At 44.8% G+C, this 72089-nt stretch overlaps 3 protein-coding genes across 3 annotated transcripts; all 3 read left to right on the forward strand.

Moving 5' to 3' along the window:
* Nucleotides 1-10929: 10929 nt before the first annotated feature.
* LOC121558018 lies at nt 10930-25649 on the forward strand. Its single transcript, XM_041871504.2, has 3 exons — nt 10930-11060; nt 22273-22527; nt 23545-25649. The coding sequence occupies exon 3, from the start codon at nt 23557-23559 to the stop codon at nt 24211-24213; it is 657 nt and encodes a 218-aa protein (XP_041727438.1). The 5' UTR covers nt 10930-11060; nt 22273-22527; nt 23545-23556; the 3' UTR covers nt 24214-25649.
* Nucleotides 25650-28884: 3235 nt separating this feature from the next.
* LOC121557999 (proteoglycan 4) lies at nt 28885-35681 on the forward strand. The gene is made up of 2 exons (XM_041871487.2): nt 28885-29036; nt 32797-35681. Exon 2 carries the CDS (start codon nt 32845-32847, stop codon nt 34597-34599), a length of 1755 nt encoding a protein of 584 aa, XP_041727421.2. The 5' UTR covers nt 28885-29036; nt 32797-32844; the 3' UTR covers nt 34600-35681.
* Nucleotides 35682-39652: 3971 nt separating this feature from the next.
* LOC121558009 (oligodendrocyte-myelin glycoprotein-like) lies at nt 39653-44805 on the forward strand. The gene is made up of 3 exons (XM_041871498.2): nt 39653-39960; nt 42933-43142; nt 43506-44805. The coding sequence occupies exons 1-3, from the start codon at nt 39947-39949 to the stop codon at nt 44491-44493; spliced, it is 1212 nt and encodes a 403-aa protein (XP_041727432.2). The 5' UTR covers nt 39653-39946; the 3' UTR covers nt 44494-44805.
* Nucleotides 44806-72089: the final 27284 nt, after the last annotated feature.

The raw sequence follows: 72089 nt of genomic DNA on the forward strand, positions 1-72089 counted from the left end.
AGGCAGAGAGAGAGAAGGAACTGAAAGCTGCTCAACAGAAGCTAAACTCTGCTAAAACCAAGGCTGATGCGTTCAGTAAGAAACTCAAGGAGAGACAACAGGAGGCTGAGTCCCTGGTCCTAGAGGTGGAGGAGTTGAAGAGAGAGCAGGCTGGCAAGCACCACGGCAATGCGGACGCCCTCTCCCGGCGTGATGCCTTCTTCGCTGCCTTTACCCCGACGAGGACGTCGGTCCCGAGGAGGGGGATGTGTGATGTCACGAGAGGCTGTGTCCTGGAGGGACGTTACATCCCCCTGAGGTGGCTGCAAACCCAGACAGCTATGGCTCCATCTGCTGGTATGGTCGGGAACTCCACCCCTCTATGGCCAATCTTCCCACGCAGCTGAAACAAATGAGGAGCTGATGAGCTGAAGGTTTGGGAAGTGAAGAAACACAGTCTCCAAGCTGGGCTCTCTGGAGGACAAGAGTGCTGCACGTCCACTTCCATGAGGAATATAAGGATTTGGAGATACTTACCTTTGGGAAATACTCACCTTTGGATATATGCACCTGTGGAAATACGTGTGGGACATTTGGAAGGACGTTTTGCTGGGTTGGCCACTAGCTGCAACGTGGAATACAGTAAGACTGGGGAAAAGTTATTTGAGCGAGGGAGAGTTATGATTTTGGATGTGGAAGAGACATCCCTGAACTGTTAACCCTTAAAGAGCCACCAGAGAACAGAATTGTGTTATACTTTCGTTAGTTTCCCAAGACCTTTAATAAAATCCTTGTTTTGGTTGAACCTGGTCTCCTTGCACTACTTGAGCAATCCCGCTGAAAGCTGTGTAGCCTCTCGTGACATCACACCTCCAACACTCTACTCAGCAAATTGGATGTAGTCTATCACAGTGCCATCCGTTTTGTCTCCAAAGCCCCATACACTACCCACCACTGTGACCTGTACGCTCTTGTTGGCTGGTCCTCACTACATGTTCGTCGTCAAACCCACTGGCTCCAGGCCATCTATAAATCACTGCTAGGTAAATCCCTGCCTTATCTTAGCTCATTGGTCACCATAGCAGCACCCACCCGTAGTCTGCGCTCCAGCAGGTATATCTCACTGGTCATTTCCAAAGCCAACACCTCCTTTGGCCGCCATTCCTTCCAGTTCTCTGCTGCCAATGACTGGAACGAATTGCAAAAATCTCTGAAGCTGGAGACTCTTATCTCCCTCAATAACTTTAAGCATCAGTTGTCAGAGCACCTTACCGATCACTGCACCTGTACACAGCCCATCTGAAATTAGCCCACCCAACTACCTCATCCCTATATTGTTATTTATTTTGCTCTTTTGCACCCCAGTATCTCTATTTGCACATAATCTCTTGCACATCTAGCATTCCAGTGTTAATACTATTGTAATTATTCTGCACTATAGCCTATTTATTGCCTTACCTCCATAACTTGCTACATTTGCACACACTGTATATATATTTTCTGTTGTATTTTTGACTTTATGTTTTTTACCCCATATGTAACTCTGTGTTGTTTTTATTGCACTGCTTTGCTTTATCTTGGCCAGGTCGCAGTTGTAAATGAGAACCTGTTCTCAACTGGCTTACCTGGTTAAATAAAGGTGAAATAAAAAAATAAAATAAAAATAAATAAAAAAATGCAGATAGAGCCCACAGGTAGCCTAGCCTGTACAGACTGAGCCAGCTCTCTGCATAATGCAGATAGAGCCCACAGGTAGCCTAGCCTGTACAGACTGAGCCAGCTCTCTGCATAATGCAGATAGAGCCCACATGTAGCCTAGCCTGTACAGACTGAGCCAGCTCTCTGCATAATGCAGATAGAGCCCACAGGTAGCCTAGCCTGTACAGACTGAGCCAGACCAAAATTGGCAGACTGAGCTAAGGAAAGGTAAAACACACTCAACACCACCCCTCAATGTGTGTGTGTGTCAATTCTGGAAGATGGAGTTGCTCATTAAAACTCAGCACTCCAACAGCCGTGTGTGTGTGCATGTCGACCCACCCGGTCTTTGCTGAGCAGGGGGCTGGCCTTGCTGAGGATCCTGATGATCTGTTTGATCTGGCCGTGGGTCACCCTCTTACTGATGCAGCCAAACACCACCAGGGCTCTGGGCTGCAGGGACGGATTGTACTGGAACGCAAACCTGGTGGAGGACATAGGTGGCATTGGAGATCAAATCAAATTTGATTTGCCACATATGCCGAATACAACAGGTGTAGACCTTCCAGTGAAATGCTTACTTACAAGCCCTTGACCAACAATGCAGTTTTTAGAAAAAAAGTGTTAAGTAAAAAATAAAAAATAAATAATTAAAGAGCAGCAGTAAAATAAAATAACAGTAGGGAGGCTGTATACAGGGGGTACCGGTACAGAGTCAATGTGCGGGGGCACCGGTTAGTCGAGGCAATATGTACAGTTGAAGTCGGAAGTTTACATACACTTAGGTTGGAGTCATTAAAACTTGTTTTTCAACCACTCCACAAATTTCTTGTTAACAAACTATCGTTTTGGCAAGTCGGTTAGGACATCTACTTTGTGCATGACACAAGTAATTTTTTCAACAATTGTTTACAGACAGATTATTTTACTTATAATTCACTGTATCAAAATTCCAGTGGGTCAGAAGTTTACATACATTAAGTTGACTGTGCCTTTAAACAGCTTGGAAAATTCCAGAAAATTATGTCATGGCTTTAGAAGCTTCTGATAGGCTAATTGACATCATTTGAGTAAATTGGAGGTGTACCTGTGGATGTATTTCAAGGCCTACCTTCAAACACAGTGCCTCTTTGCTTGACATCATGGGAAAATCAAAAGAAATCAGCCAAGACCTCAGAAAAACAATTGTAGACCTCCACAAGTCTGGTTCATCCTTGGGAGCAATTTCCAAATGCCTGAAGGTACCACGTTCATCTGTACAAACAATAGTATGCAAGTATAAACACCATGGGACCACGCAGCCGTCATACCGCTCAGGAAGGAGAAGCGTTCTGTCGCCTAGAGATTAACGTACTTTGGTGAGAAAAGTGCAAATCAATCCCAGAACAGCAGCAAAGGACCTTGTGAAGATGCTGGAGGAAACAGGTACAAAAGTATCTATATCCACGGTAAAACGATTCCTATCTCGACATAACCTGAAAGGCCGCTCAGCAAGGAAGAGACCACTGCTCCAAAACCACCATAAAAAAAGCCAGACTACGGTTTGCAACTGCACATGGGGACAAAGATCATACTTTATGGAGAAATGTCCTCTTGTCTGATGAAACAAAAATATAACTGTTTGGCCATAATGACCATCGTTATGTTTGGAGGAAAAGGGGGGAATGCTTGCAAGCCGAAGAACACCATCCCAACTGTGAAGCACGGGGGTAGCAGCATCATGCTGTGTGGGTGCTTTGCTGCAGGAGGGACTGGTGCACTTCACAAAATAGATGGCATAATGAGGAAGGAAAATTATGTGGATATATTGAAGCAACATCTCAAGACATCAGTCAGGAAGTTAAAGCTTGGTCGCAAATGGGTCTTCCAAATGTACAATGACCCCAAGCATTTACATTTACATTTTAGTCATTTAACAGACGCTCTTATCCAGAGCGACTTACAGTTAGTGAGTGCATACATTTTCATACTGGCCCCCCGTGGGAAACAAACCCACAACCCTGGCGTTGTAAGCGCCATGCTCTACCAACTGAGCTACAGGGGACTTCCAAAGTTGTGGCAAAATGGCTTAAGGACAACAAAGTCAAGGTATTGGAGTGGCCATCACAAAGCCCTGACCTCAACCCTATAGAAAATGTGTGGGCAGAACTGAAAAAGCATGTGTGAGCAAAGAGGCCTACAAACCTGACTCAGTTACACCAGCTCTGTCAGGAGGAATGGGCCAAAATTCACCCAACTTATTGTGGGAAGCTTGTGGAAGGCTACCCGAAACGTTTGACCCAAGTTAAACAATTTAAAGGCAACGCTACCAAATACTAATTGAGTGTACGAAAAACTTCTGACCCACTGGGAATGTGATGAAAGAAATAAAAGCTGAAATAAATCATTCTCTCTACTATTATTCTGACATTTCACATTCTTAAAATAAAGTGGTGATCCTAACTGACCTAAGACAGGGAATTTTTACTAGGATTAAATGTCAGGAATTGTGAAAAACTGAGTTTAAATGTATTTGGCTAAGGTGTATGTAAACTTTCGACTTCAACTGTACATGTGGGTAGAGTTAAAGTGACTATGCATAGATAATAAACAGAGTAGCAGAAGCGTAAAAGAGGGGGTGGGGTGGGGCGGGGGGGACAATGCAAATAGTCCGGGAAGCCATGATTAGATGTTCAGGAGTCTTATGGCTTGTGGGTAGAAGGTGTTAAGATGCCTGTTGGACCTAGACTTGGCGCTCCGGTACCGCTTGCCGTGCGGTAGCAGAGAGAACAGTCTATGACTAGGGTGGCTGGAGTCTTTGACAATTTGTAGGGCCTTCCTCTGACACCGCCTGGTATAGAGGTCCTGGATGGCAGGAAGCTTTGCCCCAGTGATGTACTGGGCCGTACGCACTACCCTCTGTAGTGCCTTGCGGTCAGAGGCCGAGCAGTTGCCATACCAGGTGGTGATGCAACCAGTCAGGATGCTCTCGATGGTGCAGCTGTAGAACTTTATGAGGATCTGAGGATCCATGCCAAATCTTTTCAGTCTCCTGTGGGGGAATAAGCTTTGTCGTGCCCTCTTCACGACTGTCTTGGTGTGTTTGGACCATGATAGTTTGTTGGTGATGTGGACACCAAGGAACTTGAAGCTCTCAACCTGTTCCACTACAGCCCTGTCGATGAGAATGGGGGCGTAATCAGTCCTCTGTTTTTTCCTGTAGTCCACAATCACCTCCTTTGTCTTGATCATGTTGAGGAAGAGGTTGTTATCCTGGCACCACACGGCCAGGTCTCTGACCTCCTCCCTATAGGCTGTCTCATCGTTGTCGGTGATCAGCCCTACCACTGTTGTGTCATCGGCAAACTTAATGACGGTGTTGGAGTTGTGCCTGGCCATGCAGTCATGGGTGAACAGGGAGTACAGGAGGGGACTGAGCACGCACCCCTGAGGGGCCCCCGTGTTGAGGATCAGCGTGGCAGATGTGTTGTTACCTACTCATACCACCTGGGGGCGGCCCATCAGGAAGTCCAGGATCCAGTTGCAGAGGGACGTGTTTAGTCCCAGGGTCCTTAGCTTAGTGATGAGCTTTGAGGGCACTATGGTGTTGAACGCTGAGCTGTAGTCAACGAATAGCATTCTCACGTAGGTGTTCCTCTTGTCCAGGTGGGAAAGGGCAGTGTGGAGTGCAATAGAGATTGCATCATCTGTGGATCTGTTGGGGCGGTATGCAAATTGGAGTGGGTCTAGGGTTTCTGGGATAATGGTGTTGATGTGAGCCATGACCAGCCTTTCAAAGCACTTCATGGCTACAGACGTGAGTGCTACGGGTCGGTAGTCATTTAGGCAGGTTATCTTAGTGTTTTTGGGCACAGGGACTATGGTGGTCTGCTTGAAACATGTTGCTATTACAGACTCAGTCAGGGACATGTTGAAAATGTCAGTGAAGACACTTGCCAGTTGGTCAGCGCACACTCGAAGTACACATCCTGGTAATCCGTCTGGCCCTGCAGCCTTGTCAAATCAAATCAAATCAAATCAAATTTTATTGGTCACATGCGCCGAATACAACAGGTGCAGACATTGCAGTGAAATGCTTACTTACAGCCCTTAACCAACAGTGCATTTATTTTAAACAAAAAAAGTAAGAATAAAACAACAACAACAAAAAAGTGTTGAGAAAAAAAGAGCAGAAGTAAAATAAAGTGACAGTAGGGAGGCTATATATACAGTAAAATAAAGTGACAGTAGGGAGGCTATATATACAGGGGGGTACCGTTGCAGAGTCAATGTGCGGGGGCACCGGCTAGTTGAGGTAGTTGAGGTAATATGTACATGTGGGTAGAGTTAAAGTGACTATGCATAAATACTTAACAGAGTAGCAGCAGCGTGAAAAGGATGGGGTGGGGGGGCAGTGCAAATAGTCCGGGTAGCCATGATTAGCTGTTCAGGAGTCTTATGGCTTGGGGGTAGAAGCTGTTGAGAAGTCTTTTGGACCTAGACTTGGCACAGTGCCTTGTGAATGTGCCTTGTGAATGTTGACCTGCTTAAAAGTCTTACTCACATTGGCTACGGAGAGCGTGATCACATAGTCATCCAGAACAGCTGATGCTCTCATGCATGCTTCAGTGTTGCTTGCCTCGAAGCGAGCATAGAAGTCATTTAGCTCGTCTGGTAGGCTCGTGTCACTGGGCAGCTTGTGTCACTGGGCAGCTCGTGGCTGTGCTTCCCTTTGTAGTCTGTAATAGTTTGCAAGCCCTGCCACATCCGACGAGTGTCGGAGCCGGTGTAGTACGATTCAATCTTAGTCCTGTGTTGACTCTTTGCCTGTTTGATGGTTCGTCGGAGGTCATAGCGGGATTTCTTATAAGCGTCCAGGTTAGAGTCCCGCTCCTTGAAAGCGGCAGCTCTACCCTATAGCTCAGTGCGGATGTTGCCTGTAATCCATGGCTTCTGGTTGGGGTATGTACGTACGGTCACTGTGGGGACGACGTCATCATGCACTTTTTGATGAAGCCAGTGACTGATGTGGTGTACTCCTCAACTAGAATCACTACTCTCGGCGGGTCTGACCTAAAGTATGTGGACAACTACAAATACCTAGGTGTCTGGTTAGACTGTAAACTATCCTTCCAGACTCACATTAAGCATCTCCAATCAAAAGTTAAATCTAGAATCGGCTTCCTATTTCGCAACAAAGCCTCCTTCACTCATGCTGCCAAACATGCCCTCGTTAAACTGACTATCCTACCGATCCTTGACTTCGGCGATGTCATTTACAAAATAGCCTCCAACACTCTACTCAGCAAATTGGATGTAGTCTATCACAGTGCCATCTGTTTTGTCACCAAAGCCCCATATACTACCCACCACTGTGACCTGTACGCTCTTGTTGGCTGGTCCTCACTACATATTCGTCGCCAAACCCACTGGCTCCAGGTCATCCATAAATCACTGCTAGGCAAATCCCCGCCTTATCTTGGCTCATTGGTCACCATAGCAACACCCACCCGTAGTATGCGCTCCAGCAGGTATATCTCACTGGTCATCCCCAAAGCCAACTCCTCCTTTGGCCGCCATTCCTTCCAGTTCTCTGCTGCCAATGACTGGAACGAACTGCAAAAATCTCTGAAGCTGGAGACTCTTATCTCCCTCACTAACTTTAAGCATCAGTTGTCAGAGTACCTTACCGATCACTGCACCTATACACAGCCCATCTCAAATTAGCCCACCCAACTACCTCATCCTCATATTGTTATTTATTTTGTTCATTTGCACCCCAGTATCTCTATTTGCACATCATCTCTTGCACATCTATCATTCCAGTGTTAACACTCAATTGTAATTATTTTGCACTATGGCCTATTTAATGCATTACCTCCATAACTTGCAACATTTGCACACACTGTATATATATATTTTCTGTTGTATTTTTGACTTTATGTTTTGTTTACCCCATATGTAACTCTGTGTTGTTGTTTTTATCGCACTGCTTTGCTTTATCTTGGTCAGGTCGCAGTTGTAAATGAGAACTTGTTCTCAACTGGTTTATCTGGTTAAATAAAAAATTAATAAAAAAATGCCATTGGAAGAATCCCGGAACATGTTCCAGTCTGTGCTAGCAAAACAGTCATGTAGCTTATCATCTGCTTCATCTGACCACTTCCTTATTGACCGAGTCACTGGTGCTTCCTGCTTTAGTTTTTGCTTATAAGCAGGAATCAAGAGGATATAATTATGGTCAGATTTGCCAAATGGAGGGCGAGAGAGAGCTTTGCATGTGTCTCTGTGTGTGGAGTAAAGGTGGTCTAGAGTTTATTTTCCTCTGGTTGCACATTTAACATGCTGGTAGAAATTAGGTAGAACGGATTTAAGTTTCCCTGCATTAAAGTCCCCAGCCACTAGGAGCGCTGCCTCTGGATGAGCGTTTTCCTGTTGGCTTATGGCCTTTATACAGCTCATTGAGTGCAATCTTAGTGCCAGCATTGGTTTGTGGTGGTGAATAGACAGCTATGAAAAATATAGAAGAAAACTCTCTTGGTAAATAGTGTGGTCTACATCTTATCATGAGATACTCTACCTCAGGCGAGCAAAACCTAGAGACTTTCTTAGTATTAGATTTTTTGCACCAGCTGTTGTTTACAAATATACACAGACCAGCACCCCTTGTCTTACCGGAGTCAGCCGTTCTATCCTGCCGATGTAGCGTATATCCCGCCAGCTGTTTGTTATCCATGTCGTCGTTCAGCCACGACTCGGTGAAACATAAGATATTACAGTTATTAATGTCCCGTTGGTAGGATAACCGTAATCTTAGGTCGTCCATTTTGTTTTCAAATGATTGTACGTTGGCTTATAGGATTGATGGAAGAGGCAGATTACTCGCTCGCCGTCGGATCCTTACAAGGTCCCCCGACCTACGTCCACGATATCTCCGTCACTCTTTCTCATGCGAATGACGGGGATTTGGGCCTTGTTGGGTGTCTGTAGAATATCCTTTACGTCCGACTCCTTGAAGAAAAAATCTTCGTCCAATACGAGGTGAGTAATTGCTGTCCTGATATCCAGAAGCTATTTTTGGTCATAAGAGACGGTGACAGAAACATTATGTACAGAATAAATTACAAATAACGCGAAAAAACACACATAATAGCACAATTGGTTAGAGGGCCGTAAAAAGAGTGTGTATATATTCATTGATAGTGGTCAAAGTGAATCTGTCTCAAAGGATATCTGAAAACATACTTCTGAGCCAGCTCGTTCCACTGGTCCAGCCATTTGCACGCTGGGATGTCCCTCATGCACGCCTTTCAGGAGAGGACACATTCAGTCAGACATTGGGATTTGCATGTATTCTGGACATTATACGGTATTCATCAAGCACAATATATCAAGTAATGTGTGTGTGTTTGTGCATGCCTGTGTGTGTGTCTCCCTCACCTCCATGATCTCCAACAGGGCTTCAGTGACGGTCTCCAGGGAGGAGAGGGCGAAGGTCTCCCTCTCGTAGGAGCCGGGGGAGAAGGAGCGGTCGCGGTAGCTGGAGCGGAAGGCGATGACCGCAGCAGACTTGACCTTACTGATGCCAAACAGCAGGTAGAACTTAGGCAGGGAGAACTCTGTCAGGCTCAGCCTCAGGACCTGCTTGGTCTCCTCTGGAAGAGATCATGACAAAAGGAGAAGATGGCTTGTTGCTCTTCTGAAAGAGAAACCCTGAACGCTGATATCTATAGCAAATAGGTCTAAATGAACAGAAATAACACAGAAATCTACCTCTATTGAAGCAGTTTCATAGTTCACTGCATGCTGTGTTTACATTAGATCTCTCAATTATATCTTACTTGCACGGGAGCCCAGTGGCATCCATACACATTAATGACCAGGGAAGGGTATGCCGTTTAACTACAGATGGTATATAGTCTGCAGGGAAGATACGGTGTGCTTCCTCACCACTGAAGTTGAGCTGGGTGCAGGTGCAGAGAGAGTGGATTATGTTGATGACCAGGCCGTGTGTGGAGGCCCGTAGGGACAGGGGGCCGGTGGCCACCAGCAGAGTGACCACGTGGAACAGGTAGGGCAGGTGAGCCGCTACGTCCAGAGAGTTGTTGAAGGACAGCATGAGCATGTAGCGGGCCAGGATGGCGATGTCATCCCACATCAGGTGCTGCTCCAGGGTGGGCGTGGGAGACAGGCACGTCTTGTCGATGATCTTACACATCCGGCCAATCACCTGGTCAGAGGGTGTGTGGAGATAACCAATCATTATGAGGTATTAAAAAGGTAGAGTCAGTGATATGACATCATATACTTTGAGCTTACTGGTGGAGTTAACATCAACAGAATTAATATCTGCCAAGAGCAGTATCTTTTTTGGTATTTTATTTATTTATTTAACATTTCTTTTTGTATTTTACCCCCTTTTTCTCCCCAATTTCGTGATATCCAATTGCGATCCAATTACAATCTTGTCTCATCGCTGCAACTCCCCAATGGGCTCGGGAGAGGTGGTCTAGAGTTTCATGCGTACTCCGAAACATGACCCGCCAAACCGCGGGAGTCGCTAGAGCGTGATGAGTCAAGTAAAGCCCCCCCGGCCAAACCCTCCCCTAACCAGGACAACGCTGCCCCGCCCTATGGGACTCCCAGTCACAGCCGGTTGTGACACAGCCTGGGATCGAACCTGGGTCTGTAGTGACACCTCAAGCACTGTGATGCAGTGCCTTAGACCACTGTGCCACTCAGGAGGCCCGGTATTTTATGTTAAAAGCGAGCAGTCTCCCTAAAAAAACTTCAGATGTATTTTTGGATGTTGGCGTAATAGGAGGCAGAGAGAAGATGGCAGTGATTATATCTGTAAATAAAACATAATTGGCTCAAGCCTTGGGTGACAAATAGGCCAAGGGGACCAGACAAAGTCCCCTTTGTCCCCAATAGCTGGCCTGTCATGACATCAGTAGTGGCTGGGCTGGCACATGCCAACCAAACAATGCCCACCCTCTTATGGATGTGTACATTAAGATGACTATATCAGAACACACAAACCCTGCAAATTACAAATCAAATGTGAAGCTTAAAGTCATTGATTACTCACTTAAATAGATGTAAATGACTAAGATGGCTGCTACGACACTTCAACTAAAAGAGCACTGTGTTTGCTGTTCCTTAGCAAAACATCTTCACAATGACGACCATTCACTGCCATGCTTTACAGTGTCTGCCACAATAGGAGCGAGGGCCTGGCTTACTATTGTCTGCCTGGGCTGTCAGGGTTTGTGTCCGTCTGTGTTTCTATCTCAGTAAGAGGGACAATTGGGATAAACAGCTCACAGATGATGGACATTGAGTTGATGAGTCGGTCAGTTTGGATTATGTAAGTGGAGAGAAGTCGTAACTAAACTAAATTGGTAAGTGTTAAATGTTCTTTGTTTGGAGGACATTTTAGATTAAAAACAGCACTTAATATATGTTGTCTGGGACAAAGTGTTTTGATGAGTCTATCTTCGTATCATACAAAAACTGTCTGCATCATAATATTGATAACACCGGAATATTTATTTGCTTAATCCAAAATGATGATTTAGAAAATCCATCTTGGGACTGTTAGGCCGTGATTAAGATTCTAACAGAGTTTTACTAAAGTATACTTTGAGATAGTGATTTCATGGAGTTTCTGAGAGGAAAACGGTCTCCGACCAGAGGGTTCATTGAGGACAAGGACAGTGACGTCATCCATGTTGGGACACAGGGCTTGACATGGAGGAGTATTAGCTGTGTTAGCATGAGACAGTGACACGGAGGAATGTTCCCAGTGCAGGAATGCTAGCCTAGCCATGTTACCCTGTCAGTGTTAACATGAGACTGACAGGAAACTTTTAGCCATTTTGCCATTGAAAACCGTTGGCCCAGTTAGCATGTCTTAGCCTGTGTTAGCCTGTGTTAGCCTGGTAAACTAGCTCAAAGTGTAGATACCCACCTTGCTGGAGACCAGTTTGACGTTCCCTGAGGCCAGAGCCACAGCTGTGTCAGCCATGACCTCAGCCTTGATGGAGCCCAGGCCTCCTGTAGCGCTGGTCTTGATGAAGCTGTCCAACACCACGTCCAGCAGGTCCGTTATCTGAGGGCAGAGGTCACAGGTCAGGTTACAAGGTCACCAGGTCACATACAATCTGGGTTGCATTCAGTGGGGCTAAACATTAGGGACTGTTCAGAAATAAATACATTATGTAGAATTGACAGGTCACAAAGTCAGACACAAGGAACTGCCATTCTCCCCAAAGTGTGCACTTGTTCACCACCCCGAATGGATATAAAAGGAATGGGTTGGGTATGAAAAATATGAAGGAAACTCTACCATGAGTTTAGAATGAGTTGTTTATTATCTATGGAGAGAGCTATATTCAGATGTCTATATTGCAGTCATCTGAGACAAGCCATTGAACTTTTACAATGTAGATAACGATATTTAGGAAGAACACTTCAAACCCCAGAGTTCTGTCATTTCGATACCCTCAATAAAATAAAACAACTCAATAAAAATGTTTATATTGAAAAACACTGGCTATAATTCGGCATGTTGGATTCATAAACCATTCCTTGTGCCTATAACAAATGTTTATATTGAAAAACACTGGCTATGATTCGGCATGTTGGATTCATAAACCATTCCTTGTGCCTATAAAAATGTTTATATTGAAAAACACTGGCTATGATTCGGCATGTTGGATTCATAAACCATTCCTTGTGCCTATACATTTTTTTTATATTGAAAAACACTGGCTATGATTCGGCATGTTGGATTCATAAACCATTCCTTGTGCCTATACATTTTTTTAATATTGAAAAACACTGGCTATGATTCGGCATGTTGGATTCATAAACCATTCCTTGTGCCTATAAAAATGTTTATATTGAAAAACACTGGCTATGATTCGGCATGTTGGATTCATAAACCATTCCTTGTGCCTATAAAAAAAAATTATATTGAAAAACACTGGCTATGATTCGGCATGTTGGATTCATAAACCATTCCTTGTGCCTATAAAAATGTTTATATTGAAAAACACTGGCTATGATTCGGCATGTTGGATTCATAAACCATTCCTTGTGCCTATAAAAATGCTAAATGTCCCTCCTATCTTCTACCTGGCTGCCTCCCATCTCTGTAAGCCTAACTCTCTGAGAATGCCAACATGGGCAGTTTGTATTGAGCTTGGAGACATTTAACAGTACATTAAGCAAACATGTGCCCTCTAAGATAAGAGTGTTTCACTAAAATGTAACTAAGAGTCAAACAACTGGTGTGTATGCATACGTGAGTGTGTGTGAGCGAGTGTGTGTGTGTGCGCGAGTGTGTGTGTGTGCGGTGACTCTCACCTGGCCGAGGCTGCCCCAGATCTTGGCCTGTATAGAGGGATACATTTGTTTCTCGCTGATGGTCATGGTGATGAGCTTATCCAAGATGGTGCTGACGCGCTGGCGCTTGGCATCGTCATTGTGCTTACAGAACCTCACCAGGTTGAGTAGCCAGGGGGTCATGTATTCCAGACACAGGTGCTTCAGCTCAATACCTAAACACACAGAATCACAGGTTAGATAACACCAGCTCCTCTGTTGTTGCTGCAGTGTGGAGGAGCAGAGGTTGGCGTGTGGATGAATGACATGACACCCGCACTGAGAGCCGAGGGCTCCAGAGCCATGGCTCAATGCACACTGATGGATAAGGCAATCAAACAGTCCCCCCAAAACGAATGGCTTTCGCATCAACTGGTCAGGACATGTTGATGTGGATCGTTACACCTGTCTGTGTGTATGAGTGCATGTCTACTGAGAGAAAGTAAGAGTGTCAGTGTGGGTCTGTAAAAGAGAACATGGTCGGGTGGGTGTGACTGAGAAAAGAGAGTGAGAGGGCATCTTTTGGAATGAATTTCAGTCAATGCATTTGTGAGTATGTGTGTTTGTGTGCGTTCGTGTTCTAGACTCACTAGACTTGCTGAAGCCGGAGATGCACTCCTCCAGGAACTCCAGGGTGAGGTGTGGTTCGTTGGCGGCCAGCGTCTTGCTGATGGAGACTATGAAGAGGGTATTGTTGACAGGGATACACAGGCCTGAGGTCTCCAGCAGCTGGCCCTCGATCTTCAGGTTGAAGGTGCAGGTTAAGGCACACAGCAGGTTGTAGGCTGCAGACCTGTGGAGGGGACACAGTTAGCTAAGGCACACAGCAGAGGTTAGATAACACCATCTCCTCACACATACTCACAACATCTTGGAGAAAAATCTGGCCTTAATGGCCATGTACTGTTATAATCTCTACCCGGCACAGCCAGAAGAGGACTGGCCACCCCTCAGAGCCTGGTTCCTCTCTAGGTTTCTTTCTTTCTAGGGAGTTTTTCCTAGTCGCCGTGCTTCTACATCTGCATTGCTTGCTGTTTGGGGTTTTAGGCTGGGTTTCTGTATAGCACTTTGTGACATCTGCTGATGTAAAAAGGGCTTTATGAATAGATTTGATTGATTGATTGAGCTACTATATTCCATTTCAAATCAGGAAGTTGGTTGTATTTAGCTACTGCTCATATTTCAGAGAACACACTACAACCAAGACCTGCTCTGATTGACCCCCCCCGAGATATCCATGGGACTACATTTCCCAGAATCCACCAAGAAGCTAGAGAGTTTAGCTATGTTGAATGTCTGACCTGAGGCTAGGGTCTGAGCTGCCCAGGTTGAGCAGGGCGAGGTTCAGCAGGGTGCCCGGCACGTCTTTGGGCCTGATCTTGGTGTGCTGGGGGATGGAGTCTGGCTGCGACAGCTCCCAGCGAGTCCTGATGTGGATGATGGACTGGACGATGGCGTCACACTCCTGGTGTATGAAGGTGAGGGGTGTGCCCTGGTTGGCCATGGTCAGGGTGAACTGGCTCTCGTCCACCAGGCAGATCTCCTCGATCTCAGAGGCATAGTACACATCGTTGAGGAACACCGACTGACCCAGGACACGGGTACGCTCTGCTGACGTCACCTGGACGGACGTGGAGCCCACCTGGGATAATAGGGAGGGTTGTTGTTGAGAGAAAAGTGTGTACATGACAACACAGACCAGCTGTCGTATGCTGCTACATAAAGCAGGACTCAATAGCCAATCAATTGAACCTTCTACTTTCCCTTTGGCAACAAACTAATCTATTCAAATTGATTGAGGCCCAAAGAAGTCAAAAATGTGATTTTCCTGTGTTTTATATATATATATATATATATATATATATATATATATATATATATATACAGTGCTGGGAAAAAGTATTTGCCCCCTTTCTAATTTTCTCTACTTTTGCATATTTGTGATACTGAATGTTATCAGATCTCCAACCAAAACCTAATATTAGATAAAGGGAACATAAGTGAACAAATAACACAACAATTACATATCTATTTCATTTATTTCATAAACAAAGTTATGCAAAACCCAATTCCCCTGTGTGAAAAAGTAATTGCCCCCTTACACTCAATAACTGGTTGTGCCACCTTTAGCTGCAATGACTCCAACCAAATGCTTCCTATAGTTGTTGATCAGTCTCTCACGTCGCTGTGGAGGAATTTTGGCCCACTCTTCCATGCAGAACTGCTTTAACTCAGTGACGTGTGGGTTTTCAAGCATGAACTGCTCGTTTCAAGTCCTGCCACAACATCTCAATTGGGATTAGGTCTGGACCTTGACTAGGCCATTCCAAAACGTCCAATTTGTTGCTTTTTAGCTATTTTCATGTAGACTTGATTGTGTGTTTTGGATCATTGTCTTGCTGCATGACCCAGCTGCGCTTCAGCTTCAGCTCACAGACGGATGGTCTGACATTCTCCTGTAGAATTCTCAGATACAGAGCAGAATTCATGGTTCCTTCTATTAAGGCAAGTCGTCCAGGTCCTGAGGCAGCAAAGCATCCCCAAACCACCACACCACCACCACGCTTGACCTTTGGTATGATGTTCTTACTGTGGAATGCAGTGTTTGGTTTTCGGCAGACATAATGGGACCCATCTCGTCCAAAAAGTTGACTCAAGTTTGCCAGAAAGCACCTGGATGATCATCAAGACTCTTGGAAGAACGTTCTATGGACAGATGATTCAAAAGTATAACTTTTTGGACGACATGGTTCCAGTAATGCCTGGTGAATACCAAACTCTGCATTCCACAGTAAGAACATCATACCAATTGCTAAAAAAGCAACAAAAAGTAGAGAAAATTAGAAAGGGGGAAAATACTTTTTCACAGCACTGTATATACACAGTACCAGTCAAAAGTTTGGACACACCAACTAATTCAAGGGTTTTTCTTTATTTTTACTATTTTCTACATTGTAGAACAATAGTGAAGACATCAAAACTATGAAATAACACATATGGAATCATAGTAATCAAAAAAGTGTTAAACAAATCAAAATATATGTTATATTTGAGACTCTTCAAAGTAGCCACCCTTTGCCTTGATGACAGCTGGCCTCCACAATCACCCGACCTCAAACCAATTGAGATGGTTTGGGATGAGTTGGGCCGCAGAGTGAAGGTAAAGCAGTCAACAAGTGCTCAGCATATGTGGGAACTCCTTCAAGACTGTTGGAAAAGCATTCCAGGTGAAGCTGGTTGAGGGAATGCCAAGAGTGTGCAAAGCTGTCATCAAGGCAAAGGGTGGCTACTTTGAATAATCTAAAATATAACATATTTTGATTTGTTTAACACATTTTTGGTTACTACATGATTCCATATGTGTTATTTCATAGTTTTGATGTCTTTCTACAATGTAGAAAATAGTAAAAATAAAGAAAAACCCTGGAATGAGTAGGTGTGTCCAAACTTTGACTGGTACTGTATATATAAACTCAGCAAAAAAAGAAACACCCTCTCACTGTCAACTGCGTTTATTTTCAGCAAACTTAACGTGTAAATATTTGTATGAACATAACAAGATTCAGGGACCCTGGGCATCTTCCTTTTTGTGTTTTTCAGAGACAGTAGAAAGGCCTCTTTAATGTCCTAAGTTTTCATAACTGTGACCTTAATTACCTACCGTCTGTAAGCTGTTAGTGTCTTAATGACCATTCCACAGGTGCATGTTCATTCATTGTTTATGGTTCATTGAACAAGCATGGGAAACAGTGTTTAAACCCTTTACAATGAAGATATGTGAAGTTATTTGGATTTTTACGAATTATCTTTGAAAGACAGGGTCCTGAAAAAGGGACGTTTCTTTTTTTTGCTGAGTTTATATATATTTCTACACTATGAGGTTGGAATAACACTGTAAAATTGTGAAAATGATGATGAAGCCCTGTTAGTGTAAGAGCTGTTTGAAAAGACTACCTGAAATTTCAGCCTGTTTTGGTGCGATGGAGTTGTGATTTTCCATGGTGACATCACCATGCTGTAAATTAGTTAACCTCTTAAGGATCAGACCCTTTTTTTCAATTTTCGCCTAAAATGACATACCCAAATCTAACTGCCTGTAGCTCAGGACCTGAAGCACACTCCGCCAACCCTGATGTTCTAGCAGTGTCTGAATCCTGGCTTAGGAAGGCCACCAAAAATTCTGAAATTTCCATCCCCAACTATAACATTTTCCGTCTAGATAGAACTGCCAAAGGGGGTAATTACTGTAGATAGGCAGAGTCATCATACTATCCAGGTCTGTGCCCAAACAGTCATTTAAAAATCACCTTTCCAGAAATAAATTCTCACTGTTGCGCTTGCTACAGACCCCCCTCAGCCCCCAGCTGTGCCCTGGACACCATATGTGAATTGATTGCCCCCATCTATCCTCAGAGTTCGTACTGCTTGGTGACCTAAATTGGGATATGCTTAACACCCCGGCCATCCTACAATCTAAACTAGATGCCCTCAATCTCACACAAATTATCAACGAACCTACCAGGTACAACCCTAAATCCGTAAACATGGGTACCCTCATAGATATCATCCTGACTAACTTACCCTCTAAATACACCTCCGCTGTCTTCAACCAGGATCACTGCCTTATTGCCTGCGTCCGTAACGGGTCCGCGGTCAAACGACCACCCCTCATCACTGTCAAACGCTCCCAAAAACACTTCAGCGAGCAGGCCTTCCTAATTGACCTGGCCCAGGTATCCTGGATGGATATAGATCTCATTCCGTCAGTAGAGGATGCCTGGTTGTTCTTTAAAAGTAATTTCCTCTCAATCTTAAATAGACATGCCCCATTCAAAAAATACAGAACTAAGAACAGATATAGCCCCTGGTTCTCCTCAGACTTGACTGCCCTTGACCAGCACAAAAACATCCTGTGGCGTACTGCATTAGCATCAAATAGCCCCCGTGATATGCAACTTTTCAGGGAAGTTAGGAATCAATATACACAAGCAGTTAGGAAAGCAAAGGCTAACTTTTTCAAACAGAAATTTGCATCCTGTAGCACTAACTCCAAAAAGTTTTGGGACACTGTAAAGTCCATGGAAAATAAGAGCACTTCCTCCCAGCTGCCCACTGCACTGAGGCTAGGAAACACTATCACCACCGATAAATCTACAATAATCGAGAATTTCAACAAGCATTTTGCTACGGCTGGCCATGCTTTCCACCTGGCTACCACTACCCCGGCCACCAGCTCTGCACCCTCCGCTGCAACTTGCCCATGCCCCCCCCGCTTCTCCTTCACACAAATCCAGACAGCTGATGTTCTAAAAGAGCTGCAAAAGTTTTTGAAAGCCAAGTCAACAAACAGATCACCGACCATTTCGAATCCCACCGTACCTTCTCCGCTATGCAATCCGGTTTCCGAGCTGGTCATGGGTGCACTTCAGCCACGCTCAATGTCCTAAATGATATTATAACCGCGATCGATAATAGACAGTACTGTGCAGCCGTTTTCATTGACCTGGCCAAGGCTTTCGACTCTGTCAACCACCGCATTCTTATTGGCAGACTAAATAGCCTTGGTTTCTCAAATGACTGCCTCGCCTGGTTCACCAACTACTTCTCAGATAGAGTTCAATGTGTCAAATCGGAGGGCCTGTTGTCTGGACCTATGGCAGTCTCTATGGGGGTGCCACAGGGTTCAATTATTGGGCCAACTCTTTTCTCTGTGTATATCAATGACGTCGCTCTTGCTGCTGGTGACTCTCAGATCCACCTCTACGCAGACGACACCATTTTGTATACATCTGGCCCTTCATTGGACACTGTGTTAACAAACCTCCAAACGAGCTTCAATTCCATACAACACTCCTTCAGTAGCCTCCAACTGCTCTTAAACACTAGTAAAACTAAATGCATGCTCTTCAACCGAACGCTGCTTGCACCCGCCCACCCGACTAGAATCACTACTCTAGACGGGTCTGACCTAGAGTACGTGGACAACTACAAATATCTAGGTGTCTGGTTAGACTGTAAACTCTCCTTCCAGACTCACATTAAGAATCTCCAATCCAAAGTTAAATCTAGAATCGGTTTCCTATTTCGCAACAAAGCCTCCTTCACTCATGCTGCCAAACATGCCCTCGTAAAACTGACTATCCTACCGATCCTTGACTTCGGCGATGTCATTTACAAAATAGCCTCCAACACTCTACTCAGCAAATTGGATGTTGTCTATCACAGTGCCATCCGTTTTGTCTCCAAAGCCCCATATAATACCCACCACTGTGACCTGTACGCTCTTGTTGGCTGGTCCTCACTACATATTCGTCGCCAAACCCACTGGCTCCAGGCCATCTATAAATCACTGCTAGGCAAATCCCCGCCTTATCTTAGCTCATTGGTCACCATAGCAACACCCACCCGTAGTCTGCGCTCCAGCGGGTATATCTCACTGGTCATCCCCAAAGCCAACACCTCCTTTGGCCGCAATTCCTTCCAGTTCTCTGCTGCCAATGACTGGAACAAATTGCAAAAATCTCTGAAGCTGGAGACACTTATCTCCCTCACTAACTTTAAGCATCAGTTGTCAGAGCACCTTACCGATCACTGCACCTGTACACAGCCCATCTGAAATTAGCCCGCCCAACTACCTCATCCCTATATTGTTATTTATTTTGCTCATTTGCACCCCAGTATCTCTATTTGCACATCATCTCTTGCACATCATTCCAGTGTTAATACTAAATTGTAATTATTTTGCACTATAGCCTATTTTATTGCCTTACCTCCATAACTTGCTAAATTTGCACACTGTATATTAATTGTATTTCTGTTGTATTTTTGATTTTGTTTTGTTTTACCCCATATGTAACTCTGTGTTGTTGTTTTTATCGCACTGCTTTGCTTTATCTTGGCCAGGTCGCAGTTGTAAATGAGAACTTGTTCTCAACTGGTTTACCTGGTTAAATAAAGGTGAAATAAAATAAAAAAATAAAATAAAAAGCAAGGATATGCATATTCTTGATACCATTTGAAAGGAAAGACTTTGAAGTTTGTGGAAATGTGAAATGAATGTAGGAGAATATAACGCATTAGATCTGGTAAAAGATAATACAAACAAAAAAAACTCGTATAAAAAAAAAAAAATTATTTGAAATGCAAGAGAAAGGCCACAATATAATATTGCAGTTTAGGCGCAATTTAGATTTTGGCCACTAGATCGAAGCAGTGTGTGCGCAAAGTTTCAGATTGATCCAGTGAAGCATTGCAATACTGGACTATTTTGTATCAAGTCTGCCCAAATGTGCCAAATTGGTCAATTGATACATTTTCAAGTACATAACATTTACATTTACATATTAGTCATTTAGCAGACGCTCTTATCCAGAGCGACTTACAGGAGCAATTAGGGTTAAGTGCCTTGCTCAAGGGCACATCGACAGATTTTTCACCTAGTTGGCTCTATAGAGAACATACAAAAATTATACGGTAATACAAAATGTAAGTTTACACACTACCAGGAATGTCATACATGATGGATCATTAGCTTATACACTAACTTTCACACATCTAGATGGCCGGGCGGGTGGGGGTGGAGCCAGAGACAGCTGTGGTTCAAACTGTAGAACCCAGTTCCTACATTTGAATATAAAAATGGATTTTAGCAAACAAAACTATGCTACATTTTATCTCTGGGACCCTTAGGATGACAAATCAGAGCAAGATTACTGAATGTAAGTACATTATTTACCTTCAGAGGTGAATGTATCAAACCAGTTGCCGTGATACGTTTTTTGTTGTTGTGCACTCAAACAATAGCATGGTATTTTTTCACTGTAATAGCTACTGTAAATTGAACAGTGTAGTTAGATTAACAAGAATTTAAGCTTTCTGCCCATATAAGACATGTCTATGTCCTGGAAAGTTTGCTGTTACTTACAACAGTCATGCTAATCACTTTAGCGCACGTTAGCTCAACCGTCACGTATACGGGACACCGATCCCGTAGAGGTTAATAGACCAATAAGAAAGAGTTCCAAACCCCTCTGCCAATAACAGCTAATTTTCAGTATTCCCCTCCCCATTTAGACCACTCCCAGACAGTCCAACCAAAAGCATTATTATTTTTTTTGACAATTTTAATTTAAAACAATCACAGTAAGGTACTTAATTGTTACTTAATTGTTACCCAAAAAACAGCTGCATGGGACCTTTGAGTAAACAATTCTACTTGTTCCCGCCTGCCCTTCACACTTCCCTGTTCCCCATACCCTGTTGTCCTTGTAGGCCAGTTTGAAAGTTAGGGTTAATGCTAGGGTTACACACGGACCAGTGCGCTACTGACCTTGATGGAGACCTTGGTGTCCTTGTGGGCCAGTTTGAGGGCGTTGTGGAACACCTTGAGGTCCTCTTCCAGGGCTAGCGTGGCCGCCGGGAGCTTCTGCTGCTCTGCCTCTACGTGCTCCGCCAACCGCGCCGGCGAGTCGATGAACTGCACCCGCTTGTTGCCCTTCAGGCCTGTCAGCAGCCTCTCGTGGTATTTGGTGTACTCCCTCACCCATGTGTTGCAGTTGTACACGTAGACCGCTGTCACGTTCTCGTAGGCGAAGCCCGGGAACACCACAAACCACTTGGACAAGAAGTCTGTCTTGAAGCGGTTGCTGGGCCCCACGTGGGTCAGGTCCACTACGATCTCATAGGGCTTGGAGTAGTAAGGCTTCAGGGTCAGCAGCACATGGTAGATTAGAAGGTCTCCGTTGATCTGGCCTGTCTTAAACCTGCGGAAAGAGAAGGGAAAGAGACATTGAGGATAGGTCTGATGGAAGAGGAGTAGGTAGAAGGTGCACTTCTCAGCCAGCCAGTTCAACCTCTAAAAAGAAAGACCTTTACTGGTTAAATAAATCCAAAAAGACTGGTATTTTCTGGTCTCTTTGGTTTAGATAGAACAGTCTCACGGTGGATTCATACAGATAAAAATAGAAATTCATCCCATTCTGAAAGCATTTCATACACAGTGTTTTTTTGTTACAGGGCTCTTCTGAAATAGAGACCTTGGTCTCGGCATGACCGTGTCAAAATAAAGGTTAAAAAAATACATAAAAAATCTGCTTCTCAGGCCTAAAAATAGTTAATCACTAGCAGTATATTATTAGTAACATTTACTGGTAGCTGGCAGTCTTCGACTGAATTGTAGGCCTATACTAATTTACATACACCCTTCTCTGTCTCTTTCTCTTGCAGCATGTGACAGACATCTGTGTGCTACAGCGGTGAAGGTTCAAGGAGCCCAGAAATAACTAAGTCAGAAAAAGACCAGAGGGGGGATAGGAAGTGTGTGCATCTCAAGAGGCTTTGGGTCGCAGCAGGTGCCTCCTCTGACTGAGACACACACACGCCCGCCTGCTCCTTATACTGACACCTCCCTAGTCCAGTTCACCTTGCCTCTCTCTCTCACACACACACACACACACACTCTACGGCTGTGCCCTTTCCCAGGTAAGTGATGCCCACACAATCTCCAACATACATTGTACAAAAAAAAGTAATAACCAAATAATGTGGTTTTGTGCTAAGATTCAGTTTATTTTAAGTAGACATTGCAATGAAAATGACAAAACGATAATTTGTAAAAAATTTTACCAAAGACATCTAGCTTATTCTGTCATTTATTGTACGTAATACGTTCCTGAAAGGTATTGCATAGAACTAACTTGCTACAAGTTATTATTTATGGTAAGGCAAGTGTATTGGTCTACTTCATTAACACATTGACTGATTAATTAATTAATTGTGAGTAAATTGTACTGTGACAGTGCGTGGAAGACTTATCTGGGCTAGTTAGCAATATTTTTTATTAATCACATCTTGTCTTATCAGTTGAATGATAATGGCAGGGAGAATAAATACACATTTAAACAAAAATTGTGAATAGATTTGGTAGACAGTTTTTCATTATTGTGACCTCCCCACATTATAATTGGAAGTGGAAGTGTCAACTCCAACATAGCCTATTGCTAGAAAGGTAACCCCAAACACATTTTTGCTAATAGCAGCTGCTTATCTGGTTAAACAAAGGTTAGCCATGTGTTGGCAAAAATGTCCAAGTCAAGAAAGCCTACCAGCAGCCAGCAGCACTTGCCACGACTGGTACTCGCGGGTGCTTTTCCAAGCCTATGTCAGACAGACACTCCAGTGAGTGTAATAAGCTCCAATGAGTGTAATTTGCTCAATATTAGGAGTTGAGAAATAAAGTTGACATCATTAAAAATAAGATATTCTCCTCTTTTCTACTGTAGGTATGTAATTCAAAATGTTGTTAGGATATTTATAAAAACATTGGGTGGGGTCAACAACAAAAAAGAAACGAGACCCTGCAATAACTCTGCGCACCCCAAGCATGTGTAACTCACACAATTTCTAGAACTATATTCAAACATTAACAAAATGTCACAACACAGACTGTTTGCTGGCATGAACAACAAAAGCTATTCTCTTCCTATCCTACCATTTCAGAGAACCTGAAACATGGAAGGCTCCAGAATCTCTCTCCATCTTCTCTTCTTCCTTCTGATTGGACAAGCTTCACACACCAGCAGTTCTCAGCCTCAGACCACTATGGCCACAGAACCATCTGACCTAAACTCCATTACCCCAGAGGAAAACAACAGCACAACCCTCCCTGACACCTCCCCACAGCCAGACACCTCCAGCTCCCCCACAGAGGCCACCCCGGGCTGCCTCATTGAGCCCCAGTTGGGCTTCATAGTAGTGGCCTGCGCCGGGGGCCTGATCCTGTGTCTGCTGGTCTCTACTGTGGTCCTGGCCTGCCAGGTGTGCTGTCTTAGGCGCCAGGCCCGTGCCCCTCGCCCTGCCCGCAGTAATGTGGACCTGGTGAGCGGCGCAGGTGACTGTGGCACTGATCACTCCGAGTGGGGCATCGTGGGGCCCTGCGATGCCAGCGTCATGTTGGAGGAGGTCCAGGTGGATGGAGAGGAGGATGAAGAGCAGGGGGAAGAAGAGAGGGAGGAAAGGGAGGAGGAGCAGGCAAAAGAAGGGGTCAGGAGCCAAACGGGGGATTTGGAAACTAATGGCGAAATGGCCATGCAGATGCAGAGTTCCAGCTTCAGGGATTTGTGTCTGGAAATCCCCCAGGATCTAGAGAACATGCCCCTAGTGGTGTGAGGAAAGCAATGCATGCACTCCCGCTCCAGCCTCAGAGATCCATGGCCTGGCTAGATGCTGAACTTCACTTAGGCACAGATATCAACAGGCCAGATCAGCTCCAGTCTTGTGCCTCAACAAGTCAAGACCAAGAGTATTTGTTCTTTTTTCTAAGTACTCCAGCTATACGTAATTCATTTTAGGAGCTTTTACATATTTGCTTTGTAAACTGCATTAATCTGATGTAATTTGGAATGATTTTGTCTCAAGTTGATTTCTATTTCTATAGAGAACATTTGAATTGGTGATAGGCTGTTGGGGGCAGCAAGACATTAATTTGAAATAATGTGCTATGAACAGCACACTACTGCCAACTGCCCAAGTTAATTACCCTTACTACAAAGGTTCAGGATCTTTGTACGAGTGGGTAATTTACATTTAACATTTACATTTGAGTCATTTAGCAGACGCTCTTATCCAGAGTGACTTACCGGAGCAATTAGGGTAAAGTGCCTTGCTCAAGGGCACACGGACATATTTTTCACCTAGTCGGCTCGGGAATTCAAAACAGTGAACTTTCGGTTACTGTCTCAACGCTCTTAACTGCCCAATTCAATCATATTAGCAGTACACTATGCCATCTTCACATAATGGCAGTAGTACTGATAATATTTGATTAACTAAGTGTAACAAAGGGTATTAAGCATATGTAGAAAGTATATTTTGTTGAAGATAATATACATGCGTTAAATTGAGATATCTGGTTTTGGACTGGTTGTACACTCACAACTACAATATAAGTGGGAAAGGGGGATACCTGGTCAGTTGTACAACTGAATGCATTCAACTGAAATGTGTCTTCCGCATTTAACCCATCTGAATCAGAGAATATGTAATAGAATGGAAGCCGTCTCTATTGACACTGTTGGCTAAAAGATTCCTTCGCAGCAAACAAGCACTCAAACATTTTCTCCCATATATAATTGAATGTGGCCACTTCTCCCTAAGACATTAAATGTCAAAATTGTTATTATATGTTGTCCTGTCTAACTGTCCTGTCTACCTGTCCGGCACTGTACCTGTTGAAAAAAATAAAAGCACTCACATATGCCAACATGCTTGCTCTTCAGATGTGAGTTCAGTAAACATTATTACTTTACACCAACTCGATGTGAACTTCCTTTCCCTCATCTGAAGTGATTCCATGCACAAATACTATACCAAGGGTAGACTTTTAACATCTTGTTGCCATCCTTGGCTGGGCACAGAGATGGCATTGGGCCTGCCAAGCCTCCTTGTTACATGAATAAGTCTCCCCCTCAACCTTCACGTGTCAGTCGAGCAGTCACAGAACTCCTAACTCTTTTGTTTCCACTCCTCTCTACTAAGTCTAACTTCTTTTCTCTTTTCTGTAAACATTTCATTTGTTTAACCCAAATAAATGGCTGTTTTGTGAACATGTGTGAATGAATGGGATTCTTGTTTTGAATCGATGGAGTAAGAACACAATAGTGTTTAGACAACAGCTTCAGAAACGGTGGACCGCAATGAATACAGGGGGTTGCATGAGTACAACGATAGCAGTGAAATAGATGCTGTGAAATGATTCCATTACTGTAAACAATTCTCCTGGCACAAGTTTAATAGGTTATATTATTATAGGACCAAGTGTTTAAATATAGTCAATTAGAGAAGTGGATGTCGTACTTGGACTTCTATCAGGAAAATAGCCCCTTGGGCAGTTAAAAAAAACAATTGTATAATTAATATATTAACAAGATCTGTGCCCTAGATTAGGTTGACTGAAGATGATTGATGTTGACACAAACTGTATTGACGAACAAGGACCTGATGAAGAACAAAGGGTAAAGTCATACATTGCAATAAGGGATCATAGGTTTCACCTGGATTCACCTAGTTACATTAAGTTTATGCAAAGAGTCAATATTTGCAATGTTGACCCTTCTTTTTCAAGACCTCTGCAATCCGCCCTGGCATGCTGTCAATTCACTTCTGGGCCACATCCTGACTGATGGCAGCCCATTCTTGCATAATCAATGCTTGGAGTTTGTCAGAATTTGTGGGTTGTTTGTTTGTCCACCCGCCTCTTGAGGATTGACCACAAGTTCTCAATGGGATTAAGGTCTGGGGAGTTTCCTGGCCATGGACCCAAACTTTCGATGTTTTGTTCCCTGAGCCACTTAGTTATCACTTTTGCCTTATGGCAAGGTGCTCCATCATGCTGGAAAAGGCATTGTTCGTCACCAAACTGTTCTTGGATGGTTGGGAGAAGTTGCTCTCGGAGGATGTGTTGGTACCATTCTTTATTCATGGCTGTGTTCTTAGGCAAACTTGTGAGCGAGCCCACTCCCTTGGCTGAGAAGCAACCTCACACACGAATGGTCTCAGGATGCTTTACTGTAGGCATGACACAGGACTGATGGTAGCGCTCACCTTGTCTTCTCCGGACAAGCTTTTTTCCGGATGCCCCAAACAATCGGAAAGGGGATTCATCAGAGAAAATGACTTTACCCCAGTCCTCAGCAGTCCAATGCCTGTACCTTTTGCACAATATCAGTCTGTCCCTGATGTTCTTCCTGGAGAGAAGTGGCTTCCTCGCTGCCCTTCTTGACACCAGGCCATCCTCCAAAAGTCTTCGCCTCACTGTGCGATGCACTCACACCTGCCTGCTGCCATTCCTGAGCAAGCTCTGCACTGGTGGTGCCCCGATCCCGCAGCTAAATCAACTTTAGGAGACGGTCCTGGCGCTTGCTGGACTTTCTTGGGCGCCCTGAAGCCTTCTTCACAACAATTGAACCTCTCTCCTTGAAGTTCTTGATGATCCGATAAATGGTTGATTTTAGGTGGAATCTTACTAGCAGCAATATCCTTGCCTGTGAAGCCCTTTTTGTGCAAAGCAATGATGACGGCACGTGTTTCCTTGCAGGTAACCATGGTTAACAGAGGAAGAACAATGATTTCAAGCACCACCCTCCTTTTAAAGCTTCCAGTCTGTTATTCTAACTCAATCAGCATGACAGAGTGATCTCCAGCCTTGTCCTCGTCAACACTCTCACCTGTGTTAACGAGAGAATCACTGACATGATGCCAGCTGGTCCTTTTGTGGCAGGGCTGAAATGCAGTGGAAATGTTTTTTGGGGATTAAGTTCATTTTCATGGCAAAGAGGGACTTTGCAATTAATTGCAATTAATCTGATCACTCTTCATAACATTCTGGAATATTTGCAAATTGACATCATAAAAACTGAGGCAGCAGACTTTGTGAAAATTAATATTTGTGTAATTCTCAAAACTTTTGACCACGACTGTAGATGGGTGAGAAAAAAATATATTTAATCATTTTTGAATTCAGGCTGTAACAACAAAATGTGGAATATGTCAAGGGGTATAATTACTTTCTGAAGGCACTGTATGTGATGGAAAGAGCAGGTGTCCTTAATGTTTTGTACACTCAGTATATAAACCTGAGCATACACATGATAAGAAGAATTTGGGCTTGATATTGTTGGCGTGTGAAAGAAAGTGGAGCAAAGCTGAAGCGGCAACCACAATCTACACAGAAAGACATGTTCAACAATTCAACTCAAAATAAACATTGAAAGAACCACCGCTTGTCTCTGACACTACGTCCTGAACCTTTCATTTGGACCGCTGAGACACATGCTGTGTTTTTTTATTTTATTGACAGTTTTAAACCAAAAGCACAAAGACACCAAACAAACACATGACTGTATAATTGTACTGAATGAATGGTAGCGACAACTGAAACACTTCCCATGTAACATGCTTCAGCAGCAAGGCAACAAGGTGGCCAACTACTTTCACACCTTCTCTGCAGGAGTGATAGGTAGCTATGTATTCAACAGAAACATTACCAGGCCACAACATTCAGTAACGTCTGAAACAAACTATATGACAAAGACTCAACTATCCCAGAATGCATATTAAAATTAAATGTGTACATCTTTGCATTGAAACATCCACAGTGGACAGAGGAAGGCCCTCAAAATTGTCAAAGACTCCAGCCACCCTAGTCATAGACTGTTCTCTCTGCTACCGCACGGCAAGCGGTACCGGAGTGCCAAGTCTAGGTCCAAAAGACTTCTCAACAGCTTCTACCCCAAGCCATAAGACTCCTGAACAGCTAATCATGGCTACCCGGACTATTTGCACTGCCCCCCCACCCCATCCTTTTTACGCTGCTGCTACTCTGTTAATTATTTATGCATAGTCACTTTAACTCTACCCACATGTACATATTACCTCAACTACCTCAACTAGCCGGTGCCCCCGCACATTGACTCTGCAACGGTACCCCCCTGTATATATAGCCTCCCTACTGTCACTTTATTTTACTTCTGCTCTTTTTTCTCTCAACACTTTTTTTGTTGTCGTTTCATTTTTACTTTATTTTATTTTAATTTTTTTTTGTTGTTGTTAAAAATAAAATGCACTGTTGGTTAAGGGCTGTAAGTAAGCATTTCACTGTAATGTCTGCACCTGTTGTATTCGGCGCATGTGACCAATAACATTTGATTTGATTTGATTTGATTTGCTGTGTTAAAAAGAACAGGGTGTCATTTGTCATCAGACCTAAATTTCACAGCTTTCGCTTCCTGTCAAGTGAGGCAATAGAAGGTTCTGTATAATACCAGTTCTGTATAAGCAGCCTTCTACAGCGGCTGCTTTCTGAGCTTCATGTACACCAAACTATGGGGACCTCTTCCAGCTGAGACACACCAACTCATACAGGGATTCTGCTGTTTGTGAACTTGGAGCAGGTTAAGGCCAGGATTCTAGGGTTAAATCCTGTGTAGGCTCTGGTGAGTACAACAGACTTTAGGGTGGGTGATGTAAATATAAATGGGTTATTAAGGGATGAGTGATATGCCAGAGAATGTGCAAGCAGTTTAAAACAGAAACCTTTGAAATACATACAGTACCAGTCAAAAGTTTGGACACACCTACTCATTCAAGGGTTTTTCTTTATTTTTATATTTTAGAATAATAGTAAAGACATCAAAACTCCGAAATAACACATATGGAATCATGTAGTAACCAAAAAAGTGTTTTAAACAAATCAAAATATATTTTATATTTGAGATTCTTCCAATAGCCACCCTTTGCCTTGATGACAGCTTTGCACACTCTTGGCATTCTCTCAATCAGCTTCACCTGGAATGCTTTTCCAACAGTCTTGAAGGAGTTCCCACATACAGTGAGGGAAAAAAGTATTTGATCCCCTGCTGATTTCGTACGTTTGCCCACTGACAAAGACATGATCAGTCTATAATTTTAATGGTAGGTTTATTTGAACAGTGAGAGACAGAATAACAACAACAAAATCCAGAAAAACGCATGTCAAAAATGTTATACAGTGAGGGAAAAAAGTATTTCATCCCCTGCTGATTTTGTACGTTTGCCCACTGACAAAGACATGATCAGTCTATAATTTTAATGGTAGGTTTATTTGAACAGTGAGAGACAGAATAACAACAAAAAAATCCAGAAAAACACCAGTCAAAAATGTTATAAATTGATTTGCATTTTAATGAGGGAAATAAGTATTTGACCCCTCTGCAAAACATGACTTAGTACTTGGTGGCAAAACCCTTGTTGGCAATCACAGAGGTCAGACGTTTCTTGTAGTTGGCCACCAGGTTTGCACACATCTCAGGAGGGATTTTGTCCCACTCCTCTTTGCAGATCTTCTCCAAGTCATTAAGGTTTCGAGGCTGACGTTTGGCAACTCGAACCTTCAGCTCCCTCCACAGATTCTCTATGGGATTAAGGTCTGGAGACTGGCTAGGCCACTCCAGGACCTTAATGTGCTTCTTCTTGAGCCACTCCTTTGGCCTTGGCCGTGTGTTTTGGGTCATTGTCATGCTGGAATACCCATCCACGACCCATTTTCAATGCCCTGGCTGAGGGAAGGAGGTTCTCACCCAAGATTTGACGGTACATGGCCCCGTCCATCGTCCCTTTGATGTGGTGAAGTTGTCCTGTCCCCTTAGCAGAAAAACACCCCAAAGCATAATGTTTCCACCTCCATGTTTGACGGTGGGGATGGTGTTCTTGGGGTCATAACCAACATTCCTCCTCCTCCAAACACGGCAAGTTGAGTTGATGCCAAAGAGCTCCATTTTGGTCTCATCTGACCACAACACTTTCACCCAGTTCTCCTCTGAATCATTCAGATGTTCATTGGCAAACTTCAGACGGGCCTGTATATGTGCTTTCTTGAGCAGGGGGACCTTGCGGGCGCTGCAGGATTTCAGTCCTTCACGGCGTAGTGTGTTACCAATTGTTTTCTTGGTGACTATGGTTCCAGCTGCCTTGAGATCATTGACAAGATCCTCCCGTGTAGTTCTGGGCTGATTCCTCACCGTTCTTATGATCATTGCAACTCCACGAGGTCAGATCTTGCATGGAGCCCTAGGCCAAGGGAGATTGACAGTTATTTTGTGTTTCTTCCATTTGCGAATAATCGCACCAACTGTTGTCACCTTCTCACCAAGCTGCATGGTGATGGTCTTGTATCCCATTCCAGCCTTGTGTAGGTCTACAATCTTGTCCCTGACATCCTTGGGGAGCTCTTTGGTCTTGGCCATGGTGGAGAGTTTGGAATCTGATTGATTGATTGCTTCTGTGGACAGGTGTCTTTTATACAGGTAACAAGCTGAGATTAGGAGCACTCCCTTTAAGAGTGTGCTCCTAATCTCAGCTCGTTACCTGTATAAAAGACACCTGGGAGCCAGAAATCTTTCTGATTGAAAGGGGGTCAAATACTTATTTCCCTCATTCAAATGCAAATCAATTTATAACATTTTTGACATGCGTTTTTCTTGATTTTTTTGTTGTTATTCTGTCTCTCACTGTTCAAATAAACCTACCATTAAAATTATAGACTGATAATTTCTTTGTCAGTGGGCAAACGTACAAAATCTGCAGGGGATCAAATACTTTTTTCCCTCACTGTATGCTGAGCAATTGTTGGCTGCTTTTCCTTCAGTCTGCCGTCCGACTCATCCCAAACCATCTCAATTGGGTTGAGGTCGGGGGATTGTGGAGGCCAGGTCATCTGATGCAGCACTCCATTACTCTCCTTCTTGTTAAAATAGCCCTTACACAGCCTGGAGGTGTGTTGGGTCATTGTCCTGTTGGAAAACAAATGATAGTCCCATTAAGCCCAAACCAGATGGGATGATGTATCGCTGCAGAATGCTGTGGTAGCCATGCTGGTTAAGTGTGCCTTGAATTCTAAATAAATCACAGACAGCCAAGCACCCCCACACCATAACACCTCCTCCTCCATGCTTTACATTGGGAACTACACATGTGGAGATCATCCGTTCACCCACACCGTGTCGCACAAAGGCACGGCGGTTGGAACCATAAATCTCAAATTTGGACTCCAGACCAAACGACAAATTTCCACCGGTCTAATGTCCATTGCTCGTGTTTCTTGGCCCAAGCAGGTCTCTTCTTCTTCTTATTGGTGTCCTTTAGTAGTGGTTTCTTTGCAGCAATTCGACCATGAAGGCCTGATTCACACAGTCTCCTCTGGACAGTTGATGTTGAGATCTGTCTGTGACTTGAACTCTGTGAAGCATTTATTTGGGCTGCAATTTCTGAGGCTGGTAACTCTAATGAACTTATCCTCTGCAGCAGAGGTAACACTGGGTCTTCCATTCCTGTGGCAGTCCTCATGAGAGCCATTTCCATCATAGCGCTTGATGGTTTTTGCGACTGCACTTGAAGAAAAGTTTAAAGTTCTTGAAATATCCGTATTGATTGACCTTCATGTCTTAAAGTAATGATGGACTGTTGTTTCTCTTTGCTTATTTGAGCTGTTTTTTGCCATAATATGGACTTGGTCTTTTACCAAATAGGGCTATCTTCTGTATACCCCCCCTACCTTGTCACAACACAACTGATTGTCTCAAACGCATTAAGAAGGAAAGAAATCCCACAAATTAACTTTTACACCTGTTAATTGACTACCTCATGAAGCTGGTTGAGAGAATGCCAAGTGTGTGCAAAGCTGTCATCAAGACAAAGGGTGGCTATTTGAAGAATCTCAAATATCAAATATATTTTGATTTGTTAAAACATTTTTTGGTTAATACATGATTCCATATGTATTATTTCATAGTTTTGATGTCTTCTCTATTATTCTACAATGTGGAACATAGTCAAAATAAAGAAAAACCCTGGAATGAGTAGGTGGATCCAAACTTGTGACTGGTACTGTACTTTCAAAATAGTTGTTTGTAGGAGTTGTAATACACATTATCACTAATGTTAGCCAATCAATACTGATTGGACAAAATACATCCTAATGTGAAACATATAGGGCCTTAATTCTTACAAAGAAATGGGACAAAAACAGAAAATATAGTTAGATTCCCCAGAAAAAATATTCTATGCCTACTTTGAATTGTAGTTTGAGGAAGGAAATGCCAAAAGTAGCGGTCACATTTCACCGCGTTGCTCTTTATGCTGAAATGTTCCTTGTTTCCTCTTGATACAGCGTGTTTAGAGATACAGTAATGACACGGTTGCTTTTCTTCTTTTCATCAGTCAGTCATCAGGACACAGCAGATTTCAAAGGAAAAAAGAAAACAGGAAATGGAGGGAAAGCGTCTTGTTATTGTGTGGTTTCTGTGGATGCTGCCACTGGGACTGAATAGCACAGTGACACTTCAGCCTAACCACCACTCCACTGACTTCAGGAGAAGTGAGGTTACTGCAACTTCAGACAAAGTTTCACCCTTAGAAATGGCACAAGAGCACCTCAACAACGCACCTGATGAAGGACACCATAGCACTGTAGCACCTTCAGTTGAGTTGAAGCTCACAGTGAAGAGTGAACCACAGACTCCAGACCAGGTGTCCACCAGATATATTCTCAGCTCGTATCGGCCTTCAATCCACCCTTTGAGTACAAGCACAAAGAGGAACTCCCAGTCACCTCAGGACCGCCAATCCACCAGATATAAAAACAACTCCACAGTGGAGATCACAGCAGATGGAGCCGAGGAAACTTTGCCCACTATGGGGAATCAGCCTCTGTTAAGGCGAGATACACCCTCCAGCAAGGACGAAGTAAGTCCAACAGCATCACCTAGACCTGGACCTTCTGAGTTGTCCACTCAAACAACCCCACCGACACCAAATCAACCAACAGTGATCCAAACAGGGCCTGGTCCGTCCAATCCTCCGATGTCGCAGTCCAACAACTCAACGGAGAGGATCCGACCCACGCCAACTGGTGTTGGATTTAGAGTGACACCGACTAGAGCTGAATTTACTTTGAACACAGGTGGGGAGGCTCAACTGCCCAGTACCCCCTCCCAGGCTCCAGTCACAAGCAGGAGATCAACCCCTTCACGCCCCACTGAAATAGGTCCAACAGGCCCATCTGAGCTGCCTAGTGCTGCCACTTCACCCGCCACCCTACCTCCCTCTTCAGCCATGACCAAATCTTCAACCCACATCTCCACTCCATGGACGTCGACTCAGCCCGCCAAGACCCTTGCCACCACAGCAGCCTCTGTTACTGCTAGTATTGCCGTTACCAGCACCAAGGGCCAATCCACACCAATGGTCCCCACTACAAAACAAGTCACCGCTGCCACCACCACGGCAGGACTGCCTCCTCCGACAAAAACTGCAAACAAAGACAAGAGCAAAACGACGGGGAACCATGGCACAATGGTGGCTGTACTGACTGGTGTGATGCTGGTTCTGATGCTGGTGGGTTTCGGGGTCATCTTCGTGAGGAAGCGCAAACAACAAAGGATGCAGCTGCAGAATACAGCCTGGGCCGGCCCCTCTCCGTTTCTGGACGGTGGAGTCCAGTCTCGACTGGATAATGACGAAAGCAGTGACGTCCACCTGAGGGGCTCCAATCGGATCTCCTTCTCTGGCTTCCTGTCTCAGCGGCTCTCCAAGAGGCTGTCTCTGCTCCAGGAGACTGACGAGGAATTCCGGATGGGTGAGATTCCGGCAGGAAGTACATTCGGAAGAGAGACTGTTTCAGATGATGTTCAACCGAGCAACGGGACTGCTGCGGTGCACAACGAAAAGACCCAGACTGAGGAGGTGCAACCTCCGGACAACTCCTCATCTCCTTCTCCACCGACGGCTTCAGAGACCACTGCCACAGCACACACCCATGACCATCAGCCTCCTGCCTCCTTGCAGGTTGTTGATCTGGGGCCAGACAATGCTCCCAATGGATCTCGCTCTCCCTCTCGTATGCCACCAGATATCCCAGAAGCTGTTCCTCCACCATTGTTGGATGTTTACCTGGGTCCCCCCTCAGACCAGGCCAGCCCCCCTTCACCAGAGAGCACAGATCTTCCCCCCCCACCCCTCTGACCCGCCTTTACCCGTCTCCAAGCAGTGACAGATAGCAACACACAGGAAACCCCCTCTCCTCCCCCTCCATCGAACAAAGGAAACCACTCACGCCAAAAAACTAAACTCAAACTGATGCTTATCAGTGTTCCGCTTCCTCTATCTGATTAAACATTTCATGAAATTGATCTTCAACTAGGCCTATAGCCATAGTTTGATTGTCAAAACCAAGCCAATCCATCTCCCTATTTAACGGGGTAACTTTGGCATTGGCCACAATAATTTGCTTTTTAACACATGATCCCTATGGTCTTTCTATGAAGATAACCAAATGTACACTGAGAAAGCTTTCCCAAATGTTTTCATTCAAGATGTAGATACTGTTCAGATCCTTATTAATTCAGCCTGACTAATCTGTAGCAGTGATATTTATTTCATGCTACAATAATTGCTTTTTCATTAGTGTACTTTTTGGAGGAAAACATATAGTGATATAAGGGCCTAAACATCAGCATCATACCCAGTGGTGAGATAATTCAGAGAAGGATGCACTGCTGAAGTAATGTAATAGTGTGTGTGTGCATGCACGGCAAATGATAATTTTCAGAGCATAAATCCAGCCACTGCAAAAATCTACCCAGGCTGAGACATTCATTGGGCAAAATGGTGAGAGAGGAAGTTCTAAAAGGAAATGAAATGTGAGGGTGAATTATATAATTAAACCGAGGAACGATAGATAGAAAGGGATAGAATGAATGTGAAAATGAGAGTAAGAGTGAGCAGGGAGTTAGTCTCTCAGTGGGGCTGGCCCGACACCGTTAGTGAGTGCGTTACTGCAGTGTTGCAGTCGCTCCCAGTGTATTTCATAGCTGTGCAGCAGTAGAGACAGAAAGAGGGAAATGTCAGACCCACAAATAGCACCTCAACGTCTCATCTGAAGAGAAACCACAGAAACAATAAGATGGGAGATGGAAAGCAATAACCACGCCCACACACACAATTATTTCCATCTACACATATTCTTACCTGTCAACAAATGAGAGTTGTGAAATGCTCATTGTTCATCAATCATGTATTTATGCAATAAATCCACTGATGGTAAATACTGGTTTGAATTTGTGTACTACATCAGCCTCATACAGTGAGGCAGACTAAAGGCTCATTGGTTAATGGCAGGCTATATTTCACTCTGCTGGGTGTTGATTGAGGAGAGAGCATCATCCGCCTACACCACAAGCCACTGTCCCCCACTCCACCCGCCCCTGCCGCCCAGATGGCAACCACGGCACCTGCTTTATCCCTCTCTATAAAGAACGTTGCCTGAAAGATGCAGCCATCATAAATCCAAAACCCTGTCCGCCTTCCCTTCCCTCTCGCCACCCTCCCCACTACTCTAATTTACAGCTTCTTCCAGACACATTCTCCAGCTGAGTACTAAAAGGGAAATGTTTCTATTGAAAAATGATTGCAGAACTCCCCGTGTCGATACTGCAGCAGATATGAAAGAAAATCGAGAGGGAGAGAGAGGAAGCAGTATGAGAAGTAGCTAAACCTGGGCAAGACAGACTATTTTCAGTCCTCTTTCACTCGTACTCTTTTCACATCTGCAGTTCCAGGTCTGACGTAGTTTTCAAACCACCAACTCGGTCATATCAGTCCTGTCTGGGGTAAACCTTCCCCACCACCAGTCTGTTCAGTTTGCAACAAAAACAGAATCCATGCCTTGTTCACCTCAACACAGGTCTATTCTTTCTACTATTTTGACAAGCTATTGTAAGAGTATTACTTTTAATATGACTATAAATCTTACTTTTATCTGTCCTTAACATTCTAAAACAATTGCATGTGCTGTGACTACAGTTGGTTTTCACACTCAAGTAGGTTGCAAGGTGGGAAACCTTTTGTGAAAACCCCTTTTTCCTTTTGTGTAGCAATTCTCTGGATGCTTCAACTTATTAACAAATCTTTCAACATTACAGAATTATAGCAATCAGATATTACAGTAATTTTCAGAGATCCCATTTTTTAAATCTAATGATCTGAGGTGAATAGCACACATTAGTTTGGCATCACAGACTCTCACAGCTTATTGGTTGAACACCCGGAACTAACACAGCTGATTGGTGTTGCCATGCAGAGTTTCACACTTTTGATTGGTCTTGTGTTGCCGTGCTAGCATCAGGCACTGCACTATGGAGGGTCTTTCTTACTGGGTTTCATTTGCTGACACTTTTTTCTGGAGAATTGTGAATGGTGATTGCTGCCAGCAATTCATGCTGGCTAGTCGCTGAATGATGTTGCCAGCAGTAGCAGGGCAGCCTGCTTTGGCTGAAGTGCAGAATTAAATATTCACTGCTTGCTTACGGCTAGTTGCAGAACAGAGCAGTTCTGTGGTGCAAAGTTCTGAATGCTAGCACAATAAGCATGATGTTATGCTTAGTGTGTGTATTTCCATGAGAGAAGCCCCAAACCTATGACAGAAGGACTGTTTCATTGGCCAGAAACAATCTGCCAAACTCTGCCAAATTATGACTCCTTTTCAGAGAGAGAAAGAGGAGAGGGAGAGAGTGCAAAGAGAGGAGAGGAGGGTGAGAGGAGAAAGAGGAGAGGAGGGTGAGAGTGAAAAGAGAGGAGAGGAGGGTGAGAGGAGAAAGAGAGGAGGGTGAGAGTGCAAAGAGAGGAGAGGAGGGTGAGAGTGAAAAGAGAGGAGAGGAGGGTGAGAGGAGAAAGAGAGGAGAGGAGGGTGAGAGGAGAAAGAGAGGAGAGGAGGGTGAGAGGAGAAAGAGAGGAGAGGAGGGTGAGAGTGCGAGGAGAGGAGGGTGAGAGGAGAAAGAGAGGAGAGGAGGGTGAGAGGAGAAAGAGAGGAGAGGACAGGAGGGAGATAGAGAGGTAGACAGGACCACATAACTACTTTCACACAAGTCCTCCAGAACCAAACAGGGTAGGGGCATGTAGGCACAGAGATTAATTCATGAGGTGCTGTTTTCAAAACATCATTACAATCACCCCCCCCACCCACCCCTCAATCAAAATGTAATGTCAAAAACAGTGCTAATTTGCTGTTGAGGGCGGTGGAGGCAGCCAGTCGTTGCAGGTGCCAGATGTGATGTGAGATGGCGCTGCTGTCAGGGCAGTGTGTGTTATGCATCCCATACGCGTTCAGCCAGAACAATGTCACCCCGCCAGATAGCAGCAGCCAATTCAGGTGAATTGTGTGTGTGAAGGTGTGTGTGTGTGTACACACAGTGAATGAATGTTTTTTTTTTATCACTGTGAGCATACGAGGACAAAATGCTGTGTGTGTGTGTGTGTGTGCGTGCATGCGTGTGTGAAGGGGAAATGGAACATACCGTAACTCTGAGGATATGTGAAAGTTGAACGCAAGAGGCACTAATGTTCAGTGAACAGCCCACGTTAGAATGAGTTATCGTGTTTGTATGTACACTGAACAAAAATATAAATGCAACATGTAAAGTGTTGGTCAAATGTTTCATGAGCTGAAATAAAAGATCCCAGAAATGTTCCATACGCACAAAAAGCTTATTTCTCTCAAATTTTGTGCACAAATTTGTTTACATCCTTGTCTGTGAACATTTCTCCTTTGAGAAATAATCCATCCACCTGACAGGTGTGACATATCAAGAAGCTGATTAAACAGCATGATCATTACACAGGTGCACCTTGTGATGGGGACAGTAAAAGACCACTCTAAAATTAGCAGTTTTGTCACACAAAACAATGCCACAGATGTCTCAAGTTTTGAGGGAGTGTGCAATTGGCATGCTGACTGCAGGAATGTCCACCAGAGCTGTTGCCAGAGAATTATATGTTAATTTCTCTAACATAAGCCGCATCCGACAACGTTTGAGAGAATTGGCAGTATGTCCAACCGGCCTCACAACCGCAGACCACGTACGTGTATAGCGTCGTGTGGGCGAGCGGGTGGCTGATGTTAACATTGAGGTCAACGTTGTGAACAGAGTGCCCCATGGTGGACATGGGATTATGGTATGGGCAGGCATAAGATATGGACAACGAACACAATTGCATTTTATTGATGTCAATTTGAATGCAAAGAGATACTGTGACGAGATCCTGAGGCCCATTGTCGTGACATTCATCCGCCGCCATTACCTCATGATAATGCACAGCCCCATTTCGCAAGGATCTGTACACAATTCCTGGAAGCTGAAAAAATCCCCGTTCCTCCATAGCCTGCATACTCACCAGTCATGTCACCCATTGAGCATGTTTGGGATGCTCTGGATCGACATGTACGACAGCGTGTTCCAGTTCCAGCAACTTCGCACAGCCATTGAAGAGGAGTGGGACAACATTCCACAGGCCACAATCAACAGTCTGATCAACTCCATGCGAAGGAGATGTGTCGCACTGCATGAGACAAATGGTGGTCACACCAGATACTGACTGATTTTCTGATCCACGGCCCAACCTTTTTTTAAAGCTATCTGTGACCAACAGATGCATCTCTGTATTCCCAGTCATGTGAAATCCATAGATTAGGCCCTAATGATTTCCTTATATGAACTAACTCAGTAAAATCTTTTAAATTGTTGCATGTTGAGTTTATATTTTTGTTCAGTATACTGTATGTGTATGAAAAAGAGAGAGAGGGGAAGGGATAATGGAGAGAGAATTGCTTTTATCAAGCGCGCGGGATCCTGATTATAAAAAGATCGGAGTCAGCACAGCACAGCCCCCCCATCATCAGCAGAGAGGGCCGGCACTATGCTGCAATCCCCCATTCCTCCCTCCCTCGCTCCTCCTCCTCTCTCTCCCTCTCTCTCTTTCAGAATGCTCTTTCCCTGAGTGCATCAGGAGCCTGCAGAGGAGCGGTGGAGGCTGACTGGCGCTATCAGGGGCACCCTGCTCTGGCATGCCAGGAGGACGCCACAACCCAGGAGAGGGTTATGAGACAGAGCGAGAGAGCCTGCCCACCACTGGCCAGCGCCAACACAGCACTAGAGAGAGAGAGAGAGCGAGAGAGGGGGGAGAGAGAGAGAGAGGGGGGAGAGAGAGAGCGAGAGAGGGGAGAGAGAGAGAGGGGGGAGAGGTCCACCTTCACCAGAGAAGGAACAAAAGCAAGGGAGAAAAAATAAAGTGCGAGTGAAGAAGAGTGTGAAAGAAAGGAAAAAGACCCCAAAAGAAAGCCAGCGCAAAAACGGAATGAGCAAAAAACTAAATGGTGCATGAATAATAAGGACAACTTAACACCCCCCCAGATTTGACTTGACAATCACTCTCTCCACTCTGCTGCTCGGTAAAAAAAGAGGGGGATCGAGGGAGAGGGCTGGCCGAGGGAAGGAGAGAGGAAGAAAATAGCGACTAGAGATGACGGAGTGAGGCGATGGAGAGGATCAGGTGAGTGACTAATGGCATGGAGAGAAAAACGGTACGAGACGGGTGTACATGCTAACACGTGCACATGATTGGACACACAGTGCTTCACAGAGCGGTGATGTATTTGATTCTGTACCACATTAGCTCAGTGGACTGCAGCAGTGTGATTTGTCTATGTCAGTCTATGGCTACTCATTAAATCTCTCCAACGGTGCTGAAATCTCCATTAGATATTACAGCTATTTATGGAGCAAATTCCGATCATGTCCTTGGAGAAAATGACTAGATGGTATTTTGAAAGCACTTATACACCGATTGACACAATTGTGCCACACAACTTAAGACAATTAATTGACAAAGGGGGATAGGTGCACGCATGGTCTCCAATATTTATTTTATTCTTATGTAATTTCAAAACGTTTTTTGATATTGGGTACGAGTTGTAATGTTAAGTGCAACCTAAGACTAACTTAGAGTATGCCATAACCTGAGGAAGTTTCTAGAGAGATCAGCTTACTATGTAATGCTATTAACCTGCGACACTGATGTGTTTGGCAAACTCTTAAATACAACTACACACACAGATACCTTGTCATTTGTGCCAGAAGACCGGGGTGCAGAGAGGACAGGACACAACCGTGTGTGCGCGCGCGCGTGTGGGATCGAGAGTGTGTGTGCTACTCTAAATGAATTCAGCCGTCTCTCACTGCAGTATTTCCGAGCTCCTACCCGCTGGCAAGGCTTCAAGCTTGCCGGCACACAGAATGACTGGGGCCCTTGTAAACCGCAACACAGTTATTAGATCAACGTTTCCTAAACTCGGTCCTGGGGACCTCAACGTTTTGGTTTTTGACCTAGTACTACACAGCTGATACAAATAATCAAAGCTTGATGATTAGTTGATTATTTGAATCAGCTGTGTAGTGCTAGGGCAAAAACCAAAATGTGCACACCTTGGGGTCCAGAGGACCGAGTTTGGGAAACGCTGTATTAGATCTATCAGTCTGACCCTCAACCAGGACTGTTAGCATATGGCCTGGCCTTACAATTTTATAATGTCAGAGGGGTGTCAATGACGTGAATGGGAACTATAGGGAGGAGAGGGGATGGGAGGGGAGAGGGCTCTGGGTTTAGTGAGGTCCAATCTTCCCAGATAGTTGTATAGTCACATTATGTGCTTGAAGTACAGTGAGGGAAAAAAGTATTTGATCCCCTGCTGATTTTGTACGTATGCCCACTGACAAAGACATGATCAGTCTATAATTTTAATGGTAGGTTTATTTGAACAGTGAGAGACAGAATAACAACAAAAAATCCAGAGAAACGCATGTAAAAATGTTATACATTGATTTGCATTTTAATGAGGGAAATAAGTATTTGACCCCTCTGCAAAACATGACTTAGTACTTGGTGGCAAAACCCTTGTTGGCAATCACAGAGGTCAGACGTTTCTTGTAGTTGGCCACCAGGTTTGCACACATCTCAGGAGGGATTTTGTCCCACTCCTCTTTGCAGATCTTCTCCAAGTCATTAAGGTTTCGAGGCTGACGTTTGGCAACTCGAACCTTCAGCTCCCCTCCACATATTTTCTATGGGATTAAAGTCTGGAGACTGGCTAGGCCACTCCAGGACCTTAATGTGCTTCTTCTTGAGCCACTCCTTTGTTGCCTTGGCCGTGTGTTTTGGGTCATTGTCATTCTGGAATACCCATCCACGACCCATTTTCAATGCCCTGGCTGAGGGAAGGAGGTTCTCACCCAAGATTTGACGGTACATGGCCCCGTCCATCGTCCCTTTGATGTGGTGAAGTTGTCCTGTCCCCTTAGCAGAAAAACCCCCCCAAAGCATAATGTTTCCACCTCCATGTTTGACAGTGGGGATGGTGTTCTTGGGGTCATAGGCAGCATTCCTCCTCCTCCAAACACGGCGAGTTGAGTTGATGTCAAAGAGCTCCCTTTAAGAGTGTGCTCCTAATCTCAGCTCGTTACCTGTATAAAAGACACCTGGGAGCCAGAAATCTTTCTGATTGAGAGGGGGTCAAATACTTATTTCCCTGATTACAATGCAAATCAATTTATAAAATTTTTGACATGCATTTTTCTGGATTTTGTTGTTGTTATTCTGTCTCTCACTGTTCAAATAAACCTACCATTAAAATTATAGACTGATCATTTCTTTGTCAGTGGGCAAACGTACAAAATCAGCAGGCGATCAAATACTTTTTTCCCTCACTGTATGATAGATGGTTCCCAGTCATGACTTTCTTACAGGCTGGATGCAGAACCAGTGTGGAGTGTTTTACTGCTGTCTCCTGGTATTTAATACTGCCTCTCTCCCATCTGGGAGGCTGTTGCTATGCATCAAAGGCCATCTCAAAACAGCAGCAGCTCCAGACAAGGTCTTAAATCAATTCTACAGAGATTCCATTGCGGGGAAACTAGGCAGGTTATGAATAAGGGTGATACTGTAGCTAATACTCCACCAACTGCCGTTGTCTAGCAATCTATGTTGGAATACTAGCAGATACCCATAGGCTTCCAGTCATTGCGCTATTGTTAGATAGCATTGGCTCTCGAAACTACTGTACCTCTAACTTCCTTCATACTGGACAGAGGAATACAAATTGTATCCACTAGTTCATCTAACTCTAGGGAAGTAGATAAAGGGCCTCATTGCCAAAATCCCGAAGTATCCCTTTAAGCTCCTGGTAATTGCAGCTTGGAAAAGCTAGGATTGGATTTATATGAGCTATTGCTAATCAATATTGAAATGCTAATTGGGTCGGTAGCTAATTTAACTGTCAGTATTATTATTATTCTGCAGATGTGTGTGAATGAGTGATAGTCTTGACGAAGATCCATACAGTATCAAAAATGTGCCCTTCCATTTGTGAGTATATAAATCGTGGGAGCAAAGAAGTGTTGCAGATCTATGTCCTTGGGTACAGTCCAGTGTCTCCTCTCACTGTGTCCCCATCTCTCTCCCCATCTCAGAGCCCTCATTATGCTCCCCCGCGCCCCGCTGGCCTGCCTCCTCCTGCTGCTCCTGTCGGGGGTGCTGGGGGGGCTGGTCCTGTCCATCTGCCCCTCCGTGTGCTCCTGCAGCCGGGGCCACCGTGTGGTGGACTGCTCCTCACGGCACCTCTCACAGCTGCCCCCAGGCCTGCAGCACAACATCCGCTTCCTCAACCTCTCACACAACAGGTATGAAGACACTTCTTCTTCCTCATCTTCCTCTTCATCATCCTCTACCTTCTCATCCTCATCAGGTTGGGTCCTACCTCTAAACGTCTGGGTTCTGAGATTGAGCAATAACCATGACTAATAGCCAGACAGAATCAGCAGGGAGGAGATCCTAATAATTACATTCACAGCCTTTGCTGCATATTCAAATCGATGGAAGTCTACCAATTCATGTTAGGTCACAGTATGTGGTTTGATTTAAACTAACTAATTCCACAGGCATAATTTATTTATCCTCTTCCGCAGATGTTTTCTGTATTTTCGCATCTTTAGTGTTGTGACAAATGGAACTTCTAAAATGAGAATTTCCCTCTCTCCCAACAGCCTTTGTGGTCTGGACGGCCAGCTCAGCCACTACGCCCACCTGCGTACCCTGGACCTGTCCTATAACCTCCTGGGTCGCTTCCCCTCCGGCCTGCCCAGGGCCCTCTGGGACATCCGGGCCGCCGGCAACCAGCTCCGAGCCCTGGACAAGAACGACACGGCCTACCATTGGAACCTGCAGGTACTGGACCTGTCAGCCAACGAGCTGGAGAGGGTGGTCTTCATCAACAACACCCTGCCCAGCCTACACGCCCTAAACTTGAGTCACAACCGGTTCTGGACTGTGCCCACCAACATGCCTCATAATCTGGAGATGGTGGATTTGTCCCACAACTACCTGGTTCAGATCCTCCTGGGGTCCTTGAACCGGCTGCCCAGGCTGAGGAGGTTCTACCTGCATGCTAATCGCTTCTCCTGGGTACCGGAGGGGGTGTTTGACCGGTTGGAGGGGCTCGAGTTCTTGACGCTTGGGGATAACCCTTGGGCTTGTGAAGAGGAGGAAAACATCACAAAGCTCTTGCTCTGGGCTGAACACACCCGTGCTGCCGTGTTGGGCTGCCCCTGCTACACTAAGCCAACATGTGGGCAATCCCATTTGGCAACTCCAGGAGGGGAGTGGCACTTTGCGTCCTACACAGAGCCTCCACTGGGGGCTGATGCCAGAGAGCTGGGCCGTGGGGGCCTCCCACCGGCTAGGGCTGCAGTCGTCACTTCTGGGTACTTGGCTAAGTCTGCGTTGTTGGAGCCTGGGACGCATGGAGACAGGGGTGCAGCCGAGCTGGGGGACCAGAACTGGTTTGTGTTCACCTCCACCCCCTCGCACAGCCTCTCCACACGCACAAGCACAATGGGGCACCCGCGCTCCACCGCCAAGAAGCCCAACACAGGAAGCACGCGGAGCAGAGGCCACGGACTCCACACACAGATCCTGTATTCTCTAGTCGCCTTGAACCTTCTAGTCATGGTGACTGCCTTCAAAGCCTTCTAAACCCATCCGTTGTCAGAGACTAGAGCCAAGTCTTGAAGGATTTTGGAGACGGCTAACCCTATGTACGTATGACCCAGAATGTTAAAAGGGAGAGGTTTGCTTTTGTTTTGATTTTAAAGAACGTTCGACTGTTACTGCCTAAATGTGTATTCTCTCTCTTCCAACAATTTGACCACCATCTACAGAGTGTAGTTGTGCTGTATGGCTATACCTTTCAAACTTGTATACAAATAATATATTTTGCAAATGTATTCACATACAGTGCATTCGGAATGTATTCAGACCCCTTCCCTTTTTTCACATTTTGTTACGTTACAGCCTTATTCTAAAATTCATTAAATAAATAAAAATCCTCATCAATCTACACAAAATACCCCATTATGACAAAGCGAAAACAGGTTTTTAGAAATGTTTGCAAATGTATTAAAGATGAAAAACAGAAATACCTTACTTACATAAGTATTCAGACCCTTTGCTATGAGACTCGAAATTGAGCTCAGGTGCATCCTATTTCCATTGATCATCCTTGAGATGTTTCTACAACTTGATTGGAGTCCACCTGTGGTAAATTCAATTAATTGGACAAGATTTGGAAAGGCACCCACCTGTCTATATAAGGTCCCACAGTTCACAGTGCATGTCAGGGAAAGAACCAAGCCATGAGGTCGAAGGAATTGTCCATAGAGCTCCGAGACAGGAGGCACAGATCTCACGAAGGTACCAAAAAATGTCTACAGCATTGAAGGTCCCCAAGAACACAGTGGTCTCCATCATTCTTAAATGGAAGAAGTTTGGAAGCACCAAGACTCTTCCTAGAGCTGGCCGCCCGGCCAAACTGAGCAATCGGGGGAGAAGGGTCTTGGTCAGGGAGATGACCAAGAACCCAATGGTCACTCTGACAGAACTCCAGAGTTCCTCTGTGGAGATGGGAGAACCTTCCAGAAGGACAACCATCTCTGCAGCACTCCACCAATCAGGCCTTTATGGTAGAGTGGCCAGACAGAAGCCACTCCTCAGTAAAAGGCACATGACAGCCCGCTTGGAGTTTGCCAAAAGGCACCTAAAGACTCTCAGACCATGAGAAACAAGATTCTCTGGTCTGAGATTGAACTCTTTGGCCTGAATGTCAAGCGTCACGTCTGGAGGAAACATGGCACCATCCCTACGGTGAAGCATGGTGGTGGCATCATCATGCTGTGGTGATGTTTATCAGTAGCAGGGCCTGGGAGACTAGTCTGGAGAGGGAAAGATGAACGGAGCAAAGTACAGAGAGACCCTTGATGAAAACCCGCTCCAGAGCACTCAGGACCTCAGACTGGGGCGAAGGTTCACCTTCCAACAGGACAACAACCCTAAGCACACAGCCAAGACAACGCAGGAGTGGCTTCGGGACAAGTCTCTGAAAAGCCCTTGAGTGGGCCAGCCAGAGCCCGGACTTGAACCTGATCTAACATCTCTGGAGAGACCTGAAAATAGCTGTGCAGCAACACTCCCCATCCAACCTGACAGAGCTTGAGAGGATCTGCAGAGAAGAATGGACTCCCCAAATACAGGTGTGCCAAGCTTGTAGCATCATACCCAAGAAGACTAAAGGCTGTAATTTCTGCCAAAGCTGCTTCAACAAAAGTACTGAGTAAAGGGTCTGAATACTTATGTAAATGTGATATTTATAAAAACCAGTTTTTGCTTAATCATTATGGGGTATTGTGTGTAGATTGATGAGGGGGGAAAAATAATTGAATCAATTTTAGAATAAGGCTGCAACGTAACAAAATGTGGAATAAGTAAAAGGGTCTGAATACATTCTGAATGCACTGTACATGACTAATCATACTGTATCGGTGTGGAAACATGAATGCTCTACTCTATGTACTCTATACTGCTTGTCCGTTCTGTTGACAGATGCTGCTGCCCTTTATGGTTTCTATGATATAAAGAAAAGGAAAACATTTAGAATGCATTTACTGTACGTGTGATTTGGAAGAGTCAGTGTATGACGTGAGAACTAATCTTTCAACCTTGGCATCAGCTTGGTTTGGGGGTTATCTAGGAGGGCCTGCAAGTTCTTAAAGTGGAACTGACAGCGTTTTAAATACTTTGCAGATAATAGGTTATATTTGACTCAAAATTCCATGACGTTGAGTAAGGCATTGTTGGCAGACTAGATGGATGCAGTTCAATGCATAATTAATATAGCAAATTCTCCAATACATTTCTTGGTAGTCCAACAAATATTGCTATCAGGTTGTAAATCACAGCTGGCCTGGTACATTGTTTGCTGCCTCCAGCCCTTCGGGATGCACCGTTTCAGTTTCAATGACTCAATATTTTGGACAAAAACGGAGGCTGGGAATATCAATACAATCAAACTAGCAAGGGCGATGATCACAAATCTGTCATAACGTGGCTAATAAGCTAGCTTATCTATTCAAGCTATTTATTTAGCAAGCTAAAAACAGGGAGCCTAACGTTAGCTAGCTAGCTGCTGGGAGGGTGTCGTCATTGGACGAGTGGGTGAGTGAGTGACTTTTCCCCCCATATCATTTTATGGTGGCTACAACTAGAGATGCAGGTGTCATTTGGTTAGCTAGCAAGAAATGTGAATCACTTTGCTAGATAGATATGCTAAACTTCAACAACTGTTATCCACAGTTAGCATATTTCTTAGTTGTCAATCAAATGTATTTGGCATCGATCAAATGAGAGGGCGGGCAGGCACGTTCCCATTCAGTTGTCAAAACGTAGGTTGGGACAAGCATGCATTGGCAGGCAAGCTGCAGAAGGTCGAGCAGGCTACTTTTCCCCATCGTTTATCAGTGCAAATTTGACGGACAACTATAACCAAAACAAGTTTGAGAGGGTTTATCTACTTTTCCCTTGTTAGATTTTAGCTCTTCTCGCTCTGGCTAACATTAGTTGTTGATCTTGTTGTTGTTGATGTGCATAGGCAACTGAGGGAGATCAACCTGTTGTTTGAGCAATAGGACTGTAAACTTCCCAAATGTAAGAGGACTCCCGTTGTACACTATATATACACAAAGGTATGTGGACACCCCTTCAAATTAGTGGATTCGGCTATTTCAGCCACACCCATTGCTGACAGGTGTATAACATTGAGCACACAGCCATGCAATCTCCATAGACAAACAGTGGAAGTAGAATGGCCTTACTAAAGAGCTCTAACTTTCAATGTGGCACCGTCATAGGATGCCACCTTTCCAACAAGTCAGTTCGTAACATTTCTGCCATGCTAGAGCTGCCCTGATCAACTGTAAGTGCTATTATTGTGAAGAGGAAACGTCTAGGAACAACAACGGCTCAGCCACTAAGTGGTAGGCCACACAAGCTCACAGAATGGGACTGCCGAGTGCTGAAGCACGTAGCCCGTAAAAATAGTCTGTCCTCGGTTGCAACACTCACTACCGAGTTCCAAACTGCTTCTGGAAGCAACGTCAGCACAATAACTGTTTGTTGGGAGATTCTTGAAATGGCTTTCCATGGCCGAGCAGCCGCACACAAGCCTAAGATCACCATGCGCAATGCCAAGCGCTGGCTGGAGTGGTGTAAAGCTCGCCGCCATTGGACTCTGTAGCAGTGGAAACGCATTCTCTGAAGTGATGAATCACGCTTCACCATCTAGCAGTCTGACTGACGATTCTGGGTTTGGCGGATGCCAGGAGAACGCTACCTGCCCCAATGCACAGTGCCATCTGTGAAGTTTGGTGGAGGAGGAATAATGGTCTGGGGCTGTTTTTCATGGTTCGGACTAGGCCCCTTACGTTTCAATCACACCGACAGCGTCATTGCGTTTTGGTACACCAGAAGTACATTCATTCCAGTGGATCGCTGCGTGTGCTTTGCAGCATTGTGTTGCAGAGGCATTTACAGCGCGTTCTGTGGATTTATCGAACGAATGCGTCAAACTGTATGCATAGACGGCTTGACAGAAAATGGTAGCAGAAGGTGAATGTTGTACTTTTGTTGCACACATCCAGATGATGCTGCGTATTATTTTGCGCAATGACGCTATCGGTGTGATCAAGGCGTTAGTTCCAATGAAGGGAAATCTTAACACTACAGCATACAATGACATTCTAGATGATTCTGTGCTTCCAACTTTGTAGCAACAGTTTGGGGAAGGCCCTTTCCTGTTTCAGCATGACAATGCCCCTGTGCACAAAGCGAGGTCCATATAGAAATGGTTTGTCGAGATGTGTGGAAGAACTTGACTGGTCTGCACAGAACCCTGACCTCAACCCCATCAATTACCTTTGGGAGGAATTGGAACGCCGACTGCGAGCCAGGCCTAATCGCCCAACATCAGAGCCCGACCTCACTAATGCTCGTGGCTGAATGGAAGCAAGTCCCCGCAGCAATGTTCCAACATCTAGTGGAAAGCCTTTCCAGAAGAGTGGAGGCTGTTATAGCAGCAAAGCGGGGACCAACTCCATATTAATGCCCATGATTTTGGAATGAGATGTTCGACGAGCAGGTGTCCACATAATTTTGGTCATGTAGCGTATTTACATATTTGCAGAAATTCATTCAGGGGTATTTTGTGACTTTTGGCAAAGGCTTTCTAATGATCTACCGTCGCGCTGTTGCCTGTAAACACACAGTCCAATTCAAAGTGAGTGAAGGCAAGCCAAATGGCTTATTTGCATATAGGCTACTGTAGCTCTGATTTTCTAATGGCACATCGGTCTGTGTAGAGTCCGGTCCTGAGGGGCGTTCAGTTCGCGTCAACATTTGCTATGTTGCGGAACGGTTTGTACCCGAATGACACGTTTCCCCCAAACTTTCTTGTACGTTCTTGAACAGACTTTGAGGTACGATTGCTCCCATTTGGTGGGTGTGGCAAGGTCTAGCTTGGCCGTGCTGACAGCGTTCCCCAACCCACAACCCAACCCCTCCCCGTTTTTCAACTAGTCGTTCAGTACAGCACTGTTTCCGTTCAATTGAATGTTTCAGAACGTAAAAGCGTACTGAATGCAGCCCTGGACAAGACTGGCACGTTTTTATTAGGGTTTATTTACTGCAGCATCTATCAATTGTTCAAACGCACGGCCGCTTTCCCATTTTATATTGCTATAGAATTTTCACAAAATGCCTTACTCTACGTCATTCCCAAACATTTTATGAATATATGAAAACGTAGAAATGACCATATCTAAGTGCTCGCTTCTCATAAAAAGTTTTTTAAAAGGCGGCATATTTTTCCTTGGGGTGTATATGAATCAATTTTAATAATATTTAATGTTACTAAAACGCTGTCAGTTCCACTTTAAGCCCCTAACATGCAAGCACACACACACACCTCACAAATCCACACATATCATTGACCGTTTGGTCAAAAAGTGAGTCCCTTCCTACCACACACACCTTACAGAGTTACAGTGCATTCAGAAAGTATTCAGACCCCTTCCCTTCTCCCACAGTTTGTTATGTTACAGCCTTTACTCAGTACTTTGTTGAAGCACTTTTGGCAGTGATTACAGCCTTGAGTCTTCTTGGGTATGACGCTATAAGCTTGGCACACCTGTATTTGGGGAGTTTCTCCCAATCTTCTCTGCAGATCCTCTCAAGCTCTGTCAGGTTGGATGGGGAGCGTCGCTGCACAGCTCTTTTCAGGTCTCTCCAGAGATGTTCGATCGGGTTCAAGTCCAGGCTCTGGCTGGGCCATTCAAGGACATTCAGAGACTTGTCCCGAAGCCCCTCCTGCGTTGTCTTGGCTGTGTGCTTAGGGTCGTTGTCCTGTTGGAAGGTGAACCTTCACCCCAGTATGAGGTCTTGAGCATTTTGGAGCAGGATTTCATCAAGGATCTCTCTGTACTTTGCTCCGTTCAGCTTTCCCTCGATCCTGACTAGTCTCCCAGTCCAAGCCGCTGAAAAACTTCCCCAAGGCATGATGCTGCCACCACCATGCTTCACCGTAGGGATGGTGCCAGGTTTCCTCCAGACGTGATGCTTGGCATTCAGGCCAAAGAGTTCAATCTTGGTTTCATCAAACCAGAGAATCTTGTCCTCCCTGACCAAGGCCCTTCTCCCCAGATTGCTCAGTTTGGCCGGGCAGCCAGCTCTAGGAAGAGTATTGGTGGTTCTAAACTTCTTCCATTTAAGAATGATGGAGGCCACTGTGTTCTTGGGGACCTTCAATGCTGCAGACATTTTTTTGTACCCTTCCCCAGATCTTTGCCTCCTGTCTCGGAGCTCTACGGACAATTCCTTCGACCTCATGGCCAATCAATTGAATTTACCACAGGTGGACTCCAATCAAGTTGTAGAAACATCTCTAGGATGATCAATGGAAACAGTATGCACCGGAGCTCAATTTCGAGTCTCATAGCAAAGGGTCTGAATACTTAGGTAAATTTTTATTTTTCATACATTTGCAAACATTTCTAAAAACCTGTTTTTGCTTCGTCATTATGGGATATTGTGTGTAGATTGATGAGGATTTTTTTATTTAATCCATTTTAGAATAATGCTGTAATGTAACAAAATGAGGAAAAAGGGAAGAGGTCTGAATACTTTCCGAATGCACTGTATGTAGGTAGCAACAATGTAACATATACTCCTTGGCAAGGTCTTACCTGCGAGCAATATAGTAGAAGACAGGGTTGCCATTCTTGGAGGTTCCAGCCTGGTAGAAGATGTTGAGGGTCTTCAGGGCTTTAAACTCGTCTTTCTCATGGACCTGGTGCCTAGAAATCAGGGAAGAACGGACAATAGAATGCTTCTGAATCAACTCCACTCACCAACTGCTGGCATCCTTAGTGTCTTAGAACATTTTACACACTAACTCTACACTAGGAGAACAGTTACCTGGTCATAAACTCTTCAAACTTGGAGCTGGTGAGGTTGAGGCTGGACCAGTGGGTGTCGGCCACGGGTTTGTGCTCGGGGGGCCCCAGATAGGCCAGGAGGGTGGCCATCTTGTCAAACGGCCGCCTGCCCACTGCCTTGTCGTCCCTATGGAATGGGAAGAGAGAGGGGAGAGAGAAACCACTGTCAGACTGAGGGCTATACTGGTAGTGCACATAATAGCATGATGACTGGTGACTCATTTGTGTGTGTGTGTGTGTGTGTGTGTGTGTGTGTGTGTGTGTGTGTGTGTGTGTGTGTGTGTGTGTGTGAGAGACAGAGTTACTGACCTGTTGCTGGAGAGGTACTGTCCGATCCTCTCCTGGTTGTTCCACAGCAGCCTATGGAGGGCCAGAACGTTGCCATCACTGATGAAGGACAGGCTGTGGTTGACTGAGTCACTGGGAGGAGAGTCAGACGCTATGTCCAAGAAGAACCTACAGGGCAATATGGAGGGATCACAGAGTGAATGGTTAACTACAGAACTGGAAATCTAAACTCAGCAAAAAATGAAACGTCCTCTCACTGTCAACTGCAATATAAAGATTCAAAAACTGAGACATAAACTGAACAAGTTCCACAGACATGTGACTATTGAAGAAATTGAATAATGTGTCCCTGAACAAAGGGGGGGTCAAAATCAAAAGTAACAGTCAGTATTTGGTGTGGCCACCAGCTGCATTACGTACTGCAGTGCATCTCCTCCTCATGGACTGCACCAGATTTGCCAGTTCTTGCTGTGAGATGTTACCCCACACTTCCTGCAAGTTCCCGGACATTTCTGTGGGGAATGGCCCTAGCCCTCACCCTCTGATCCAACAAGTCCCAGATGTGCTCAATGGGATTGAGATCCGGGCTCTTCGCTGTCCATTGCAGAACACTGATATTCCTGTCTTGCAGGAAATCACGCACAGAACAAGCAGTATGGCTGGTGTCATTGTCATGCTGGAGGGTCATGTCAGGATGAGCCTGCTGGAAGGGTACCACATGAGGGAGGAGGATGTCTTCCCTGTAACGCACAGTGTTGAGATTGCCTGCAATGACAACAAGCTCAGTACGATGATGCTATGACACACCGCCCCAGACCATGACGGACCATCCATCTCCAAATCGATCCCGCTCCAGAGTTCAGGCCTCGGTATAACGCTCATTCCTTCGACGATAAACGCAAATCCGACCATCACCCCTGGTAAGACAAAACCGTGACTCGTCAGTGAAGAGCACTTTTTGCCAGTCCTGTCTGGTCCAGCGACGGTGGGTTTGTGCCCATAGGCGAAGTTGTTGCCGGTGATGTCTGGTGAGGACCTGCCTTTCAACAGGCCTACAAGCCCTCAGTCCAGCCTCTCTCAGCCTATTGCGGACAGTCTGAGCACTGATGGAGGGATTGTGCGTTCCTGGTGTAACTCGGGCAGTTGTTGTTACCATCCTGTACCTGTCCCGCAGGTGTGATGTTCGGAAGTACCGAACCTGTGCAGGTGTTGTTACACGTGGTCTGCCACTGCGAGGACGATCAGCTGTCCGTCCTGTCTCCCTGTAGCGCTGTCTTAGGCGTCTCACAGTACGGACATTGCAATTTATTGCCCTGGCCACATCTGCAGTCCTCATGCCTCCTTGCAGCATGCCTAAGGCACGTTCACGCAGATGAGCAGGGAACATGGGCATCTTTCTTTTGGTGTTTTTCAGAGTCAGTAGAAAGGCCTCTTTAGTGTCCTAAGTTTTCATAACTGTGACATTAATTGCCTACCGTCTGTAAGCTGTTAGTGTCTTAACGACCGTTCCACAGGTGCATGTTCATTAATTGTTTATGGTTCATTGAACAAGCATGGGAAACAGTGTTTAAACCCTTTACAATGAAGATCTGTGAATTATCTTAGAAAGACAGGGTCCTGAAAAAGGGACGTTTCTTTTTTTGCTGAGTTTATTACAAATACCTCTTACATATTAGAAAATGAGTCCAGGTCTGTAATTCTCATCTTCATAACAGAAAGTCAGGACTCCGATAATTTCCTGCTTTTCAGGATACTGAGAGAGCAGTTTGTGATTTTATCCACTTTCAAAGTGGGGAATTCTTTGTCAGAAGCTTTGCTGGTATTAAAATTCTTCTGAGGTCGGAAAATATACAGTTTAAGACGTTGTCACAAATCTGGGATCAGCGCTGTTGCTAACTACCAGCAAATGACAGTAGTGGCTGGTCCCATTGTTGCAAAGAGTTATATTAGAATCCCGTTGTCAAAACCTTTGTCATCGTCAACCTAGCTTACCGCCTGTCTGCATCAAAATTGCTTTTCACAAAGTCGTTAAAAGGCCTCATGTGCTCCTCTTTGGTAAACAACACGTGGTTGGCAATGCTCTGGAGGATCTGAGGACAGAGAGAAAAACACAAAACAGAGAGCAACTTAACAAAAATAAAAGGTCATAAATACAATTAATTTTTTACAATAATTGTATCAAACTCTTTCGGTCAAAGCCCCTACTGTCATTTTCACGCGAGGTGCTTATTTTAGGAAGATGGAAGCTCCCAACCCATACCTTGGACATGAGCTTCAGTCCTCTCTCTATCCTGGGTGGGGGCTTCTCATCCAGGATGCCTGCCTCGTAGGGCGACACGATGGCAGGGTTGATGAAGCGCAGGAACATGGCACTGCCCACCGCCCCTATACTGTTCTGGGGGAAACGCTGGCTCACCACCTAGAGGAAGAGGAGGGCGGAGAAGGGGAATGGAAAACAAGGGGGAGGGAGGAGAGCAGGAGGGGTGGGAACAGAGTGGAGAGAAAACACAAAAGAAGAAAAGGAAATTAGAGTTAGATGCTTGCACGACATGACAGAGGAGATCTCACACCACCCTTCTCAAAGCCAGCCAGAGCACGAGCAAGTAAGAAAAAAAGCAAAAGAGAGAGAAAGAAAGAAAAAGAGTTTGAGAGTAAGAGTAAGACATAGGGAGGGAGACAGAGGAAGATAGAAAGACCTAAGTACGGAAGTCCAGAGAGGACATATGAATAAATAAATAAAAATCTTTGTTATGTCGAGATCACAACTTATTTATCTCATGATCACTACATAACAAAAGTTGTTGTTAAAAAGAAGTGGACGTATTGTTGATAGATGGCTGAGGTGGCAGGCCCCTGAACGATATCTGACAGGCAGCACTGTCTCCCAGGCTGTGTGCCACCCCCAAGACCACAGTCAATCGCATGCAAGCAACAACGCAGCTAACTTGGCTAGTCTTGTGAGTAAGCTAGCTAGCTAACTAGTTAGCTAGGTAGTCTTGTTAGCTAGATAGCTAGCTAGCTTGTAGTCTATGCTGGTTGTTAGCTTGCATAACTGATATGTGTATAACATGTGTATAAAGGAACACTTCGTGTTTAACGGATAATATTTAAAAATGTATAGAGTTGGTGAGATCCATTCCTAACAGGCTGATCAGATTGAATTTCAGTCTCAATAGCAGCGTCAGAGGCTGATAAATCAGGATTCTGTAGCTAGGCTGTTTCATAGGTAAAGCTCCTTGTAGACAGATTAGCAGTCAGGATGCACGGACCATATTGAAAAAACAACAAATTCGCGGACCAGACATAGCCTATTTGTTTTTACAAAATAAACATGCAACTGCGACCCAAACAGGCCATTGTTTTCTTTGAAAAAATATTTCCCTTTATAATGTCCACTTATGTACATAGCATGCTGTATATAGCATTTTAACATATTAAAACAAGAGATAAATAATATTTGTCCAGCCTTTGCTGCTATGCTTGCAGATGTGCATAATATGCTGCGACCCTAATCAAAAAGTATTTCATAACTCTAAATGACAGAAACGTACCTATAGGCTGTTGTAACGTTTAAACTTAAAACATGTTTTTCACTTTTTGCACTGCATGGATCACCAGTGCAGTTGAATGCAGTAATGCTGTATGGTGCACTCAAAATGTATTGTAGTTGAGTAACCAGCCTAGGCTACTGCTCAAATGTTGCTGTAAAAGGCCTACATGTTTCTCTTTTGCATGCTGTTTTGTTGCAGGTTCTGTTTTTTCATTGTCTGAAGCCAGACTGCAACATTTTAGTTGCCTAGCTAGGACTGTGGCATGTGTCTGTACACTTTCCCTCGGCTGCGCGCTTTAACCGGGGCACACGAAAGCAGCGCAATTGAAGTTAAATTCACCGATGCGAGCGCATCGGCTGTAATTTCATAAAGTAGATGACTCAACTGTTGAGTCATTTATACTCGTTTGTGTGTCCTATTGAGTTTGACACGTGGGCTTGCCTATTAGCCCCGTTATGACGGACTTGTGATCAATGCCCTTGCTACTTTGATTGTATTGACATTCCCAGCCTTCGTTACAGTCGTCTGTTTTTGTTCAAAATATTGAGTCATTGAAACTGAAACAGTGCATCCCGAATGGGTGGAGGCAGCAAACAATGTACCAGGCCAGCTGTGATATACAACCTGATAGCAATCTTTTATGGACTACCAAGAAATGTATTGGTGAATTACAGCACCAGTCAAAAGTTTGGACACACCTGCTCATTCAAGGGTTTTTCTTTATTTTTACTAATTTCTACATTGTAGAATAATAGTGAAGACATCAAAACTATGAATTAACACATATGGAATCATGTAGTAACCAAAAAGGTGTTCAACAAATCAAAATATATTTTATATATTTGAGATTCTTCAAAGTAGCCACCCTTTGCCTTGACGACAGCTTTGCACACTCTTGGCATTCTCTCAACCAGCTTCATGAGGTACTCACCTGGAATGCATTTCAATTAACAGGTGTGCTTCGTTAAAAGTTAATTTGTGGAATTTCTTTCCTTAATGCGTTTGAGACAATCAGTTGTGTTGTGACAAGGTAGGGGTGGTATACAGAAGATCTCCCTATTTGGTAAAAGACCAAGTCCATATTATGGCAAGAACAGCTCAAATAAGCAAAGTGAAACGACAGTCCATTACTTTAAGACATGAAGGTCAGTCAATCCGGAAAATTTGCAGTCACAAAAACCATCAAGCGCTATGATGAAACTGGCAGTCATGAGGACCGCCACAGGAAAGGAAGACCCAGAGTTCCCTCTGCTGCAGAGAATAAGTTCATTAGAGTTACCAGCCTCAGATTGCAGCCCAAATAAATGCTTCACAGAGTTCAAGTAACAGACACATCTCAACATCAACTGTTCAGAGGAGACTGCGTGAATCAGGCCTTCATGGTCTGCTGCAAAGAAACCACTACTAAAGGACACCAATAAGAAGAAGAGACTTGCTTGGGCCAAGAAACACGAGCAATGGACATTAGACTGGTGAAAAACTGTCCTTTGCTCTGATGAGTCCAAATTTGAGATTTTTGGTTCCAACCGCCGTGTATTTGTGAGACGCAGAGTAGGTGAACGGATGTTCTGCGCCTGTGTGGTTCCCACCGTGAAGCATGGAGAAGGATGTGTAATGGTGCTTTGCTGGTGACACTGTCAGTGATCTATTTAGAATTCAAGGCACACATTCCAGGTGAAGCTGGTTGAGAGAATGGCAAGAGTGTGCAAAGCTGTCATCAAGGCAAAGGGTGGCTACTTTGAAGAATCTAAATTCTAAAATATATTTTGATTTGTTTAACACCTTTTTGGTTACTACATGATTCCATATGTGTTATTTCATAGTTTTGATGTCTTCACTATTATTCTACAATGTAGAAAATAGTTTTAAAAAAAAAGAAAAACCCTTGAATGAGTAGGTGTCCAAACTTTTGACAGGTACTGTATATTAATCATGCATCGAACTTCCATCTATTCTGCCAACAATGCCTTACAGTACATTATGGAATTTTTATTCAAATATAACCTATTTTTAAAACCTCTTATGAAGTTGGTTTTGTAGCATAAACTGGGATTGAGATATTTTTGACTGATATGATTCCACTTTAAAGCACAACAGAACAAATAAGGGGTGACAAATGACGTTGAATTTCACCAGCCTAAAAAACAACAGTGAATACATGGAGATGTGGAGCCATTACTTCCAGAGCAAAGCAGTAAAAAGACCCACAGGTGATCAGCTAGACACACCTTGTTTTACAGAGGAAAAAGCAATGTGTGTATCTTATAACCATAGTCCACAAGACAGACACCAACATGCATGTACACCCAAACACCCACTGTCAGACAATCCTCACTTAACCTAGGCCTTAAGATTCAAGTCATTGGTGCAAGTGCAATAAACCAATTTCAAATAGGCCCTATACAGTATATGGCCCAAATACAATGGACATAAAACCACCGCAATCACTAAGCAAGATGACTGTGTTACTCTGCTACAGAAAGGGACATGAGAGGAGATGAGGGAGAGGAGAGAGAGAGGCAGAGACAGAAAGAGAGAGACAAAAGACCCCGGCAACCAACCTTTCCCAGCAAGCTAACTGTCACACTACTCATCTCTGCAAAGCCACTTAAAAAAACGTTATAGTTCTACAACATATTATAATATAGATGTACAAATACTTTACTACTGACTACATTGCATTCCACTGTAGAAAGAAGTGCACCATAGAAAACTGTCCCCCTGGGGATCTGTTGATGTCCACTGCAGCCAAATTCAGCCTCTACAGTCGTGGTCAAAAGTTTTGAGAATGACACAAATACTAATTTTCACAAAGTCTGCTGCCTCAGTTTTTATGATGGCAATTTGCATATACTCCAGAATGTCATGAAGAGGGATCAGATGAATTGCAATTAATTGCAAAGTCCCTCTTTGCCATGAAAATGAACTTAATCCCCAAAAAACATTTCCACTGCATTTCAGCCCTGCCACAAAAGGACCAGCTGGCATCATGTCAGTGATTCTCTCGTTAACACAGGTGAGAGTGTTGTCGAGGACAAAGCTGGAGATCACTCTGTCATGCTGATTGAGTTAGAATAACAGACTGGAAGCTTTAAAAGGAGGGTGGTGCTTGAAATCATTGTTCTTCCTCTGTTAACCATGGTTACCTGCAAGGAAACACGTGCCGTCATCATTGCTTTGCACAAAAAGGGCTTCACAGGCAAGGATATTGCTGCTAGTAAGATTGCACTTAAATCAACAATTTTTCAGATCATCAAGAACTTCAAGGAGAGAGGTTCAATTGTTGTGAAGAAGGTGTCACGGCGCCCAAGAAAGTCCAGCAAGCGCCAAGACCGTCTCCTAAAGTTGATTCAGCTGTGGGATCGGGGCACCACCAGTGCAGAGCTTGCTCAGGAATGGCAGCAGGCAGGTGTGAGTGCATCTACACGCACAGTGAGGCGAAGACTTTTGGAGGATGGCCTGGTGTCAAGAAGGGCAGCAAAGAAGACACATCTCTCCAGGAAAAACATCAGGGACAGACTGATATTCTGCAAAAGGTACAGGGATTGGACTGCTGAGGACTGGGGTAAAGTCATTTTCTCTGGTGAATCCCCTTTCCGATTGTTTGGGGCATCCGGAAAAAAGCTTGTCCGGAGAAGTAAAGGTGAGCGCTACCATCAGTCCTGTGTTATGCCAACAGTAAAGCATCCTGAGACCATTCATGTGTGGGATGCTTCTCAGCCAAGGGAGTGGGCTCGCTCACAATTTTGCCTAAGAACACAGCCATGAATAAAGAATGGTACCAACACATCCTCCGAGAGCAACTTCTCCCAACTATCCAAAAACAGTTTGGTGACGACCAATGCCTTTTCCAGCATGATGGAGCACCTTGCCATAAGGCAAAAGTGATAACTAAGTGGCTCGGGGAACATGTTTAATTAAGATCACTAATTACTAAAAAACTTCCCTCACCTGGTTGTCTAGGTCTTAATTAAAAGGAAAAACCAAAAACCAGCAGACACAAGGCCCTCCATAGAATGAGTTTGACACCCCTTCTATAAGAGAACACTGTACACAGACTTGAATGTGAAAACCGTTTCCAGATAAACAAATTAAGCGCAAAATCATAAAAAAGGTATTAATAAAAAAAATGCTATAAAAAGTTATTTTTGCATTTGAAAATAAAGTGGCTGAGGAAAAAGTACTCTGAACATACTGCTTTTTTGTCTTTAACTGCTTTAGTCAGTAGAGAGTGGCAAGTAGCTTACAGAACAGAGATGAGCACAAACAGGTCACCCTCCGCTGCAACTTGCCCATGCCCCCCCGCTTCTCCTTCACACAAATTCAGATAGCTGATGTCCTGAAAGAGCTGCTAAATCTGGACCCCTACAAATCGCTGGGCTAGACAACCTGGAACCTTTCTTTCTAAAATTAGCCGCCGAAATTGTCGCAACCCCTATTACTAGCCTGTTCAACCTCTCTTTCGTAACGTCTGAGATCCCCAGAGATTGATCCAGGCTCTGTCGTAGCTGGCCGTGACCGGGAGACCCATGGGGCGGCGCACAATTGGCCCAGCGTCGTCCAGGGTAGGGGAGGGAATGGCCGGCAGGGATGTAGCTCAGTTGGTAGAGCATGGCGTTTGCAACGCCAGGGTTGTGAGTTCGATTCCCACGGAGGGCCATTATAAAAAAAATAATGTATGCACTCACTAACTGTAAGTCGCTCTGGATAAGAGCGTCTGCTAAATGACTAAAATGTAAATGTAAAATTGGAAAGCTGCCGTGGTCATCCCCCTCTTCAAAGGGGGTGACACTCTAGATCCAAACTGTTACAGACCTATATCCATCCTGCCCTGCCTTTTGAAAGTATTTGAAAGCCAAGTTAACAAACAGATCACCGTCCATTTCGAATCCCACCATACCTTCTCCGCTATGCAATCCGGTTTCCGAGCTGGTCATGGGTGCACCTCAGCCACGCTCAAGGTCCTAAACGATATTATAACCGCAATCGATAAAAGACAGTACTGCGCAGCCGTTTTCATCGACCTGGCCAAGGCTTTCGACTCTGTCAACCACCGCATTCTTATTGGCAGACTAAATAGCCTTGGTTTCTCTAATGACTGCCTCGCCTGGTTCACCAACTACTTCTCAGATAGAGTTCAATGTGTCAAATCGGAGGGCCAGTTGTCTGGACCTCTGGCCGTCTCTATGGGGGTGCCACAGGGTTCAATTCTCGGGCCGACTCTATTCTCTGTGTATATCAATGATGTCGCTCTTGCTGCTGGTGACGCTCAGATCCACTTCTATGCGGACGACACCATTTTGTATACATCTGGCCCTTCATTGGACACTGTGTTAACAAACCTCCAAACGATCTTCAACGCCATACAACACTCCTTCCGTAGCCTCCAACTGCTCTTAAACATTAGTAAAACTAAATGCATGCTCTTCAACCGAACGCTGCTTGCACCCGCCCACCCGACTAGAATCACTACTCTCGGCGGGTCTGACCTAGAGTATGTGGACAACTACAAATACCTAGGTGTCTGATTAGACTGTAAACTCTCCTTCCAGACTCACATTAAGCATCTCCAATCAAAAGTTAGATCTAGAATCGGCTTCCTATTTCGCAACAAAGCCTCCTTCACTCATGCTGCCAAACATGCCCTCGTAAAACTGACTATCCTACCGATCCTTGACTTCGGCGATGTCATTTACAAAATAGCCTCCAACACTCTACTCAGCAAATTGGATGTAGTCTATCACAGTGCCATCCGTTTTGTCACCAAAGCCCCATATACTACCCACCATTGTGACCTGTACGCTCTTGTTGGCTGGCCCTCACTACATATTCGTCGTCAAACCCACTGGCTCCAGGTCATCTATAAATCACTGCTAGGCAAATCCCCACCTTATCTTAGCTCATTGGTCACCATAGCAACACCCACCCGTTGTCTGCGCTCCAGCAGGTATATCTCACTGGTCATCCCCAAAGCCAACACCTCCTTTGGCCACCATTCCTTCCAGTTCTCTGCTGCCAATGACTGGAACGAACTGCAAAAATCTCTGAAGCTGGAGACTCTTCTCCCTCACTAACTTTGAGTGTCAGTTATCAGAGCAGCTTACCGATCACTGCACCTGTACACAGCCATTCTGAAATTAGCCCACCCAACTACCTCATCCCCATATATATATATGTTATTTATTTTGCTAATTTGCACCCCAGTATCTCTATTTGCACATCATCTTTTGCACATCTATCACTCCAGTGTTAATACTAAATTGTAATTATTTTGCACTATGGCCTATTTATTGCCTTCCCTCCATAACTTACTACATTTGCACACACTGTATATAGATTTTCTATTGTGTTATTGACTGTACGTTTTGTTTATCCCATATGTAACTCTGTGTTGTTGTTTTTATCGAGCTGCTTTGCTTTATCTTGGCCAGGTCGGAGTTGTAAATGAGAACTTGTTCTCAACTGGCTTACCTGGCTAAATAAAGGTGAAATAAAAATAAATAAATAAAACAGCACCACACACACAGAGGCTACACAAGAGCATCCGCTGGCCCAGCCCTACTACTGAAAAGCATAGCGTGTGTGTGTGTGTGCAGGTGCATGTTTTTTACAGGCAGATTTGAGCACAATGGTAGTAGTGTATGGGAGTGTATCGAGCGAAGGGAGATCGATATGTATAAGCTTCACAATCTGTGCGATTTTGGTGTTGTGTCCAACAAGATACCATTAGTGGTTCCAAAGCACCCTGCGTTCATCTCATTGAGATATCCAAACATCTGATGTGTTGCTTTAAGTCAGTGTAGGGAGAAAGTCAGTGTTTGTGGAAGCAGAGAGCAGCAGGGCAGCAGTGTTGGCTCATCAGACATGCAGATGGAAACAGCAGGAAATAGGCTAGGGGAGAGTGTGTGTCCATACAGAGGTGTCCTTTCATGAAAAAGTTAGGCTGAATGGAGGAGTGTGTGTGTGTGTGTGTGTGTGTGTGTGTGTGTGTGTGTGTGTGTGTGTGTGTGTGTGTGTGTGTGTGTGTGTGTAAGAGGTCGGGTGACAGAGTAGGGACACACTAGCTGCTTTGTGGTGTCTTGATGTTGCTGTAGTCAGGTAATTCAGCTGCCTATGTTCCCCCTTTTCAAACTACCACCATTGAAGGGACAGTCCTTAATCTGTTCTGTCACAGTACATGAAGAGCGAGCATGTAAGAGAGGGCAGGGTACGTATAGCAGCAATGTTAGTGGAAAGTCTGAGGAAAGTAAGCAGGTTGTGCCAGTATGTGTGTATTAGAGCGAGTGAGAGCTGTGGCCTAGTGCCATTATTGGCACAGTGTGGAAGAAGGAAGCCAGTGGCTTGAGAGGGTGTAGGTGACAGCAGCACACACCACCCACCCAGAGAGCTGCGTGAGGCCAGGGGTGGAATATGACCCTACCTGGTAGAGACAGTGACACACACTGCGTAGCTGTGGAGGGAACTCGCTGGAGGAGTTGATAATGGCCAGGAAGAACCGGTCTGTGATCTGGAGAAGGTTCTGCTGGTTCTCCTCAAGGTTCTCCGACTGTTCTAGTCTACAGAGAGGGAGGGAGGGTGGAGAGGACAAAAAGAGAGGAGACGGAGGGGGGGAAGAGAGAGAGGAAGGGGAAAGTTCTACAACTGTCATTCAACTGTCATGATTGAAATAAAAAGTCAGAATTGCCTTGGTAACTTCCATTTAATAAGGTTACCCCCCATAATTGCTCAAATCGATGCGCTATCCCTTACCACCACACCAGGCTACCACAGTCAAACTAACTGGTGGAATGCTTCCGGTGACTGTTCCTACCTGGTTGGGTCCACCTCAAAGCTGATGTTGTACCACTCTGGGGTGGTGACGACCCCTTTAAGTAGAGGCTGCAGTAGCTTCTGTAGGTACGCCGCCCCGTACACCTGACACAAAGAATTTCAACGTTAAAATGCATTAGAAATGTCATGCTTGGTTTGAGTGCTTCAGGTTCTACCATTTAAAATTGTCTGTATGGGAGAGAAATGTGGTTTTAACTTGAAACAGAAGGTCATGATTTTACTGGCCAGGCTGTTGCCTCTGAAGAGAGTCTGCATGGAGTCAGCCAGCTCCACCTCCTTGGAGAACATGTTCCACAGCAGCTGATACAGCAGGTGGCGAGAGTCGAACAGCGTCACCAACACACGGGCCAGCTCGTCCTGAATAAGACACAGGAGGACACACACACAAAAATATGTTTCAACCACTTTCTATAACTACTGCCTCACATTCTCATACTAGCACAGGGGTGGTCAACCCTTTTCCTGGAGAGCTACAGGACATGCAGGCTTTTGCTCCAACGTTGCACTAACATGTCTGATTCTACTAATAAATCAAGTGTGATATTGTAGTGCTCGTCAGTGTGAAGGTTAGTCACCCAAAGACTAGCCAAAAATGACCTAGGGCTGTGTTTCGTACATACCCATTGGGATCCTGGCACCACATTGGCCAGTGCCATGGCGATGGGCAGCTCTCCCTGGTCTCCCATCATGGTGACCAGCTCCACCAGCCTTTCGAAGCGGTCAGCCAGCACTGTCTCTGCCAGTGTGTCAAACTCTGTCCCCTGCTGAAGGATCTTAGTCAGAACCTCCATGAAGGTGGCCCGTGTCTGCAGGTCCTTATGGTAGCCCAGACCTGGAGAAGGATGTATGGAGGGGGAGGAGAGAGAGACGGACAGAGAGACAGGGCGCGACAGAGAGGGAGAGGGGGCACAAGAGAGAGATGAAGGTTGGCAGAAGATACGGGACATTTTAACTGAGGTTTGATTGTTCATTTTGTAAGCTATGTTCCTTGGTAGATGGAATAACTAACATTATAGCTTTCCTGGCACTATAACAGGTTGAGAAACACTACTGCTACAGTAGCTCACCAATAGAGTGCATGAGTCCGCTGTCCACGTTGGCATTGAGGAGGTTGGACATGGCCAGGACAGTACAGTGTCTGAGGGAGGCCAGGCGTCGAGACATGCCCCTCTTCCTCCCAACCACCGGTTGGCCATTGTTACGGATACAGGTATCCTGTGTTTTTGTGTGTTTCTACTCTTTCTGCCCTAATCACAGGTGTCCTGTATGTTCCTGATTGGTGGTCGTTGAGGTGTCTGCTGATTGGACCAATCAGTGAACATTCCTGTTAATTGCACCACCTGTTATTCGTTTGTTCAATCACACATCCCATGTTATAAAAACAACTTGTGTGTGTTGCAAGAGAGAGAGATTTTTGCCATATGTGAGTATGGACACGGTGGTGTCCTGTGTGTTGTGTACTCACTAAGTTGTTGGTTACCCTATTGGTAACATTATTAGAATATATTTCTTTACCTGAGTGTGGATACTGTTGTATCCGGTGTACTTATTTAATTGCTGAGTACCCTGTTTAGTAGTTTTGTGTGTTTTTTGGGAAAAGGGGGGTTTAAGCTAGTTGCCCTTGGGCGTACATTACCCGTAGGAAGAAATCTGTCTATAAACACCAGTTAGACCTGAGCGGACCACCCACTGTATTTTTGTATGGTAGCAGTAGCCTAGCGGTTCTTCAGGCAGGCTAGATCAGTTTAGGGGGTTTTACACTATTGTTTCATTTCTTGGGTCCTGCTCAGCCCTTTTTCCCAAACCCTTACCGTGTGTTCATAAATAAACACTTTGTGTTTGACGGTAGTTCATGGTAGTTGTGTCTTATTTGTTCTCACTATTCCATGCCACACTTATAATTTACATGAATTTATGTTACGGGTCTCATGTCCATCCACCCTAGATGTTTAGAGCCACGGGGTTCGTAACATAAAGTGGGGGGCTCGTCCGGGATCCTATCTATCCCATGCTACTCATGTAAATTAGTTAGTGTCTGGTTCAGTGTTGAGCTTAGCAGCTGTAACTACCTGTTTTTTTTGTGTGTTCAGTAGTCGACGGCTCGTGTTGCTAGTAGGATGGCTACTTTTGAGTTGGAGGCATTTTTGGAAAACCCTACGTGGGAGGTTTTTGATAATTGCCGTAGAGTGGATCTACAGGCTTTGGCTGACCACTTTTCTGTACCCATACCGAGGGGTTTAGTGAAAGCAGAAGTTAGGGAAGTAGTGTTAGCGATATTGTTAAACGAGCGAGTGCTTGAGTTACCGCCGCCTGAGTCTGCTGCTCCTGTAGGGGGATGTGGTTGCTGTTCCTGTAAGCCCATCAGTGTCTGAGGACGAGGCTAAGGCTCCAGCCACATTGCCCCGTTATGACCCACTCTCCCCACTGACTGACAGTGATGCCAGGATGGATGTCCGCTCGACACGGCTCCAAATAGAGGCGGAAGAGCGGGCACAAATCAGGCAAGACAAGCTGGAGATGCGTAAAATGGAACTAGAGGCAGAACAGGAGACGCGTAAGCTAGAGGCAGAACAGGAGACGCGTAAGATGGAACTGGAGACGCGTAGGCTTGATCAAGAACTGGAGACGCGTAAGATGGAACTGGAGATGCGTAAAATGGAACTAGAGGCAGAAACAGCGAGGTTAGTCTCTGCTCATACTATGCCTGCTAGTGAGCCAGCCTCACCAGGCGGTGTCGTCTGCTACATTTGATATTAGTAGACAGATCACCTTGGTACCTGTGTTTAGGGAGTCAGAGGTTGATTCCTATTTCAGTGTGTTTGAGCGTATAGCGGTAGCATTGAAATGGCCCGACGAGGTATGGTGCCTATTACTTCAGTGTAAGCTAACAGGTAAAGCCCAAGAGGTTCTGGCAGCGCTACCTCTTGAAGACAGTTTGAATTATGAAGTGGTCAAAGCTACTGTTCTTCGTGCCTATGAGCTTGTTCCTGAGGCATATCGACAGAGATTTAGGTCTCATAAAAAGTCTCCTACTCAGACTTATGTGGAGTTTGCTAGAGACAAAGGAAATCTGTTTGACAAATGGCACAGTGCTAGTAAGGTAACTGATTTTACCTCTCTACGGGAGTTAATCTTGTTAGAAGAGTTTAAAAATTGCTTACCGGAACGCATTGTAGTTTATCTGAACGAACAGAAAGTATCCTCACTGTCGGAAGCGTCTGTATTGGCAGACGAGTTTGTGTTGACGCATAAGAGCGTGTTTTCGGCTCGTACGGAGAGCAGGGCTGCGGAGTTGCTAACTTCTAGTCCTAGTCGACCAGCAGTACATCCAGCACGCCCAAAAGATGTGCGTCACTGTTTCTATTGTCATAAGGTGGGACATTTGGTTAGTGATTGCTTTTTGCTTAAACGCAAGCCGGGGATGACTCAGCACGCCAGGCCGCCAACGGGTGTTGGGCTGATTCGTACGGTTGTAGGGCCGGAATCAAGACAGAAGCCTCATAGTGAATGTGGTTTGAAAGTCCCTGTCCCAGATCACAGTTATGAACCGTTCATTTTTGAGGGGGTTTGTTTCTATATCAGATGATGAAGCGTCTCAGCGTCCAGTTAGAATCCTCAGAGATACTGGTGCGGCGCAGTCGTTCATACTAGCTGATGTGTTGCCCTTGTCCAGTAATACATATTGTGGTTCCAGTGTGTTAGTACAAGGAATTGAAATGGGTTTCGTCCCAGTGCCATTGCACTTTGTGAACGTACACTCTGAGTTAGTCAGTGGATTGTTCAGAGTGGGCGTACGTCCTATGTTGCCAGTAAAAGGTGTGACATTTATAATGGGCAAACGATATTGCCGGAGGAAAGGTAATACCCATATTGGAGGTATTGGATAAAAGTGACCAGTCTCTCTCCGAGGAGCTGGCACAGGGTTATCCAGATGTGTTCCCCGCTTGTGCTGTCACACGTGCTCAAGCACGACAAGTGGGTGAAGTGGTAGATTTGTCAGACACGATTCTATTCAGAGAGTGTGACCCAGAGGATAGTTCGGTGCTACCTCTGGTAAGCTGGTGCAGTCTGACCAACAGCCCAGAGAAAGGAAGAAGGATGTGGAACTTGTTGCTGAAGCAATACAGTTACCAGTTACTCGTGAGCAGCTGATCGCTAACCAACAGGTTGACATTAGCCTGGCTAAATGTTTTTCTAGTGTTGTCTCAAAAGACGAAGCTAAAGAAGAAAAACATGGCATACTTCATTGATGGTAATCTCCTCATGCGTAAATGGACATCCCATGTTGACGCTGGCGGAGATTGGAATGCTGTTTACCAAATAGTGATTCCTACAGCCTTTCGACAAAATGTTTTATCCCTCGCTCATGATCACCAGTGGTCCGGACATCTGGGAGTCACCAAGACTTATGATCGTGTTTTGCGACATTTCTTGTGGCCTGGTTTAAAACAAGATGTGGCTCAGTTCTGTCGGACTTGCCACACCTGTCAAGTAGTTGGGAAACCGAACCAGGTTATTTCCCCGCGCCTCTTTGTCCCATACCGCCATAGGTGAACCATTCGAACATGTGATGGTTGATTGTGTTGGACCATTACCAAAAACAAAATCTGGTAACCAGTTTATGTTGACAATTATGTGTGTGGCCACCAGGTACCCAGAGGCCATTCCTCTGCGAAGGATTACTACTCCGGTGGTGAGTAAAGCGTTGATCAAATTCTTCTCAACTTTTGGATTACCTAAGGTGATACAAACTGATCAGGGTACGAATTTCCTTTCTAAACTTTTCAAACAAGTGTTAAAATCCTTGTCAGTTACACACCGTGTGTCAAGCGCATATCACCCAGAGTCTCAGGGTGCGCTTGAACGTTGGCATCAGACCCCGAAGTCTATGCTCCGTAAATATTGTTTGGAATCTGAGAAAGATTGGGATGAGGGAGTTCCTCTAGTGTTGTTTGCTGTCCGTGAGACAGTACAGGAATCCCTAGGGTTCAGCCCAGCTGAACTGGTGTTTGGACACACCATGAGAGGACCTATGAAAGTCCTTAAGGATCAGTTTTTGTCACAAGAGTTGTGTGTGAAAGAAAATGTGTTGGACTACGTTAGTCGCTTCGTGAGCGCCTACATGCTGCCTGTGCTCTAGCAAAGGAAGCGCTGTCTTCCTCACAGAAACGGATGAAACGACACTATGACACACAGGCTGTTTCTCGTTCACTGCAGCCAGGTGACCGAGTTCTTGTGTTGTTGCCTGTGCCAGGAGCGTCATTGTCAGCACGTTTCGCTGGTCCTTATGTCATTGAAAAGAAACTAACTGAAACTGACTATGTGATACAGACTCCTGATCGAAAACGCCAATCTCGTGTGTGCCACGTTAACATGTTGAAGACATACCACAACAGACCCGTTACTCAGGTAGACAGTCCAGAGAAACTGGCCGAGTCGGCTGTCTCTGTTGCTGCTACGGCTGTAGTGGGAGGTCATGTTAATGATGTGGACGGAGATGGTTTGGAGTTGCGCAATACTCAGCAGCAGTGTGCTAGATTGCCCAATTCAGAGATGCTGCTGTCTCTCCCGTCAAGCCTGGATTCATTTAACGGACAGACAGTCAGATGATATTGTGAGACTATTACACAGCTTTCCATGTCTTTTTAATGATGTTCCTACATGTACAAATGTGTTAGAACATGACATTAATGTTGGAAACGCTGCACCTATCAAGCAACATCCTTATCGTGTCAACGTCGCTAAGAGAAAGATAATGAGGGGTGAGGTCGGTTATTTGCTGGAGAATAACCTGGCTATGCCAAGTTCAAGTCCTTGGAGTTCTCCGTGCATTCTGGTTCCTAAACCTGATGGGACATCCAGATTATGTACGGACTATCGGAAAGTCAATGCTGTCACAGTGCCCGACTCGTTCCCGTTACCCAGACTGGATGACTGTATTGATACTGTTGGTGCTGCTACCTATGTAACCAAATTAGATCTTCTAAAAGGTTACTGGCAGGTGCCGTTAACCCCACGTGCCTCCGACATCTCTGCATTTGTGACCCCAGATCACTTCCTACAATATGCTGTCATGGCATTTGGGATGCGGAACGCACCAGCCACTTTCCAACGCCTGGTTAACACAGTATTGGCTGGAGTTCCTAATTGTAGTGCTTACCTTGATGATCTGGTCATTTATTCAACTGAGTGGTCTGATCATGTTAACACTCTAAGGGTAGTGTGTGAACGTCTAGCAACCGCTTCTCTAACCCTGAACTTAGCAAAGTGCGAGTTTGGGAAGGCCACTGTGACGTATCTTGGTAAACAGGTCGGCCATGGTCAGGTGCGCCCTGTAGATGCCAAGGTCTCAGCTATAAACGCATTTCCCGCACCTACCACCAGAAGAGAGCTACGCCGTTTTTTAGGGATGGTTGGCTACTACCGTAGTTTCTGTAAAAATTTCTCTGCGGTAGTTGCTCCATTAACGGATTTGCTCAGTCCGCAGAAAATTTGTATGGTCTGAAGATTGTTGTACTGCTTTCAACACTGCTAAAGCACTCTTGTGTAGTACTCCTGTTCTTGCTGCGCCAGATTTTGAGCGGCCGTTTAAACTGGAGGTAGATGCAAGTGCCAGAGGTGCTGGTGCTGTTCTACTGCAGCAAGACCAGAGTGGAGTGGACCATCCTGTCTGTTATTTTTCACGGAAATTTAACAAATGTCAGACAAACTATTCCACCATTGAACAAGAAGCTCTAGCTTTGTTGTTAGCTCTGCAGTACTTTGAAGTTTATGTTGGTTGCAGTGCATTACCAGTGGTAGTGTATACTGACCATAACCCCTTAGTTTTTCTCCACCGGATGTACAACCAGAACCAACGCCTTATGCGTTGGGCACTTGTCGTGCAAAATTATAATTTGGAGATCCGCCACAAAAAGGGGTTAGATAATGTGTTGGCAGATGCTTTGTCTCGTGTGTAATGATCTAGGTTTTTTGTTTGTTATCCCGGTAGGATGATTTGTGAATTTGGGGGTTGTGATAGTACGTGTGTCGCAAACCATTTTGGTTTGCTCTTTTAAGGGTGGGAGTGTTACGGATACAGGTATCCTGTGTTTTTGTGTGTTTCTACTCTTTCTGCCCTAATCACAGGTGTCCTGTATGTTCCTGATTGGTGGTCGTTGAGGTGTCTGCTGATTGGACCAATCAGTGAACATTCCTGTTAATTGCACCACCTGTTATTCGTTTGTTCAATCACACATCCCATGTTATAAAAACAACTTGTGTGTGTTGCAAGAGAGAGAGATTTTTGCCATATGTGAGTATGGACACGGTGGTGTCCTGTGTGTTGTGTACGCACTAAGTTGTTGGTTACCCTATTGGTAACATTATTAGAATATATTTCTTTACCTGAGTGTGGATACTGTTGTATCCTGTGTACTTATTTAATTGCTGAGTACCCTGTTTAGTAGTTTTGTGTGTTTTTTGGGAAAAGGGGGGGTTTAAGCTAGTTGCCCTTGGGCGTACATTACCCGTAGGAAGAAATCTGTCTATAAACACCAGTTAGACCTGAGCGGACCACCCACTGTATTTTTGTATGGTAGCAGTAGCCTAGCGGTTCTTCAGGCAGGCTAGATCAGTTTAGGGGGGTTTTACACTATTGTTTCATTTCTTGGGTCCTGCTCAGCCCTTTTTCCCAAACCCTTACCGTGTGTTCATAAATAAACACTTTGTGTTTGACGGTAGTTCATGGTAGTTGTGTCTTATTTGTTCTCACTATTCCATGCCACACTTATAATTTACATGAATTTATGTTACGGGTCTCATGTCCATCCACCCTAGATGTTTAGAGCCACGGGGTTCGTAACAGCCATCATCCTCCACCTCACTGCAGTCATTCAGCAGGTTCATGAACAGAGTAAAGTACCTGGGTACAGGGGGTAAAGCAGGGTTCAGAACACTTAACAGGCAGCTTGGATTCAAATTATGTGCACATTTAAGTTCATGTATTCCTTTACTACTATACAGAAAACACAGATATAGTTTTTTTATGTGTGGAAATGTTACAGCATGCACAGTAAACAGAAAGCCAAAGAGCAGCAACAGATAACTAAGTCGCTCTGGATAAGAGCGTCAGCTAAATGAGGAAACCATGTTGTAGTTACTTGAGGAAGAGCTGTGACTTGGCCTCCATCAGTTCCACCCCGTCTCCCTCCTCTGGCTGTAGAGGCAGGCCAGCTAACAGAGACACCACCGCCTCCATACTGGCCTGGTCCAGGTCTCTGGTCAGACACTTGATATCGTCATCAGCAGCCTGGTTGGAGGTGCCCATCACCCAGTCTGTCAGGTACTCCACCATCTTGTTCCTGGCAGAGTCGTGGTGAGGGGTTGAATTAACAAAAATCGTACTAAAAGTGGTTAATTATCGGTAGCGTTTAAAGCAGTTGCTACAGCCATGTTTGGCTTTATAAATGAATGAGGTGTACCCATTGATTATTTAAGAATATATCTTATAAATGCCTCATGAGCTTAGTTCAACTGTCAGAACCCAAAATATACACTTGTTTTATGCCAATGTTTGAAACAACGTAAATGTAAACAAACACTATATAGCATTTAGCTAATTTGGCTAGTGTTTAGCTAGAGTTTAGGTCTGTCCAGGAGGGAGTGCTGTCTCTGTCTCTCACCTGAACTTCATCTCCTGGCAGAAGGACAGGTCGTCTCGTCTCTCCATCATCACCTCCACCAGCTGGCACAGCTTGATTTTCATCTGGATGGCATGCAACGTGTTGCCTAGGATACGCACGTACCTGGGGGGGTGAGATAAGACTGAATAAGGTCCTGAAGATTGACAACTGATTAGGCATTTCATAAGCCGAGAAGGAGGGAGTGAGTGAGTGAGTGAGTGTGTCTCACCTGACCAGGTTGAGCATCATGGTCTCTATGCTGGCCTGTCCCAGGTGCTCTGAGCTGCCTTACCTGACCAGGTTGAGCATCATGGTCTCTATGCTGGCCTGTCCCAGGTGCTCTGAGCTGCCTTACCTGACCAGGTTGAGCATCATGGTCTCTATGCTGGCCTGTCCCAGGTGCTCTGAGCTGCCCTCAG

This window comes from Coregonus clupeaformis, chromosome 5 (assembly GCF_020615455.1).
Source record: "Coregonus clupeaformis isolate EN_2021a chromosome 5, ASM2061545v1, whole genome shotgun sequence".
Taxonomy (NCBI): domain Eukaryota; kingdom Metazoa; phylum Chordata; class Actinopteri; order Salmoniformes; family Salmonidae; genus Coregonus; species Coregonus clupeaformis.

Excerpts from the sequence above, each read along its gene's own strand:
- LOC121558018 (XM_041871504.2), top strand. The coding sequence starts at position 23,557 with ATGGAAGGCTCCAGAATCTCTCTCCATCTTCTCTTCTTCCTTCTGATT.
- LOC121558009 (XM_041871498.2), top strand. Across the intron at positions 43,143-43,505 it reads CTCAACCTCTCACACAACAG|CCTTTGTGGTCTGGACGGCC; the intron begins GTATGAAGACAC and ends CTCTCCCAACAG.
- LOC121557999 (XM_041871487.2), top strand. The coding sequence starts at position 32,845 with ATGGAGGGAAAGCGTCTTGTTATTGTGTGGTTTCTGTGGATGCTGCCA.